Source organism: Gossypium hirsutum, chromosome A06 (genome assembly GCF_007990345.1).
Source record: "Gossypium hirsutum isolate 1008001.06 chromosome A06, Gossypium_hirsutum_v2.1, whole genome shotgun sequence".
NCBI lineage: Eukaryota > Viridiplantae > Streptophyta > Magnoliopsida > Malvales > Malvaceae > Gossypium > Gossypium hirsutum.
The window spans coordinates 17193077-17265165 of NC_053429.1; the positions used below are offsets into that span (position 1 = coordinate 17193077).

General features: G+C 33.1%; 2 protein-coding genes and 1 long non-coding RNA gene across 5 annotated transcripts; 1 reads left to right on the forward strand and 2 right to left on the reverse strand.

The window, feature by feature from the left end:
* Positions 1–16239: 16239 nt before the first annotated feature.
* Positions 16240–20707, reverse strand: LOC107963286 (probable LRR receptor-like serine/threonine-protein kinase At4g29180). Of its 3 annotated transcripts, none has more exons than XM_041115258.1 (12): positions 20577–20707; positions 19341–20372; positions 18995–19133; positions 18834–18905; positions 18658–18729; positions 18491–18571; positions 18200–18345; positions 17839–18032; positions 17562–17688; positions 17248–17310; positions 16978–17170; positions 16240–16868 (listed from the first exon to the last, which is right to left on the reverse strand). In XM_041115258.1, exons 1-12 carry the CDS (start codon positions 20644–20646, stop codon positions 16430–16432), a joined length of 2628 nt encoding a protein of 875 aa, XP_040971192.1. In that variant the 5' UTR covers positions 20647–20707; the 3' UTR covers positions 16240–16429. The 3 variants fall into 3 exon arrangements, with proteins under 3 accessions (XP_040971192.1, XP_016755334.1, XP_040971191.1); XM_016899845.2 differs by having other exon boundaries at positions 17839–18056; XM_041115257.1 differs by having other exon boundaries at positions 18834–18929.
* A 19294-nt stretch (positions 20708–40001) lies between these two features.
* Positions 40002–40860, forward strand: LOC107962692 (uncharacterized). Its single transcript, XR_001701735.2, has 2 exons — positions 40002–40396; positions 40485–40860. It is a non-coding gene; the product is annotated as an uncharacterized lncRNA (long non-coding RNA).
* Positions 40861–41002: 142 nt separating this feature from the next.
* LOC107962691 (vacuolar protein sorting-associated protein 32 homolog 2) lies at positions 41003–44292 on the reverse strand. Its single transcript, XM_016899167.2, has 8 exons — positions 43966–44292; positions 43738–43841; positions 42916–43015; positions 42120–42205; positions 41921–42012; positions 41611–41725; positions 41307–41499; positions 41003–41212 (listed from the first exon to the last, which is right to left on the reverse strand). Exons 2-7 carry the CDS (start codon positions 43807–43809, stop codon positions 41308–41310), a joined length of 657 nt encoding a protein of 218 aa, XP_016754656.1. The 5' UTR covers positions 43810–43841; positions 43966–44292; the 3' UTR covers positions 41003–41212; position 41307.
* Between the last annotated feature and the right edge of the window lie 27797 nt (positions 44293–72089).

Here is a 72089-nt window from a genome sequence, read left to right on the forward strand (position 1 = left end):
GAAATGATGAATACTCATTGAGAAGGCTAAGTGCGGATTCTAAGCCTCATGAAATCTTTTAGAGGAGTCTTGATAACCTTTGGCTAGATGAGTTTAGTGGCTCATGCTTTTCAGGAAAAAAGAAATAAGTTTAATGAAACGGAATTTTATTGAAAAATAAGGAACAAAAAGCTAAGAGCTTTAGGGAGGAGTTTTTTTTACAGAAAATGATGAGTGAATATTCATGTCACTCCATCCCCTATTTATAGTACATAGAAAACATAGTTTGTTCCTATTTAAACTTTAAAATATAAATAAAGATATAATCTAAAATTAAATCTAAAAAATATCATAATAATCCTAACAATAATCCCAAAAATAAAATTTGAATTTAAATAAAGTCTTATGTTCACAAATCTCTTCTTTGAAAATTTTTGCCTAAAGTCTTTTACACTTTGTATTTTCGGCACCACTTCTTCTCTATTTTGTATGCTAACCCGTTTCATCTTTAAATTCATGCTTTTTGCCCTCAAATTTCCATAAAAGCCCAAATTATTAAAATCATACTCAATATATATATGTAATTAACACATAAAAGTATGTCATTTTAAAGTATAATCAGAGTTATACATCAAGTTCATCGATACTGATGGATCTGACCCCATCTTCAACTATCATTGCGACGAATAAATGTACCAAAGCTAAAGCAAAAAGTCCTACGACACGATTGTGTGGTGGGTTTTTTGACCTGCTAGAAAGTAGCAACTACAATATTCCCAAAACATTTATTGGTAGACACTAATCGGTCTCTGACATGGATCTAAACTTTGGAGGTCAGTACCAGTCGGGGTATCAGTATAACCCAAATCTAGACACTCTGGCTCGACATTCAATCAGTGCATTCGATTTCAACTTCAGCACTGGGTCGATGTTATAGGGTGGAAGTAGGTATATCGGGGGATCATTGACGTACCGGACATCAACCTATTGAATATTCTGTCAAGCATATAAGTTATAAGAAAATCGATAACCTACTCTTTTCGACAGGTGCCGGCAAATGTAATCCAAGTTCTAACATCGTCCTTGAAGGTGACAATGAAACGCGTATGAGGAAAGAAATATACTTTAGGAAGAAGGGATTGTAGAAGTAAAAGATGGGGAGGAGTCAGAACCTGAGCCAATTTGGCAGCACGATTTGGATGGTTTAGAAGTGGCATTATTTTTTGAACTGGATTAAGTTATAATAGAGTCAAAACCTTGCAAGTCTAACGATGACGTCTCGAACAATGCTCCGGATCCAAATGTGTGATTCAAGGCGTATGAACCTCTACCCCATATGGCGAACATCGACCAATCAGCCAATGGTGGTTTAAAGTTTTTGTAGCTTCCACACAGAACATCTAGTCATGCAAGCACATATCATGATGTATGAGTACTGGAAGTTGGAATGGAATACCCAAACAAAAATGTTTTCCTTATTGTACTAAAGTATTACTACGTCACAAATTCCCGTTTTGAGAAACTCGAAGGAAACTACGTAATGAAGTACGAGAGGTGCAAGTGAAAAATCATGGCATCTTATCGAAAGAAAATTGGGATATGGATGATAAAGAAGTATTTATGTTCTCATACCTGTGTTGTGATAGGTGCAAGCCAGGGCCATCTGAAGCTAGACTCGGATATGATTGTTGACATTATTCTACCGATGGTGAAGTCCAATCCCCAGAGTCAAATACCGGTGATAATTGCAGACATACGTAACCAATACAAATACACTCCAACATACTACAAAGTGTAGGTTACAAAATAGAAGGCTGTGGAAAAGTAGTATCACGGGTAGGAGGGTTCGTGTAACTATCTATGACAATGGTGTCAGGTATTGGATCGGTACATACCAGGTTCTGTATCCAATCTCAAAATATACCCAGCGTACTATGACGATTAGTTGGTCCTTAGGAAAAGAGTATTTCACCGGTTCTTTTGGATCTTTGAGCAATACAAAGTGGCATTTTAACATTGCAAGCCTATGGTTGAAATTAACGACACCTAGCTGTACGGAAGGTATCAACAGTGTCTATTGCTTGTCGTTTCACAAGATGATAATTAAAATATTTTACCTGCAGCGTTCGCAATAACCCTCGAAGAAACGATAAATGACTAGGATTTCTTCCTGAGTTGATTGTGTCACCACGTTTGCTTGCAGCCCGACATATGTGTCATATCGAATAGAGAACCTGGAACACTCTCAGAAATTGATTGTAATAGAGCTCTTTAGGATCGCAATCATTATTGGTTTTGCAAATGACATGTGGGATCCTACCACCAAAAATATCTTTCGACAATTGAACAAGATCTAGTCATCAACATTGTAACAGCTCGATTTTGGGTCTAGTCGGAACAGTAGTTTCAAAACCACTATTCTGAGGCTAAATAAATTGTTTTAATGATTATTTTATGTGTTATAATATGATTTTATAAGTGCATGTCAATTTTGGTAATTTTATTTTAGCAATTTCTAGCTTAATTTCGATAAAGGACTAAATCGCGTAAAAGGTAAAAGTTGTGTTTTGATGCCTAAATGTGTTAAATAGTTAGATAAATAAAATTAAGGGCTATTAAAGGGCAATTAAACCTTTTAATTTAGGTGGTCGGCCAAGGGAGACAAGATTGGTCAAAGAGCCATATTTTATGGGATTTAAATGACTTTTTGATAATAAAATCAAATAGAGAATAAGTTGTCATTGTCTTTCACTTTTCCTTCTTCTTTTTCACCAAAAATGGCAGAAAAGAAAGGGTTTTGAAGCTGGAAAATTTCAGCAAAGAAACTTCCTTGCTAGTAAGTGATTTTAATGCTTTTTCTTGATGATTTTTGTGTTTTTGGAACCCCTAAAGCATGAGCTTTCAAAAGAGGGGACTATTTTGCAAAATGATTAAGAGTACAGGGATTTTCCATGAAAGCATACGTGTTTTTTTTCTTATTTTTATGGAAGAATATGAGTCTTGGATGTGTTATAAACAACTTTAATGGAAGAAATTTTCATGAAAGCACGTAAATGGATTATCTGGTAAAGTTTGAAAAATAAGTGTAAATGTGTGAAATAATTGAATTTGTGAGTTGCTGTAGTTATGAAAATGGTTTTTCTAGGATTAATGAGTAAGGAAATAAAATAAAAATCATTTTACGAGCCTAGGGGAAATTTGGTAATTATGGCGAAGTATAAGGGTAAAATTGTAAAATTTGCCAATATGTGTCATTAGACTAATTTGATTAGTATATTGTTTTAATAAGTTAAATGTGATGTTATAGATGATGAAAAATGAGATTCGAGCTTAGAACGAGGAAAAACAAGAAATTGATGTTTAGGCCTCTTTTACCAATTTGGTGTCGAGGTAAGTTTGTATGATAATAATAATGCAAAGTTATGTTTGAATTACATTCCTTGTTAATGTTGCATATATTATATGATTTAACATATTGGAAAGGTTGATGGAATGTTGTTTAATGTATGGAATTATGACATGGAGAATATTACATGAAATGTAAGAAAATGACGATACATGACATGTAGTATATGAATTATGTGAAATTAAATGCTTTATTGTTACCATGTGATGTGTTTGATGATACATGCCTTAAATGTCAATTACTGCCATGAAAGTATGAATATGTTATGAACATGGTGAGATGCCATTACGAGCAAGTATGACAAAGATGCAAAGTATGAGAAAGGAAAATCTCGTTTAAACCCTAGGAATAGTCTAGGGTAAAAGTGACATATCACTAGGAAATTATAAATCCGAGCTCATTGAGTGGTCTGAGTTTATTATGGATGTGAGCATCCGAGCTCGTTGAGTGGTCCGTGTTCATGATGGATGCGATGCATGTAACATCCAAGCTCGTTGAGTGGTCCGAGTTCATTATGGATGGGTTATATGTTATGAGGAAGCTTTGGCTACATATATTACGCGCTACTGAGTGGTCTAGCTGCGTGTATAGCACTTATGTGCAATCTTCCATGTATCCATTAGTATTCCAAGTATTCAACGGGAAATCCGAGAAAAGAGTTGATAATGGTTCCAATGAGGTAAGTCATTGGTGAGTATGTACTTGAGTTATGTTACAAGTTGTACAAGTATGTAGACTAAACTTATGAGTAATACCTTGTTATGTGATAATCTATGATGTATATAGTATTTGGTGAATACTATGAAAATGGCATGATTTGGACTAAGTCTTTGATACTTGATGACATTGAGATTATGGGTCCATGCTTATGATGCATAGCTATGTGTTCTTACCATGATGGATGAAATGATGTTGTATTAATTTGGTGAACAATAATTGTGAATGAGTAAATTAGCCTGGGCAGTTTTGGACTACTGTAGTGGTATTACGTTTAGTGGTATTAGAGCTATGGTTTAGTCAGTTCTCGGACTAACATAGCGTAAGTGAGTCTAGCTATACAAGCCATAGTACTACTCGTGATAGTATAATATCTCCCGGCGCTAACGAAACTGTTTGCTAAGACAGGAAAGACTTCTAATCGAGCAAATCTTATTAACGATAGAAGAAATATTGAGATGATTGAAACGTGCTTGTAATATGTTGAAATTTGGAAAGGTATGAAAATAAATTCATGATTTTTACATGAATTAATACTCAATATGTGATAATTATAAGTTAAAGAATGTGGAATGAAATGAAAGTTAAGTTATGATAAGCTCTTTCATGCATGTTAGTATTCATACGATGTTACGTTTCTAACTCATTTGGCTTAGTGATTATGAAAAGAAAACTTTACTCAAAATGACAGAATGTGTGTATAAGTACTTCTATTTAATGATGTGTAATTAGTATGTACATGTGATTGACATTTATGTTTAAATCTCTGAATTAAAGATGCCATAAATGTTATGATAGCATGAAAACTGAAATGAAAGATCAAATTGTGTAGAACACTGGAATTGAGTACGATCATTCGATTATGAATTGACTGATAAGACCATGGTTGAACCATGGCAGTGCAGGTGATATGTGTGTCTATGTAAGACATGTCTGGGACATGCATCGGCTTTGAGACGAGAGCCAGTGTAAGACATGTCTGGGACATGCATCGGCCTCGAGATATGCGTGCTAGTGTAAGACATATCTGGGACATGCATCAACCGCGTTGTGCAAGCTAGTGTAAGACCATTTCTGAGACATTGCATCGGTTTGATATGTGTCAATGTAAGACCTGTCTGGGACACGACATCAACACAGATGGACGAGAGCTAATACATGACCATAGTTGGACTATGGCATCAAGTGAATGATGTACTCAAGACCGTAAGACGTTCTCTAATTTGATAAAGGTTGGTAAGTAAAATAAGGCTAAGTGTTGAAACTTGATTATACATTAATGATGATTCGAGTAAAAGAAATGAAAATTTGTATTGTGATAAGTTTACTGATGTTTGGCTAGTATTCTTATGAAATAAAGTTACATGTGTTACTAAGATGTGTGAATGTGTGTTCATAACAAGTTGGAAATTTGAAATGTTTGAATCGATGTGCATGATACTATGTTGTTGTTAAAGGTGCATATGTGTGAGAGTCGAAAGTTTAGAGGCTTTACAATCTTCACCTCCTTACCAGAATAGAGTTATATGATGAGATTCACGAGTGATTTATAGTATAAGCTTGCAAAAGTGAAACTAAAGAGTGCAATAATGGAATATTATGGGATTAGTGAGGACAGAATTAATCAGCGGAATGATGTCGAGCTTGCAAGGATGTCTGAGTATGACAGATTCAATTAAGTAAAAGTTATGGCTATCTCTCTCTTCTGAATATTCTGTGTTTTCCACTATTCTTGGGAATATGTATGGTTATCCATTCTAGTGGAAATTTTATTGTATGAGGATGTTAGTGACTGTGATATTAGATGAAAAGCTTTGATGATCCGATTAGTGATAATCAACATTTCTTATCTCTTCAGAATTATTTTCTAATATGCCAGAATGAGGTCGATGGTGAAAATTCATGTGGGACCATTCTGATGTTTCTATTGATTATGGTTTTATATATATATTATCTCTGTCATGATGGAATTTTAGAGCGTATAGATGGTAGTTTCTTTTTGGTTTTCTCTGAGGGATTTTCCAGATTTTCCTCATTATTTTCTTCGGGGTTATATTCTCAGATTTCTGGTATGGTATTACATCTGGAATTCTTTATCTTGGTTTTTCCTATCATTCTTATTTTAAGAATTATCAAACCTGGCTTATCCTTAAGTTTATTCTTTGACTTGCGATAATAGTATCTATTATGATTATGCTTGTGGCTCGACTGTGGAAGTGTGGGGATTCTAGTATTTCGATTTCTCTAATCTTCATGTAAAGAATAATTATCAGCAAGGGTAAATTAAGTTATGTGCATTTAAGTTTATTCTCTGGTCCAGGAAAAATGTTGCGCATTTACGGGTAAGTAAACGTGCAGTAGGAAATGGAGAAACTGTATTCTTATAAGTATGATGTGGAAACATATTAGTTGGACTTTTATCATTCGAGAGATGTTGTTATAAGTAAAGTTGTCCTGATTGATAAGGAGATTACATTCATAAAGTTGAAGTTATTTGATTCTTGTTAGTAAGGTTTCTAAATAGTCAGTAGCTTGAGCATAGAGATATGGCTAAATGATAAATTAGGCTAGTACAGCATGATTTCGACTTTTAACTTGGAAATTCAGGGAGGATCTGATTTTTGGTTTCTGTTGTTATTATTTCCGAGTAAGATTTAAGTACCGAGAAACTCTGGGTTATGCAGAAAATTTAGTACAGAATTCACAGCAGTGTCTTGTCTATTCCTCCAAAGGATATTGAATTGTTTACAAGGTAAAGTTGGATATCAAATGTATTCGAGACTATTATTGTAGGTGATGAAATTGAAAAGGAAATGAGAAAGGACTGTTATGAATTTCGTATCGGGATATCTCTCATCTCCGGGAAAAAGGAGAGATGCAAATTGAATTGTGATAGATTGATGATGGAAGTCCGCATGATTATTTTAGTATGTACAGATATATTATTTGACAGATGTGACTGAGTTATATGTTTCTGAGTTTATAGTTCCAAGAATGTCAGCCTCCAGTATTTTGAATTGAGCTCTAAGGTTCATACCACAATTATGGAAAGGCAGAGAATCCTAAGTATGAGACTGAGATGAATTATAAATTATGAGAAAAAGGTGAAAGTGATTCATGAAAGTTGAAAACAACTTTTTTTGGTAAGATTTTCGGGGACGTAAATCCCTAAAGAGGGGATAATTATAACACCCTGATTTTAGGCCTAGTAGGAACAGTGGTTTCAGAACCACTATTCTGAGGCCGAAGAAATTATTTTAATGATTATTTTATGTGTTGTAATATGATTTTATAAGTGCCTGTCAATTTTGGTAATTTTATTTTAGCAATTTCTAGCTTAATTTCGATAAAGGACTAAATCGCGTAAAAGGTAAAAGTTGTGTTTTGATGCCTAAATATGTTAAATAGTTAGATAACTAAAATTAGGGGATTTTAAAAGGAAATTAACCCTTTTAATTTAGGTGGCCGGCCAAGGGAGACAAGATTGGTCAAAAAGCCATATTTTATGGGATTTAAATAACTTTTTGGTAATAAAATCAAATAAAGAAAAAGTTGCCATTGTCTTTCATTTTTTCTTCTCCTTTTTCACCAAAAATGGAAGAAAAGAAAGGGTTTTGAAGCTGGAAAATTTCAGCAAAGAAACTCTCTTGCTAGTAAGTGATTTTAATTCTTTTTCTTGATGATTTCTGTGTTTTTGGAACCCCTAAAGCATGAGCTTTCAAAAGAGGGGACTATTTTGCAAAATGATTAAGAGTATAGGGTTTTGCCATGAACTTATATGTGTTGTTTGCTGAGTTTTTATGGAAGAATATGAGTCTTGGATGTGTTATAAATAACTTTTATGAAAGAAATTTGCATGAAAGCACCTAAATGGATTATTTGGTAAAATTTGAAAAATAAGTGTAAATGTGTGAAATAATTGAATTTGTGAGTTGCTATAGTTATGAAAATGGTTTTTCTAGGCTTAATGAATAAGGAAATTCAATAAAAATCATTTTACGAGCCTAGGGGCAATTTGGTAATTATGGCAAAGTATAGGGGCAAAATTATAAATTTTGCCAAATTGTGTCATTGGACTAATTTGATTAGTATATTGCTTTAATAAGTTAAATATGATGTTATAGATGATGAAAAACGAGATTCGGGCTTAGAACAAGGAAAAACGAGAAATTGATGTTTAGGCCTCTTTTACCAATTTGGTGTCGAGGTAAGTTCGTATGATAATAATAATGAAAAGTTATGTTTGAATTACATTCCTTGTTAATACTGCATATATTATATGATTTAACATATTGGAAAGGTTGATGCAATGTTGTTTAATGTGTGGAATTATGACATGGAGAATATTACATGAAATGTAAGAAAATGACGATACATGACATGTGGTATATGAAATATGTGAAATTAAATGCTTTATTGTTACCATGTGATGTGTTTGATGATACATGCCTTAAATATCAATTATTGCCATGAATGTATGAATATGTTATGAACATGGTGAGATGCTATTACGAGCAAGTATGACAGAGATGCAAAGTATGAGAAAGGAAAATCCCGTTTGAGCCTTAGGAATAGTCTAGGGTACAAGTGACATATCACTAGGAAATTATAAATCCGAGCTCGTTGAGTGGTCTGAGTTCATTATGGATGTGTTATATGTTATGAGGTAGCTTTGGCTACATATATTATGTGCTATTGAGTGGTCTAGCTGCGTATATGGCACTTATATGCAATCTTCCATGTATCCGTTAGTATTCCAAGTGTTCAACGGGAAATCTGAGGAAAAAGTTGATAATGGTTCCAATGAGGTAAGTCATTTGTGAGTATGTACTTGAGTTATGTTACAAGTTGTACAAGTATGTACACTAAACTTATGAGTAATGCCTTGTTATGTGATAATCTATGATGTATATAGTATTTGGTGAATACTATGAAAATGGCATGATTTGGACTAAGTCTTTGATACTTGATGACATTAAGATTATGGGTCCATGCTTATAATGAATAACTATGTGTTCTTACCATGATGGATGAAATGATGTATTAATTTGGTGAATAATAATTGTGAATGAGTAAATTAGCCTAGACAGTTTTGGGCTACTACAGTGGTGTTACAAACATAGTTTTGTAGTTCGAATTATGTATTCACTCCACACCAAATATTCATACTAAGTTATTTCATTACACTGACCGGTAGCTATTTCTCGATAGGTTACATGCTCGTCTGACATTGATTCCATCAAATTTTGAACAACATGAGCGCCATTAACGCCTACGGTGCGACATATGTATCGAATATACCTTTTGAACAATGGATACAGTCTTACGATGGGGGTCTTACGATATGGGCACATGAAATCAAACTTGGCCGAATGCATCAATTCCAAATTAAAAAGGGGCCTATCATTTTTCGGTAACATCGGTTGTCAAAGAGACATACTTTCAACTGGTCGCCTTATTTCCTAAGAGGGTGACGACGTATGTTAGACAGATAGCGAGTGGCGGTACATTCTATGATGACGTGAAGAAAGAGATTCAACGAAGTACAGTGAAAGTGAACACCAAGTATGTAGTGTGCCACTTATGTCAAAATCTCAATTTTTGAGTCATGGAGCACGCTAGGCCCGACTAGGAAATGTCAGGTACATTCTATCGTGTGAACCTAACGGAACATCCTATCGTGTGAACCTAACAGAAGAGACTTGTGATTGTGGGAGATTCCAAGCACTTCGGTTCCCATGACATGCAATTGCCGCATCTGGGAACGTACAGATTGAATACGACATTTACATCAATGATGTTTACAGACTAAAACACATTTACAGTGTGTAGAGTCTTTAATTACTACACGTCCCAGATGAGAGTATGTGGCCACTGGTGTTCAGCACTCCGTTTGAGTTAGTGCCAAACAAGGACCTGCGTCATGTCCCGAAAAGACTCCCGAATTTTACCTAGATAAGGAACAACATGGATATACAGGTGAGAGACGATCAATAGAATTATACGGGTATTATAGAAACCCAGGGCATACGAATACAACATGTTCTCTGTACAGGGATACATTGGGGCCTCAATGTCGATAACATTACTTTGTATCAAATTTCATATTCTTTAGCATGCTTAATGTATTCCATTTGGTTTAATTTGTTAATTATTGTTAAATTACGCATAACTCATTATAGATAGTAATAAAGAAAAAGGTATTGTTTGAATGAATAACCTCAATTTTTATTTATTTATGACATATTTATATTTACATCACAATATTTATAACAAAAAATGTACTCAATCGTGTTGTTGGGGAGAATGTGTATAGCAAGGTTGTAGATGACGATCGCGTGGAGGATTTTTGCGTGGAACCAGGCATACAATCGAAGATACATATTGAGGTATGGGCCTATAGACTTACCCATCATCATCATCATTACCAAAATAGTTACCTAGCACTGCCCCCTAGGCAATCATTTCTTCGGGTTTGGCAACATTATCATCTTTCCCCGTGGTCGATTGCAGTGTTGCCATTACTTGCCATCATGTATCTGTCATTCCCATGTTTGGTGGTTGTGAAGATGAGCCACCCCGGTAAAATAGTTATGTACACGGTGTTTAGGTCAATATAGGCATGTAACCATAAGGTGCCCAAATCTCGAGTATGTCGGCATCAACTCGGGCATAGACATCGACATTGACTATTGTACGGGCTTCTGCATTGGTATCGTCATTGATAGCGGTGCATACATTGACATTTGTCTCGACACGAGGTTTGACATTGAATTTAGCATGGGGGTGGAATATGCGGAGGACGTTAGTGCCCCAAAATATGTACCTATAGGAACAAAAGAACCGACCACGTGTGGTGGTAGTCCGTAGTGCGGTGGTGTTTGTGAAAAAAACATGTAGTTAGTGAATTGGATGGGAATAAGTAGAGTAAACTAACCTGGATATTGTGTAGCCACAAGTGGCGGATCTTTTGTTGGAGCCAATTATGAACCCGTCATACAATTATGTCCCCTTCTACATTGTTGTGGCGGTCAACGTTGCTTCTTCGACCAAATTTTCCTATTCCTCGCTTTCAGTGGTAGTAGATACGATTTACCGATGGCTCTGAACCATGTCAAGTAATCATCAGTTTTCGCTGTGTCTATTAAAAAAAATGGTTCGGGGTGGGTATTGATTCCATCCTACGATCCCAAGCATGGATGTGTTCCTTGTGCTTCTTTGCACAGTCCCCGTCATTTTTCCCCGCATGTCCATATTGTGCAGTTCTTTCATGTCTTATAGTGGAGGTAGAATTCGTTGCCTATACCCGAACCGCCATAGAACCCATCCAATTCGTGTATTTCCACCATCGCGTTCACTATCAATGGCATAATCGCGTTCCACATCTCCCGATTATCTAACACTTCCTACGAGATGCAAGATATGATCTCAGGGTCGACATACGGCGCCCATTCAAACTGAAAAGTAAAATTGTAAATATCGTTACGTACAGATTTTTTAACGAATCATTGTGTAACTAATATAGGTTCAAAAAGGATAGGTAATTAACCTCGATTTTCGAGCGTTGATCTAGCAGCAGCCTAACATCTTCCAACTCATCGGGCAATCTTATGCAACTCAGCTCATGGTTCCACATGTACAAGCGATATATTAGTCGAAACATATAAAAAATAAAAATATTTACTGCACAAACTACGCATTTATTGATAAATGATGTTTACCTCGTCACCTTCGGAAACATGTATTGGTCGGTCACTCTAGGAAGTAGAAACGATGTTTGCCACTAAGCCCACGATAGTAGCAGCAGGTAACTACCGATCGACATCTTATCCGGTTGCGTTGCCCGACAATGCTCCTGGTATAATATGGACAACACGACAGATCCCTAATTTAGTTTTGCGTATTCATTGAAGTCTGATAAACGTAAAAGCCAACTTACATGCACCAAATTTCTAGATTTATCGAGCGTTAAAATGTCCCCTATTAACCTCATGATGAGTACTTAGTCGTATTTTTGTATGGCCCCCTCCGTTGCGTTGTTGGGAATCTTATCAAAATTTGTCTCCAACCAGTTGATCCATATTCGACCACCTTCAAACCTGTTTGAGATCTTCCTCAACATTCCCATACAGAGGTACAGTTTCCCCTAACCCACCGCTAATCCTGTGATGATTGGCCGATACACCGGCAGATCAAACTATAACGTTACGTCCTCAAGTGTAATTGTATACTCACCGCAGAGAAGGTGGAAACTGTGTGTTTCAGGCCTCCATCTTTCCACCAACACGCTGATTAGTGTGAGATCGAGTTTGCAGCCCTTTTGCATGCGTCTGGCATGCAAGAATCCAAAATGGTCTGTTCACATGAAAAAATCGTCTCTTTGACACTTGTACTATATCTAACGTATTCTAGCCTTCGTCGAAAACAAGCCCAAGGAATTATCCTCTCCGTTCTGATAAGCAAGCCTGGGGCAATAAAGGAAATGAATCTAAACGTAATAAGGCCTATCTTTACCCATGAATTTTAGGGATCGGAGGCTCCTCCGTATTATGTATGAACATCTCCAGCACACGATCGTCCGCCTATTTATAACATAAAAAAATATTTAGATTTATAAAAAAATAAAAAAATAATTTTAAATTTTGTCTTACCATTGCTAATTAAGCAGTGAAAAAATGGTTGTCATCAAAGCGGATTAGAGAGGCATCCATTTTTGAGAAATTGATCCTAACGAATAAAATACCATATAATTAAAAATAATAATATTTTTAAATGAAAATATAAATAAATATTGAATAAAAGCCTTGAGAGAGGGATGTGAATAAAAAAATAAAATTTTGGGGGGTATTTATAGGTTAAAAAATTACCATTGGGATTTTAATTTTTTGTTACTATTTAAGGAGGCAACGATTAAAAAGCCATTCTATTTGACTGTTGAGGGAAAGCTTGTCCAGTTGGGTGCACTTTCCCGCCATCTATATAGAAAATGCACCAGCGGGACACACTTTCACTTTCTTTCTCTAAAAACGACCGATTTCCCTAATTTAACCTGAAAATACGTTGATTATTGATTAGTTTTACCATATGTTTGATTTCTAACATTTAAGTTAGACTTTTACTAGAAAAAAGAAAGGGGGGAATTTACCTTAGTCTTGCTCCAACTCTGGTCAAGCCTTGGTTCTCTCACTTGGACTTTGATCCTCAACTTTACTTCACACTTATTCTTTGCTCCTTTTACTATAAACTACACATAGGTTGAACAATGAACAAAATCCAAAAACCAAAAAAAAAAAAAAAGTCTTTCTTTATTTCAATTAAATGATTTGAAATTCAAATTTAAAATACATCTATAATTTTTTTTTTACAATCACATATCATTAATAGTAATAATCACTCTCACATACATAATAATAACTCAAAGTGAAATAAGTAGTCTGTAATCAATAGATTAAATACTAATTACACATTTAGTTTACTAAAATAGAATAGGGATTATAATGAAATTAATAAACACAATAGTATTTTGGTTGGATTGAATGAAATGAATATTATAATAATTTTCATATGTTTAATTGAGAGGAATAGATATATAATAAAAAAAACTCGAATGACAAATACGTCATCTAATAAATTAAATCGTATCTTTATTAAATATTTGTTAAATATTATTACACATTATTTATTAATAATTGCCTTATTTATAAAATATAATAATCCCAATTTCTCTCTCCTCATTATCTTTTATCATATCCCCCCTCTTTTTTTTCCGCCAGCCGTATGTTTCTTTTTTCTTTTTACTTTGTTCTTCTCCCTTTCCACATCTTATTCTTTTCTCTTTTCAGAAATTTTTACAAACCTAGTTTTCCGATCAATTTTCCGACAAGTTTACCATTATTTGTTGTTGCCGACCAACTTCTTTCACTCTCCAAAAACCACTAGAAATAGATCTTCATCTCCTCTCTTTAATACTCTAATTGTTTTCTCCTAAATCAGCCTCTAAAATAGCTAATCTAATTTTAAAGAGAAAAAAACAAATAAAAATCCCAATTTTTCACTTCTATATCTGTACTGGAGATCATCGACCGTTTTTAGATGATTGCATGCTTGTGCTTTGAGGAAGATGCTAATTTTTTGGTCTATTTAAGTTTTTTTTTTTAATTTTTCCGGCGAATTGTACTCTAGCATTACTATTTAGTTAGTTCCTTCTCCCTTGTCCCTTCTTTTATTTCTAGTTCCCTCCATGGTTTTCTGTTGGGTTAGTCCACTGTTTTAAGTGGGGATAAAATTGTACATAACTTTTCTGTGTTATTCGGTGACACCCGTAATAACCATTCTTAAAGGTCCATTAAAGAATAGAACCTTGCATGTAATAAGGGAGGAATGAGATTCATTCCATGGAACGAGATTCATTCCAACCAAACATTTGCTTCACTGCAGAGTATAGAATGAGGACTGAATAAGAATCCTATTCAGGTGAACCAAACACCTTTAAGATTCAAATTAAAATTTAAACATTTATATATACTATTTAAAATTATTTGAAATGAATTTTTTATAAATATTTTTATTTTTACCCAAATATGAAAAAAATTAATTTAAAAAAATGTAATTGTGTATATAATTTTTAAGAGTAAAGACTAAATTGATAAAAAAAATTAAAAATATTGAGGATTAAAAAATTTTAATGAAAAATTAGATGGAGAAGTCTCGAAATTAAAATATAGGGACTAAATATTAAATTTTAGAAGAGTATAGGGACTTTTGACAGAATTAAACTTTTTTATTTATTTATTTCTTCTCTTCCATAACCCAGAATCCTGAAAAAAGAAAAAAAAGTTGAAATCGTCACTTCATGTAGCGATTTGGTGTAGGAATTTAAAAAACTGTTAAAGGTTATATTATTTTGGTAAAAAGAAAGGAATTTTTTTCAGCATTCACTTTGTCATTTTCATGATTAAGAAAATACTCAAAATTATATATAAAAATGAAGTCTGAGTGGTCAGTTCACATAAAAGAATGTCAAAAGGCATTACACTGATTCTCAGCTTATAATTCAAATCCTTTATCACTTCAATTATTTAATTAATAGGTCCAGGGGATTCCCCAAACCCCTTACCTCTCCTTCTATGACTCCAACTCGTCTTAATTTTTTTTCTGCTTCCATGATTTTCTCTTCTCCCTTTAACCCATCAATTATGCCTTCTCCCCCACTTTGAAATTTTCAAAAACTTTCTTCTAAAATCAAAAATTCATCTCATTAAAAATAAACATCCATTCAAAATGGCCCTTAGGCCTGTTGTTGATTGTTACTAAAGAGGAAATGAACAACGCTATCATAAGTTAAAAATTGAGGTGAAAAAGTGTTTTTTCACGTATTTTTTGCTTTCATGTAGGGTTGAGCAAAATTTAATTTGATTTAAAATAAATAAATTTTAAGTTAATTGAATGAAGTTATTCGAATTATTTCAGTTTTTTCGACTCAACTCGAATAAGTAATTCAAGTTTCGAGTTCGAGTAGAGTTGAGTTTTACAATTTGAATAACTCGAATAATTTGAATAACAAATTGGTGTAAATACTCTTTTGGTCCCTTTTAATTTTGAAAATAAACAAATTATCTCTCTATAAAAATTACAAAAAAAATTAAAATAAATTTTAAAATAAGTTAATTAATTATTCAAGTTTATCATATTAAACTATCTATTTTTTTTTTCTTATTTTGCTTTGAAAAAATTTTTAGGGATAAAATAACACTCGTCAACTTGATTAACTCAAAATTTTTCACTCGATTCAACTTGATTCGATTGAACACTCACCCTTACTTTTATGTTTAAAAGTAAAAATTATCAAAATACCCTTTTTTATATTAACTATTTAAAAGGTAGATTAATTTATATTATATGTATCCTTATATTAAATTATTTAAATGTCATTTATTATATTTAAGTTTTTATAATATTTTATGAATCATTAATTTTACAAATAATTACTTAAAACGAATTTAAAATTTATATATATATCATATATCATTATATTAAATTATTTAAATATCATATAATTTAACACTATCAAATCCAAAATATACATTTTTATTTTCAATAACAATTTTTAACCGGAATGGACCATACTTTTTTCTCGGTTTTCAACTGAAAGGAAAAAGTAATGGAAGAATTTGTGGTGTAAATTTAATGCTATTTTCTAAAACATACTTTTTCCATCACGTGGTTATCCAAGTTTGAATCCGAGGTTTGTCACTGTAATGGTGGCTGATTGACTTGCTTGAAACAAGATATTATACTAAAGTTGAATGATTTTTTTTTTCATGAATGCTACCTTGCAAATGGTCTAGTAATGGAGTAAGACGTAGTGCTAGTGGAACAGACTTCAGATGAATTATATGGTCCAATGTAAATCTCTTCACTGAACCTTTCCTTTGTTTCCCTATTGTGAGACAACTCCATGGCCAAGCACTGGTTTAACTCAGTTAACACGGTGCTCATTGTAGCTCTATGCAAGGACTTAGGTCTAGTGCAAGCCATTGCCACTTCTAAAGCTTTCCAGGCAGAGCTCACATCGAATTCCCCATGCAGTCTTTGATCAACAATACTTCCTATATCCTCTCTTTCAATCAGAGGGCTAACCCAATTAACTATGTGGATTGATTCATCCTTCTTTATGACTGCATTTTGTCCCGTGATCAGCTCCAACAACACTATCCCAAAACTAAACACATCACTTTTCTCGTTTAGCTTTCGAGAATTGTAGTACCTGAAGAACAAATGGAAAACATCAAAAAATAAACTTTGATCTAAAAGTTTAACAAATTCTTTGTTTTGCTTTGGAATTAGAAAGTTGGCATTAAACAGGTGAGTCATACTCTGGGTCTAGATAACCTGGGGTGCCCATAACTGTAGTTATTATTACATCACTGTGGTCGTCACTTGGAATGGCTCTTGAGAGACCAAAATCTGCTATCTTTGCATCCATGTTTTCACTTAAGAGGATATTGGCTGTTTTCACATCTCTGTGAATTATAGGTGGTTTGCATCCATGATGTAAGTATTCCAAACCTGCAAATCAAAACAAGGAACTTTGATTGATAAAAATTTATCATGGGGGCAAATACATATTTTGAAACTGTACACACCTTGTGCTGCATGTATTGCTATGCGGAGTCTCATTTCCCAACTCAATGGATTTGAACTTTTGTCTGCAAGCATTAAGTTGTAACATGATGTGAATCATCTTCATGAGGATGCATTTAAATTGTAGGGTGATGAACCTGGAACTTATTTCAGTTGGTTCAAGCAGCAGCCACTAGCAGGTCTGGGGTTTGAATTCGAGCATTTGCAATCCCTTCCATATTCCCAGACTTGAGCCGCTTTGTTAGATTTAAAAAAAGGAACTGCAGGATGATAAATAGCAATTTTACATGCAGATAATGACATGAAATAAGGATACATGAGAGATAATCCTTCAAATTTCCATTAGCCATATACTCGTAGATGAGTGCCATATTGCTGCCCTCATCACAATATCCTATGAAGGAAGCCAGATTCCTATGATGAACTCTCATCAGAAGCTCAGCCTGCAGATTCAGAAGAACACATAGGACTAGTATTCATTAAGGGTAAAGGCATTTTTATCAGATTGGTTTTCTCATTCTAGAAAACAGTTTAATCAGATTCCTTGGCCAACCATTAAAAGAAAACAACCTATGAATTTTTACATTACATACCTCAGCTTGAAACTCTTTTGACCCTTGTTTTGATGAAGTAGAAAGCATCTTTACTGCAACTTGGGTGCCATCTTTCATGTTTCCACGAAACACAGTCCCAAATCCTCCCTTCCCAATAACATCTTGAAAGTTGTTAGTAATGTTTAAAACCTCGGCATAAGTAAACTGCCGATTCTTTGATGGCAGTGGTCTTCCTTCCCCATTGGAGGTATCAGCCTCTGCCAGGAAAGTACAAACACAAACATTGCTTCAAAATGCGCAGTATGGAATTCCCTAGAAATTCTTTAGTAGAAAGATACATCTTAAAGAAATTCATATCTGCGTAACAAACATATTTTTGTGAAAAGAAATCTAAAATTACCCCATTTTTGCTTCCTTCGTAGTCTCCACAAGATAATCAAAGCAATGCACAGAACCAAAGCCGATAACAATGATGCAACAACTGGAACAACAACGTTCTTTTTGTTTTTGCATGAACCCGAGCTACAAAGATTCTGTTCATCCACTCTGGGATCAAGAAAAATCTGGTTAGAGTATGTTCTCTAGGTGTCATATCTTCCTTCACTACATTGCTTTTCCTAAAAGACAAGCACTTATAAATCAAATAAGAACAAAGGCATAAATATTTTTTTGTAAGTATTGAAATGCAGACCTCAGAGTAAGTAGTCCAGCCTTTGATCTATCTACAAGCTCCGTAGGAACAGAACCTGACAGTTGGTTGCCTTCTAGGTTCCTACAAAGGTACAATGTAATTACTGTTACAGCTTTAAAATTGTTCATCATCATTTGGTATCACATTCTTAAAGCTCCTTAACTTACATGAACTTGAGAGACTTAAGTTCTTTCAGAAACTCGGGAACTGGTCCACTTAAGTGATTGTTTGACAAATCCCTGGCAGAAAATGGAGCATTACAAACATTGGGTGTTCTGAGAAAGTCTTGTTTAGGATCAGAAATATGATTCAACAATATGAGTGCTATACTATGTGTACTTACAGGGACTCCATTGATGTGATGTTTGCAAATGAAGCAGATATAATGCCACTTAATCCACTTGAAGTCAAGTTGCTGTCCTCATTGAAAATTAAGGAACTCTTTATGTTCTTAGCAAACAATGTATTTCAACGAAGAGGAGACTCTATTGCAAGATAACTTACAGAGAAATGATCCGAGGGGGCAGTGAAACACTGTAGTTGCATTCCAGACCTTCCCAGGTATAATTCTTTGGTCCACATGGATCCCCCACCCATCCTTTATTTACTTGATATGCTGTTTTGATATTTAGAACAGCAGCAACTGTGGGAATGAAATCACAAGGGTGTGAACCTCAGCTTTTCAATTTGATCAAATGAAAATCAAGAGTAGTTGAACTTTTGAGGAATCCTAACAGACTAGTGAAAGTTTAATCAGTCTATACATCCGAGCTAATCCCTGTTTTGTAACAAAACCTACCCTATGGTAAGCTAGCATTTCATGCAGCTAATGAAATTCAAGAAAGCTTACCATCTTCAGAAAATGTTGGCAATTCATCCAGTTGTTTGGCCATGTAAATCTCAACGGCATTCAGAATAGGTGGAAGGTTTGCATCAACCGTTTTATAAATTGAAATGTGATGTTCTTTCCCCGTAAAGGCTTCTGAGTTCGATATTGTCGCTGCAAACAGGTAGCGAGGAACTAAAGGTCCAAACATTAGGGACCCATTCCAGGAGATATTGAATTTTCTTGTTTGGTTTTTTGCAAGCTGCACTTCAGCAAAGTACATGTAAACATAAAATTTGCTAGCATCATCATCAGCTGTCCACGAAAATTCCAGTCGATCGCTACCGTTACGTGGCACAGCAGCAGTTCTAATGACTTCTAATGGAGCTCTGTATCCATTTTCATTATTGTTAATTTCTGAAGACGTGCTAACTATGTTCCATGAAGGAGAGTTGTAGGGAGACCAAATGCGATCGTAAATATCATCATTGTATCGACCAGTTCCTTTTGTATACCCGATGTCGAATCTTTCAAAGAGTACTAATGACACAGGGCTCCCTAGTTCTGTACCATAAATTGAATTATTTAGTGGCCTCAGCTCTAATGCTGATATAAAAGGAATTCCAAGACCTTTATTTACAAGGCAAACACTTATAGTATCTGAAACTGAAGCACTGATTATCTCCGTCGTTATGACATCAAAGGCATTACCGAATTTGATCGACGACCACAGATTAGCATCGAGATAAAGATCAAATTCTGGGAGCTTATCTTCACCATCATAATTTCCATACAAGAAAGAGGCTCTAAGCAAATATAAGCTGCCCTTTGCTGCTGCAGGTGTTAAGGTGTAACAATTCTTGTTACCATCTGGAAAACTCCTAAGATCTGAAAGTGGATAAGCTAGATTTGGATTGTTTGGGTAAGCATACTCAGAAGAAATATTGTTGTTGATCCCAGTGCTTACGTAAGCTCCGTCTGGTGTATAACTTATACCCGTGTCAACGTCTACGAAGTTGAAATTCACAGGTGACCCACAATCAATGCTTATGAATCCTGGAGAAGAAAAGAATAAAAGAAGCACCATCTAAGATTCTTCAAACTGTGATTTATTACAGTTTTAATTAAATCATTATCACATTATGAATCATATTTAGAGTGTTCAATCTAGTTCTAAACTTGGTGTTTATATATAACCAGATACATATTAAAAACAACCCTATTGCAGAGATAGTCGAACAGGAATAAAGTTTCACTAACCTGTTTGGAGTTGTCCATGAACAAGAACAGCAAGGGAAAGCAACAATGGAGTAAGGTACCCAACAAACATTTTGCTCTGGTTTTTCTTGAGGTCAATAACGCAAAAAAGCTTTAGAGAATAATAGTAGAGAAGCAAGCCGTCCGTAGATATTCATCAAATTGTTAGACTATTGTTAGTAAACTTATAATAGTTTAATAATATAAGTGCAGGGAAGGATTCAGTCATTTCGACTGATACACTTCCCATAGTATTACATTAAAATAACTTATAGAGTTGTTGAATGTTGAACTTTCCACCCTTTTCAATAGGAAAAAGAAAATGAAAAAATGAACTGAATTAGTGTTATAATATCCGCTTTGATCAGATTAATGGAATTAATGAATTTGTCGACAGTATCCACTTTTTCAAGATTAATTAATGGTAATATTTTTATGAGTAAATTACATCAATAGTTATTCACCTTTGATGCAGTTGATAAAACAGTCACTCTGATTTCAATTCAGTCACTCAACTTTTAAAAATGACAAATTAGTCACTAACGTTATCAAAAAGTGACAAATCAGTCACCTATTAACATTTCCCGTTACAAGCCTAATGGAATAGGTGACGTGGACAATTATCTATCTGATGTGGCCAATTAACTTGCCACATTAGACAAGGTAAAGTTTCAATTCAGTTATTTAATTTTCAAAAATAAAAAATCAGTCACTAATATTATCGAAAAGTGACAAATTAATTACCTATTAACATTGTTATCGAAAAGTTACAAATCAATCACTTATTAATATTTTCCGTTACAAGCCTAATAGGACAGGTGATGTGGCCAGTAAACTACCTGATGTGGCCAGTTAACTTGCCACGTTAGACGAAGCAAAGTTGAGTGACTATTTTTTTTGTTCTTCTTTTTCTGTTTTTAATAAATGACCCAATATTTTTACTTTTTAGGTAAATTACCCAATATGTTTATACTTATTCTTCTCCATCCCAACAATCTCTCCGTAATTGCTTTCGCCACAACCATCTTTGGCGTCACCATCGTTGACCTTCAAACCACCACTCTATCCTTTTTTTTTTCTTTTTCAACCCCCCAATAGAGGAGCCACCACGGTTGGGATTTGACTATCTTTTTCTACTGTCCAAAGCCATTAACTCTAAAAAAACCAAATCGAAATGGGATTGGAGATAATTTTGGGTCAAACTATCAGAGAGAAAATCCTTCAAAGCAAAATTCAAGCGATTCAAGAACCAAAATGACTTGGATTTGTCGAGATCTTCATATATATAAAGAAAAGGGTCGTCAATTAAGCTAAACAATACTAACTCCATCGCCAACATTATCAAGTTGCATAAAGTAAATCAGAAGCAAAACAAGGGGAACATTTAGACAAACCAAACAATCGATTGAACCCATGATTTTTAGGAATAAAGGAAACGGTTCTTCCAAAGGGATAGCCAAATGCCGACAAGTGAAATTCTGGGTCGAGTTAGTGATTAGCAAGATCCCAAAGTCAAAATTGAATTGGGTATTTTAGCAAAGGAGGATGAGAGATGGATCAGAAAAAGAGCGACGGAGATGGTCGGTAAGGAAAGTTGGGGTCGGGGTGAGGTAAGCCCAATCCTTGGAAAGAGATTTGAATCGGGGCACGAACTTAAGGGGTAATCTAAAAAGGATATCGAAAATGGTATTTTGGGATATTGACAATGAGGAAGCCATGGTTTTTAGCTTTCTTCCTGAACAAGAAGAATTCATTCAGGAGTTTTATTTGTTCTTCCTTATGGTTGTTTGGTTATTTGAAAGTTAGTAGGACTGATTTGTTACTTTTTAAAAGTTGAGCGACTGAATTGAAAGTTGAGTGGTTGTTTTGTCATTGAGATCAAAGTTGAGTGACTGTTGGTGTAATTTATCTTTATATATATTTTGGGTTGGAAATAACGTGGTGACTTGTTAAATGACAGGTCACTTTGTTTTTACATTTGTAATGGAAAATGGTTAGTAGGATTGATTTGTTATTTCTTAAAATTTGAGTAATTGAAATGAAATCAGAGTGACTGTTTTATCAGCTGCATCACAATTGAGTGATTGTTAGTGTAATTTACTCTATTTTTATTTGAGAAAGAGAGAATTTAATCCAATTCAACCTTTACAATTTTAAATTATAATTTTTAAAAAAAATAAGTTAAAAATCTTCAATAAAAATAAATAAAAAAACAATTGAGTTATTATGAAAAAAGTGCATCTAATTGAGTTCTTAATAACTAAAAAAATCAATTGACCCCTTTCGTTAACGAAAACAGTTAGTTAACTGGTGTGACTGTTAACTACGATGACGTGGCTAACTGAAGCCACCAAAAGTTTCCATGTAGTTGTATGCTAACGTTGACATGCCACACGTGCAAAAATAAAAAAATAAAAAATATCATTTTAAAAAATAATTAAATGTGCATATGAGATTAATATTGACAATCACTTATCCAAATTCATTTTTGTAAAATGAAAAAACTTTAAAAAATATTAAAAAATTTATATATATATAAACAATTTATCAATTTTTTTATCTTTATTTGAGATAAAATGGACCGAGATCTCATTGGAAGAATGGTGGGATAAAAAACAGTTTTGATTGATCCAAAACCAGTTTCCATCTCATTGCATGTATTCAAGATCTTTTGAAAGTGATTGCAAGTATTGAAATCTTATTTACATTAACATCAAAATCAGCAGGTGAAGATGAAGATGATATATATGCAATTTATACATCGTCAACATCATTGATGATCCCACCCATTGTTATCGCCATGATCAACATCATTCCTTTTATTATTGCTTTCGCGAGGACACTTTTCGGTTATTGACAATGGAACATGTTCCCTAGAGGAGGTTGCTTTGAATTTCGGTGTTAGTTTATTTGTATAGGTAACAATGGTGTTGAAAAATATAATTTCGTAATTTTATTGTTGTACATCGGGACTATAAAGGTAAAAAGGAAATATTATAAAGTTATTATAAAACTATATTAAAGATTAATTATAAAGATTAATTAAGTAATTTAACTGAGAAAAAAATTAATTAAAATTCAGGGGCTAAATTCTAAAAGTCTAATCCCTATTTAGTATTAATTTAGAAAATGCTTAAAAACTTAGTTAACAGTTATCCAAAAGACCAAAATAATTATTAAATAATTGTTCTTTATATTGATAGTGAGATTAATGACGAGTCCACTTAGTTTTAAATTATAGTTAATTAAATATTAAATTAGATTAATGATTAATAAGCTAGATTAATTAAGTTTAACTTATACACAAATTATCATATATATGTTAAATTAAGTGAGAAGAAAGATGAAAAACATTTCATCTTCTTCAACCTAGGGACGTATCTAGGGGTTGGAGAATTTTTCATTTAAGTCTTTTAAAGTTTTTAAAATTTCAAATTAGTAAAAGTAAATTGCACTCTAACCCCCTAAAAATGATAAAAATTTGATTTGATCCTTTAAAAATTATAAAAATACAAGCTATTCAGATGGTGAAATTGCATTTTTATTATCGTAAAAATTACAATTTAATTTCGGTCTTATCCCAGCCTGTATCTGTGCCCATGTAACTCTTTAAGAAGGGTACACAGCCTGGCACACGCATGGCCGTATGGGCATTCGCCGTGTGTCCCTACTTCGAATGCCCACATGACCGTGTAAACCCTGCAGTTAAAATTTTTCTAACTTTTTCTTAAAATTTTCAAATGTTCCCAATTTAGTCTCAAATCGTTTCTAAAGTGTTTTCAAACTCTCAAAGGCTTAATAAGAGACTCTATGCATGTTAATGATGAATCATTTTATGATTTTTGAAATGTTTGAAATGAGTGATTAAATTACGATTACTTGGTAATGCTTCGAAACCCTATTCCGGCGACGGATAAGGGTTAAGGGTGTTACAGGTCTCCCTTGAAAAAAATTTCTAGCTTCGCCCCTACTTCCACCATCTACAAAAGAACAAAAGAAATGAAGAAAACTTCATGGTTGAAATAATATTTGACTATCAATTTAAGTAAGTCCTTAAGCTATTTTTTTTTATGGAAATTGCATCATAGGAACTTAGTTTAGCTAGCCTATCAAATTGTTTAAAATTTTTAATAAGTTGTTATTATAGAGAAATTCATAAATTAAACTTGAATTTGATAGCTAATGAGCTTAGATCATGATAAGAACTAAATTAGAAAGTAAATTGAACTTGGAAGATAGCTTTATAACATTAGGGAATAAATTGAATAAATTAAAAAATGTCATGAGATTATACTATGAATAAGAAGTAAAGGGTCCCTAATGAAAGCATGTGAAATCGAATTTTGATCTGATGTTAAATATCGAAAAATATGCATATCCCAAGTATAAAGACTAAATTGAATAAAATGTAAAATATAATGGTTATGTATTTAGATGGGAATTGAATGTAACTTGATATTGTTTTTATTATTGAATTATCAAACGTAGCTAAAGACAATGTCGGACAGTCTCAAGAAAAGGGTAAGATGAGAGACCTACTGACAAGTAGTGAACAATCTCAATTTGTACTTTTATAATTCGAGTTCAATATATTGATGTGTGTGTGCGCGTGCGCGCACGCGTGAATGTTACAAATCTATCTATTGAGGTAAATGTATTACTCTCGTATAATTTGATTAATACTTGATAATATTGAATGTCGAGAAATTGGACTGAAATGAATATAGTAGAAAAGAGTATGATATAAATGATATATGATATGTGATATGATTGTAGTGTGAACCATGCCATGTGATACTGGACATATATGAATTGATGATGAAATGAAATGAGATTATGATATATAAATTGGTATATTTAATGTGATTTGATCATTGGTACCCTATTAATTGTTCGAGTGGAGTCGAACATAGTTGGCATGCCACAGAATAAGATTGAGTACGAGTTTATGCACTTTGTGTGTCAGTATGCACTTTGTGTGCTAGTATATTTGCTTCACTTGTCTGATGATGCACTATGTGTGCTAGTATATTTGTTTTGGTTTATTCGATGATGCATTATGTGTATCAATATGCACTTCGTGTGTTAATAGCACTGTGGTGCTAGACTGGTGTGTTGGTTGGATGATTCGTGTATCCGTCTTGAGCTCGAGCCTGGTTAATAGGGGTTATAAACTATAAAATCGATAAATGATATTGAATTGAAATGATACCATATGTGCATATATATGTGAAATGTGATTAAAGATAATAAGTGAAAGATCATGCAAATCGGTTATTACGAGCCCCAAGGGCCGACGTGGAAATGAACTGAAATGAATCAATTGATTTGATAAAGATTGAATAGAAAGAGATGAATAGATAGTATAAGATGGAATGCAATGAATAAGTTATGTTGTTGTCATATATGACTTAATAAATGTGTATATGCTTGGGTAAATGAATTTGTACAACATCTTGATATTTGGCATGATTAGTACATGAATTGGTTGAACCTAGAATATGTGTTGAATGTGTTCATATTGCTAATGCTATTGAATTATTAATTTGAGTCATGAAAGTACCATTGAGCATTATTACTCGGCGTATGATTTATTTATTCCCCTGTGTAGGTATTTTTAGATCTCGAAGTCTCGATATGTGACTTCAACATCCAATCCACTATATCAACTCAGCAATGCTTGTTAGTCTCCCTACATTTTCGATAAATGGTATGTACCTATGTTTTTAGTCATTTTTGTATAAAAAAAGAGTCAATTAGAAAATTGTATAACTAATGTCCATTTTTAATTATGCATATGGTTGTGAAATATGAATGTAAATGGTATTATATAGCAAGAATGGTAGAAATGTTGCATTTGATAGTTTGATTCAGGTGATGTGAATTGGTGTATATGAACATTATGAAAATAGCCAGTCACGTCGCAACGTCAGCCCATTAACATCATGACAAGGAGTAATCAGTGAGTGGCATTATGACCAGGAGCCCTCAAAGTCGTAAGTCAACCCGATAGTTTGAAAATTTTACAATATGATTATTATTCGACCTCAAGTTATCTAAAGAGATTTCTTAAGCTCGTATATGATTGTAAATCATGTCGTAATGATGTTTTGAACTTAATAATATGTGTTATTTATTCAATTGAATTGTAATTGATCGTAGTTGCTCTAACAATCAAATCAGGTATGGGGTGTTATAGTATCTTTTAATTAAAGGGTTGATAGGTTGACAAAGAAAAACACCCACCATCGTCTTCATTTGGGTCGATCTCATCGCTGTCAACCCAAGAGCCCTCAACGCCCTTCAGTGTCGTTGTTGCTAGTGTTGCTTTTGTATTCCCTTAAATGTAAAATGCTTCACAATTTTCATGTTTTGCAATTTTTTATATATTTTGTATACATTTTTTTTCTAGACAAAAACACATCATCGATGATCTCTGGTGGTATAAATATTACTGGGTTTTTTTATTTGGGACATTGTTATAATAAACGTTAATAATGACAATAGAACAATCACAAAGAAATAAGAAAAGAAAAATAAGAACACACAAATTTTACGTGGAAACCCTTTCGAGAAAAAACCACGGACAAAGAAGAAGAAATTCACTAATGTTGAAAAATGAATGGTACAATAAAATTTTCGACTACATCTATTTAAGGGTTGAAAAACCATGTTCTAATCAAAGTCAAATAATATAAGTATAGTTCTATATGAACTCAACTTGTGCCACAAATCTATTTATTTTGCCACTATATTTATTTCTTCAACAAGTGACAGGATTCAGGTGTCACAAACTTTAATAATCTCCACCTTGACACAAATTCTCAACAAACAAGTTCTCCACATCTTCCATAAAACCTCTAAAGGGGCATTCTTCAACAATGAATACCAATCAAGTCCAAGAAATGCTTAAACTTGGTTATATGAAGTGATTTAGTCATTATATCTATACGATTATAATGAGTACTAACCTTGCTCACCATAATATCACCACGAGCAATAGCATCATGCACAAAATGATACTGAACATCAATGTGCTTTGTTCTTTCATAAAATATTTAATCCTTTATAAGGAAGATGGCACTCTGAATATAAAAAAATCGTTGTACTGATTTGAAGGTCTTTACTAAGTTTACCAAAGAGTCTCTTTAACCAAATAGATTCTTTACAAGCCTTAGTAATTGACACGTACTCAACTTCAGTAGTAGACAAAGTAATTATAGTATGCAAAGTGGCTTTCCGGCTGATAGCGTAACCTCCAATAGTAAAGACATACCCTGTGAGTGACCTTTTTTTTTATCAAGGTCTCCAGCAAAATCAGAATCAATATACCCAATGACTCCATCTATAGTTCTTCCAAACTATAAACAAATATCAGTAGTACCTTGTAAGTATCTAAGAATCCACTTAACTACTTTCTAGTGTTTTTTACCGAGATTCGCCATGTATCTACTAATTACACTAATTGTATATAATAAATCTAGACATCAACAAACCATAACATACATGAGAGATCCCACTGTGCTAGAATATGGAACATGTGACATGTAGTCAATCTCATCATCTAATTGTGGAGGAAAAGCCGATGAAAGTCTGAAATGGACTGCTAATGGAGCACTAATAGGTTTGGCACTCTGCATACTGAACCTGCAAAGAACTTTTTCAATGTACATTTTTCTAACTTAGGTAAAATTAACATGTTTTTCTATCTATGAGAGTCTTTATAACAAGTATCTTCTTTGTTGCTCCCAAATCTTTCATCTCAAATTCTTTATTGAGCTAGACTCTGACCTTTCTTATCTCTCATTTATCTTTGTCTGCTATCAACATGTCATCAACATAAAGGAGTAGATATATAGATGAACCATCATAATTTTTTCTTAAAATAAACACAATTGTCAAAACTGTTTCTTTTGAAATCATGAGTAGTCATAAATGAATCAAACCTCTTGTACCACTGCCTTGGTGATTGTTTTAGGCCATAAAGAGACTTTTTCAGCAAGCAAACATAGTCTTCCTTTTCTGAGACTATAAAGTCCTCTCGTTGTTGTATGTAAATGTCTTCCTTAAGTTCTCTATGCATGAATGTTATTTTCACATCTAACTGCTCAAGCTCCAAATCATACATGGCCACAATACCAAGCAAGGCTTAAATCAAACTATGTTTAACAACTGGAGAAAGCACATCTATGAAGTTTACACTTGAATCCTAACTGTAACCTTTTGCAACTAGCCTTGCTTTATACATGGGTTCTTCAACTCTTAGTGTCCCTTCTTTCTTCTTTAATACCCATTTACAACGAACAACCTTTTTACCCTTAGGAAGCTTTACTAAGTCCCACATTCTATTCTTATGGAGTGATTTTATAACATCTTGAAAATTTCTATAGTAAGATATTATCCTTAATATAGTAAAATAAGGAAATAAAGTGACAAGAAGAGGAAAATTTGAAGAGGAAAATTGAGTTATGTCACTGGGAAGTATATTATGACATATTGAATCAAGAAAGGACTAAATTGTAAAAGTGAGAAAAGTTTTGTGGCCCAAGAGTAAATACTTAAAATTTGAGGGATTAAAGTATAAATATGAAAAAGTTGAAGGACTAATAGTGAAAATATTTTAAGGGTGAAATGATCTAGAAACCAAGAAAAATTGATGAATTAGGACCAAATTGAATAGGTGAAGAATTATAAGGGACTAAATTGTAATTTTACCAAATTAAGTGATGACTCAAGAATGGAATTTTAAAAGATCACAAAGGGCAAAATGGTCAATTGGAAGAGAGAGAATCTAGAAAGTAATGATGATGTTGGTGATATTTTATAATTATTTAATTAGATAATTATTATTTATTTAATATTTTAATAAGATATTTTATTATTTTATTATTTTATTTAGTCTATATATATGTATGTGTGTGTGTGGAAAAAAAAATACACACACACACCATCCATCATCTTTCCCATGCACTAACGTGATAGAAAGAGAGAAAAAAAGAAAGTTTTACTTTCTTTACAATTTGGTCCTTCTATAAAAAATTCACCATTTTCACCCAAAAATTAAAAGAATTTCCATGGCTAACAAGAGAGAAAAATGTTAAGGAGACTATGGTAAGTTAGAATATCAAGTTGGATTCAAGAAAAGAAAGCTGAAGGGGAGAGAAAATTAAGTTAAAGATTGAAATCAATGGAACAAGGTAAGAACATCAAGATTTCAATACATTTTTAAGATTAATATTATTGAAAAAGCATGGAATTGATGTTAATGTAGAGTTTTCTTATATATGGTCTTATGTTCTTGATATGTTAGTGAAGAGAAAATAAGAGAAAGTAATGAAAAATAGTGTAAAGAAAGAAAATAAGGGTGTTATAAACATGGTAAATAAACATCTTGCACTAAAACAGTTTTGGACAGCAGCAGTAAGCTAACTTTGAAAAATCACCATAAATTTTGGAAATCGAATTAGAGGATGAACAAAACATGGAATTAAATATTATTGATTCTAGTTTCTTATAGAAGAAATGGTGTAAGCAATGAAATCGTGAATTGTGAGATATAATAAATTTAGTGAGACAAGGTTAGAATGATTTCGTGTTCCCCTATTCTAAATATGGAAAATCATAAAAAAATTGGAGAAAAATAATTAGGTTCTTAAAGTTATATTTTTTAAATTCTGAATGAGCCTATTTTCAATAGAAACAAACAAGAACATCATCTGAATCCTGTACAATGAGATAATTAATTTTTACTAAAGAAGGGTCAGAACTATCAGACAGCAGAATAAGGGTGACTTTAAAGAATAAACTGTACTTATTGGCTAAACCAAAAAATTCTAAAAATTTTATGGTAATAAGATACATAAGTCTAGTTTCATCTTAATTTCGAGTTCTGCAGCTCAAGATATAAATAATTTAGTGACTATGATGCAAATGGACAGTTTTCAATATGCATATAAGTAAATAGTGAAATTATTGATAATGTTACCTATAGCATGTTATATAAATATAAGATGTGGAATAGAGAGGAGGGGGAGGAAAATATGTATGAATATTCAGCTAGCATGGCTAATTTGCATGTTTTAGGCTCAGGGGCTAAATTGAATAAAAGTAAAACTTTATGGGCAATTTTGTAAAAATGTTAGAAACGACCAATTTGCATGAAATGGATTATTTTATTATTTAAAATTGTAAAATTTAATGAAATTATTAACTTAGTTCAAGATCGGGGAAAAATATGTTTTAAGGATTAAATTGAAAAGTGTTGAAATTATGGAAAATTCTAATATTTGATAGAATTCATGGGTTGTTATCAATTTGTATGAGAATAACGGCTGGAAATAAGGATAAAATTACAAGAATTTTATTTTTTTGAGCCTAAGGATGAAATCGTCATTAATTTAAAAGTTTAGTGGCAAAATGGTAATTTTGTTTAGAGCATTAATTGAATGTATTAGAACATGAAATAAATGAAAACGATGATCAAATTTTTTTATAAAGATCCAGATGACTCGAATACGAGACTTGAACGTAGAAAAAAAAAGATATCGGATTAATGAAATTATAAACATGAACAAGCAACGAGGTAAGTTACTTGAATTGTATTTTTAAATGCATGAAATATCGATATAATGAATTATCTGATTTATGTTTATGAAGAAATGGCAAGAGAATGATATTTGTCATGATATGTAAATATGTGATTATCTTTGATACGTTGATACAAGGAAATTAAGTATATTGGGACAAGTAATAAATTCAAGTAAAACATGTCGAGAAAAATAAGTACGTTTAAGGGAAAATATGGTTTATTTTAATTGGTTCCAAATATGAACGTTAGATGAAATAAAATATCTGATAAATAAATCGATAACTCTGGTAATGCTTCGTAACTATTCCGGTGATGGATTAAGGTTAGGGGCATTACATTTAGTGGTATCAGAGCTACGATTTAGTCGGTTATTGGGCCGAATGTAGCACATGTGAAGTCTAGAAATACATTACATAACCTGTGATAGTGTGATATCTTCTGACTCTGATGAGATTTGTATTACTATAATTCAATTTTATTTATTATTAATTGTTATATTTTAATTAAAATGCATGGTAAGCAAAATTAGGTAAGCAATTGAAATGATGATATTGATTTGAATGAAATTGATTCAAAAATGTTTATGGTTATTGAAATTGGATTGAACAAATTGAAAATTAAAAGTTATTTAAATTATGTAATTGAATTATGAATTATGTGAATATTTTAAAGTATATTTGTTGGAAACTAAAAGTGATTTGAATTGAATCAAATTGAATTAAATAAAGAAAATATGTGAATATTTGAAATGTATATTGATTGAAAAGTAATTAGTTATTTTAAATTTGATTGGACAATAAAATAAAAATATGAATTGAATAAAAATAAAATAAAATTATGAATATGTGTAAATACGTGTAAATATGTGAATTGTGTATTGATTGAAAAGTGGTTGGAATTGAATCGAAGTATGATTATATGTGAATATCTGAAATATGTATTGGTATTGAATTGTATACTGATTTGAAAGATGAAAAGTAAATTTGAATTAAATTGAATTGAATGGAATTATGATTAATTGAAATGTGTATTGGTTGGATATTGAAATATGAGAAATTATGATTAAATTGAAAGTGAATTTGAAATAGAAAAATGATTTGAATACCCTATTAACTAGTCAGACTGAGTCGGATATAGTTGGCATGCCATAGGATTTGGAAGTGTTCAGGCACTGAGTACCATACTGGTGTGTTTGGTTGGAATCCGTATATCCGCTAAAGTCCAAGTCTTGTTAATAGGGGTAAATATGAAAATAAATTGAAATAAGAATTAAATTCCCTATTAACTTGTCGGGATAGTTGGATATAATTGGCATGCCATAGGATTGGAAGAGTACGGGATTTATCGGCTTTACTGATCAGGCACTTTATGTGCCGTATTTTTGGCAGTTATATGTTTGTTACTGTTACCACTACTGCTACCATTACCGATTTAGCACTTTGTATGTCGAATATTGTTACTGTTATCGTTACTGATTCGGCACTTTGTGTGTCGAATATTGTTACTGTTACCATTACCGATTTGGCACTTTGTGTGTCGAATATTGTTACTGTTACCTTTACTGTTACCTATTTGACACTTTGTGTGTTGAATACTATTACCGTTACTGTTACAGATTCAACATTTTGTATGTTGAATACCGTTACTGTTACTGTTACTGTTACTGCTACCATTACTAATTATTGTTTAGGTACTGTGTACCATTAAGGCACAATGTACCATACTGGTGTGTTGGTTGGAATTCGTGTATCCGTCAAAGTTCGGGTTTGTTAATAGGGTGAATAACTAAAACAAGAAAATTAAATAAATTTGATTGATCGTACTGAATATATATATACAAATAAGAAAGAAATTATGAGTTGAATTGTGAATTGAATTGAAATGTGAGATTTGAAGCTTGAACTTAAGGTTCATGAATTTGTTAAAATATCGAATTATTGATATTGAAATCAGTTGAATAAATGAAATGAGAAAATCAAATGAATTTGATCGATTGAACTATTGAAAGTATGAAAAAGTGAAATTATGAATTGAAATGTGAATTGAAATTGATATATTGAAATAAGAAGTGAAAATAGAATGAATTGGAAATAATGAAATAGTGTATGAGTTAATTGAATACAAACTTATGAATTAATTATAAATTATTTAATTTTTTTTCCATTTATGTTCTAGTATATTAGTGATTGGCCAAGAATTACTTTGGCACCAAATATAATATTCCTATATCAATTTCCTTGAGCCGAACATGGTATAGGGGTGTTACATGATATATGAGATTGAAAGCTTGAACCAAAGGTTCATGATTTGATTAAAGATAATATAGATGATATATGATGCCATTTGATGAAAGACTATTGTTGAGATATGAAATTAAAGTATAAATTAACACATATGACTTATATTGTTACATGTTTGATGTCTATTATTTATTATAGTTTTTATAATTTGAATTATGGTAATACCACTGAGTATAGACATACTCAGCGTACGGTTGTATTAATATAATTCAAATTATTTATTATTATTAAATGTTAAATGTTAAATTATGTATATGGTAAGAGAAGTATGAGGTAGTATTATTGTTGAATTGAATGGAAATTAAATTGAGTTATGAATGAATTGAAAGTGAAATTGGAATTAGAAAGTGATATATGAAGTACATGATAAAGATTATTAGTGAATTTTGAAATATATTGCATATATTAAAGAAAGAGAAGATATAAACATACAAGTTATTAGCACAATGATTAAATTGTAAAGTATGTAAAAGCGTTATGCTAAAAGTGTAAAAGTGATATGCGTGCATAATGTAATTTGCTCAAGTAGATGAGATTAGATCTACTAAGATATTAGTGGTACACTATTAAGAGACTCTAGCGCATTATCCGATAATAGCACGTTGGTACTTATCTAGTGCTCTCTGATTAATAGTGCATAATAATACACTTCTATATCTATTCCGTATATCCTAAGTGTTCTGTTTAGTCTAATGGGCCTCTTATAAAAAGGTAAGCAATTTTCGTTATAAGGTATATTCGCAATATTGAATTAAAAATAAATTGTGAAATGAAAGGATAGGGAATGGATATAAATGATAAATTAGATAAATATGTGCACAAAGGAGCTATAGAATTATGGAAATAATGAAGTTCATAATCAAAAGAAAACAAGGAAATTTCGACATAAATTTTGGACTAAAACATCTTACACTAAAACAGTTTTGGACAGCAGCAGTAGGCTAAATTTGAAAAATCACCATAAATTTTGGAAATCGAATTAGAGGATGAAAAAAATATGAAATTAAATCTTATTGAGTCTAGTTTCTTATAGAAGAAACGGTGTAAGCAATGAAAACGTGAATTGTGAGATATAATAAATTTAGTGAGACAAGGTCAGAATGATTTCGGGTTCCCCTGTTCTGACTTTGGAAAATCATAAAAAATTGGAAAAAATAATTATATTCTTAAAGTTATATGTTTTAAATCCTGAATGAGTCTGTTTTCAATAAAAACAAACTAGAACATCATCCAAATCCTGTACAATGAGATAATTAATTTTTAGAAAGAATGGTCAGAACTGTCAGACAGCAGAATAAGGGTGACTTTAAAGAATAAACTGCACTTATTGGCTAAAGCAAAAAATTCTGAAAATTTTATGATAAAAATATACATAAGTCTAGTTTCATATAAAATTAACGGATCTTAATTTCGAGTTCTGCAGCTCAAGATATAAATAATTTAGTGACTATGACGCAAATGGATATATTTAAATATACATATAAGTAAATGGTGAAATTATTGATAATGTTACCTATAGCATGTTATATAAATATAAGATGTGGAATGGAGAGGAGGAGGAGGAGGAAAATATGTATGAATATTCAGTTAGAATGGCTAATTTGCATGTTTTAGGCTCTGGGGCTAAATTGAATAAAAGTAAAACTTTATGGACAATTTTGTAAAAATGTTAGAAATGACCAATTTGCATGAAATAGATTATTTTATTATTTAAAATTGTAAAATTTAATGAAATTATTAACTTAGTTCAAGATCCGGGAAAAACATGTTTTAAGGAATAAATTGAAAAGTGTTGAAATTATGGAAAATTTTAATATTTTATAGAATTCGTGAGTTGTTATCAATTTGTTGAGAATAACGGCTGGAAATAAGGATAAAATTGCAAGAATTTTATTTTTTTGAGCCTAAGGATGAAATCGTCATTAATTTAAAAGTTTAGGGGCAAAATGGTAATTTTTTAGAGCATTAATTGAATGTATTAGAACATGAAATAAATGAAAAAGACGATCAAATTTATTATTTGGACGACTCAAATACGAGACTTGAACGTAGAAAAGAAAATATATCGGATTAATGAAATTATAAACATAAACAAGTAACGAGGTAAGTTAGTGTAACTTGAATTGTATTTTTAAATGCATGAAATATCGATATAATGAATTATCTTATTTATGTTTATGAAGAAATGGCAAGAGAATAATATTTATCATGACATGTAAATATGTGATTATCTTTGATATGTTGATACAAGGAAATTAAGTATATTGAGACGAGTAATAAATTCAAGTAAAACATGTCGAGAAAAATAAGTACATTTAAGGGACAATATGGTTGATTTTAATTGGTTCCAAATATGAACGTTAGATGAAATAAAATATCTGATAAATAAATCGGTAACTCCGGTAATTCTCCGTAACTTTATTCCGGTGATGGATTCGGGTTAAGGGCATTATAGATTTCATCTATTCTTGTATGGTGAAGATGTTCGAGATGTGATGCCTGCAGAGATACACAAGAAGTTGCCACTTAAGGGAAAAGTAAATCATTGAATCGAGTTGATGCCCAATGCTGAGTCGTTGACTAAGGCCTTATATTGACTGTCTCCGCTAAAGTTAAAATAAATGTAAAAATAATTGAATGAGCTTTTAGATGCCAGGTTCATTAGACCATTTAAAGCCTCATTTGACGCGCCAATATTTTTTCAGAAGAAACATGATGGGTTAATAAGATTGTACATTAATTATCGAACATTGAACAAAATCACTGTGAAGAAGAGATACCCGATTCCCCTTATTTCAGATTTTTTTGATTAGTTTGGTAGTGAAAGATGGTTTACCAAGTTGGATTTGCAATAGATGTATCAGCAAGTTAGAATAGCCAAGTACCACGTGTGTTACTCGTCATGGTTTTTATGAGTTCCTTGTGATACCCATCAGGCTGACGAATGCTCGAGCCACATTCTGCACCCTAATGATTAAGGTACTTTAACCATTTCTAGATTATTTTGTGGTTATTTATCTTGAAGATATTTTAGTGTACAGTAAGTTGCTTGGGGAGCATGTGAAACATTTGAGGGGAGTGTTCCAAACCTTGCAAGAAAATGAATGTTATGTCAAAGAATATAAATGCTCATTCGCTCAACGCGAGGTACCATTTCTAGGTGACATTTTGAAAGGTGGAAAAATCTAGATGGATGAAGACAAAATTTGGGCTATTGTTGATTGGAAGCTACCAACCAAAGTAACAGAGTTGTGGTCTTTCTTTGGGTTGACCAACTATTACTGACGCTTCATTAAAAGCTACTCCAAAATCACCGCACCCTTAACAGACTTGTTGAAAAAAGGTAAAGTGTGGGATTGAGATCTTTAGTATGAGAATGCCTTTCATTGAGTGAAACAAGTTATGACAAGGGAGCCCATACTTGTTTTACTGGATTATTCAAAATTGTACGAGGTATGCACAAATGCATCAAACTATGTAATTGAAGGGATGCAATACGGGCATCTGGTTGCTTTCAAGAGTCAAAAGCTTAATGAGACAGAGCAGTGATATACAGTCCAAGAGAAAAAGATGATCGCAGTGGTGTATTGTTTGAGCATATAGAGACACTATTTACTGGGTTCCAAGTTTGTGGTATTTACGACTAACATTGCAAATAGTTATTTTCTAACTCGGAAAAAGTTATCTCCTAAGTAAGCTCGTTGGCAACTTTTCTTAGAAAAATTTGATATCAACATGAAGTATAAACAAGGGAGGGCCAACACAGTGGTTGGTACACTTAGCCAAAAAATAGAGTTAGCAGCAATCAACCAGCCTGATAAGTCTTTATTAGAGTGCATCTGAAAAAGATTGTCCCATGATCCCAAAAACCAAGAATTTGATCGAGCTTTCCAATGAGGGGAAAACAAGGGGATTTTGGCTTGAGTGAGAGTTATTGTACACTCAGGGGCATAGTCTTTATGTGCTTCAATATGAGAAATTGTGCAAAGAAGTCATAAAGGAATGTCATGATTCAAGATGGGCTGGTCATCTAGGCACGCATCACACATTGGCTCTTTTGGAGGGTCGTTATTATTGGCCTCATATGGGTGATGATGTTGAGACCTATGTGAAAACTTGTCTGGTGTGCCAACAAGAGATGGTAGAGTTGAAGACTCCAGTCGGATTATTACAACCTCTGTCTATTCCGTAGCACCCATAGGAGAGCGTATCTATGGATTTTATTGCTATTTTGCCTAAATCTAATGGGTTTGCGAGTATTTTTATTGTAGTGGACAAGTTTTCCAAGTATGGAACCTTTATTCCAGCAACCAAGAAGTGCCTTATGAAGGAGGCAACTCGTTTATTCCTTAGACATGTTGTGAAATATTGGGGAGTGCCACAATCCATTACAAGTGATCGAGACAGATGGTTTATGGGCTGGTTCTAGACAGAGTTGTTCAAGTTGATGAGATCAAACTTGAACTTTTCCACTAGTATTTTTCCGCAAGCTGATGGGTAGACCGAAAGAGTGAATGCTTTGTTGGCATACAGAGGGACTGGCTAAAGCTTTTGGATGTGGCCCAATTTTCTTGCAACTTGCAACGAAGTAGGGCCACGGTTCAAAGTCCGTTCGAGATAGTGACGGATTAACAACCACTCACACCCAAAGTTGTTGTGACTCACTATGCAGGACCAAATCCAATAGTTTATCTATTTTCGAAAGATTGACAAGAGAAAAATGATTTAGCCAGAACTTTCCTACACAAGGCAAGTAAGTGCAATAAGAAGTGGGTTGATCAGAATTGTAAAGATGTACAATTTCAGGTTGGTGATCCAGTCCTTGCGAAATTATGCTTGATTTTGTGCCACAATGGCTTGTACAAGGGGCTTGTACAATGATATGAGAGACCCTTTCGAGTTTTTAAGAGAGTAGGCAATGTGCCCTACAAACTTGAGTTTCTAGCAAAACTCAAGGTTAATCCGGTGTTTCATGTTAGTATGCTTAAGCCATTCCATAAGGATCAGAAAGAACCCAAATCGAGGCAAATCTGAACAAGTGCAAATAGGGGTAAATGTCTCTATGATCTTGAAGTTGAATGCATCATGGCAGATCGGGTGATTTGATGAAAGTAGTATAGGCCATGATGTGAATACTTAGTTCGGTAGAAGTGACTTCCTGATAGTAAAGCTAGTTGGGAGCTTGTTGAGGCCTTGTGACAGTTCCAGGACAATAAAGACAAGTTTCATTCGGAGGATGCGACGAGGGTGTCGCAAGAATATATGGGGGAGAATGTTATGTGCTGCTCAAGAAAGGTGCAACTATGGCACAATTAATGATCCATCTTGTTCGCGGTAGGTCACATGGCTTAATAGGATTGACCTGTTACTTGAAGAGATTTAATACCCATCTACATAGCATGACAAGTATGGGAAGTAATCTTAAAAGATATGCAATCTTGGAAGATTTGTAATTTTAGAAGATCTGATTCTGTAAATCTTAGATATTTGGTTTGTAGATTGTTTTTAACCTTGACCATTGATGTATTTTAATTTGTACCGTTGGATCTGGGGGAGCTCAACTATAAATAAAGGCCTCTCCCCCTTATTTGTAATCACTTCATTCTTGAGTAATTAAATTCTTTGAGAGCATTCACTCAAACTCTTGTGCTTTTGCTTTTTTTGTGGCTTTTCTCTTCTTTCAAGTTCTTTTTCTCTTTCGAGTTGCTTCCCCTTTGCTTCGGTGCCTTAAAGAGTTCCAAAAAGATTCTCAATTTTGAGAGCGAAGATGACTTAGGCGCATTTGAAGTAAAGAAGTCACCTAAGGCCACATAGATTGCAGGATGGAAGATCTAGCCTCGTGACACTAACCAGGGGCGAAGCCAGAAAATTTTTTTAGGACGGGCCGAATGAAATTTTAATTTTTTTATAGTTTATATCTTTATAATTTGTAAAGGATTAAATCGAATTTTTATAATTTTAGGGGGCCAAAGTGAAATTTTACCTTTACTAATTGAAAATTTAAAAAAAAAAACCTAAGGGCCTAAAATGCAATTTTACATTTTAGGGGGGGTCGGGGCCCATGCCAGCCCCCCTGGCTACGCCTCTAACACTAATATAACATCATTTGTCTTATATCTCACATTAACAAATAATTCAAAAATTATAAAAATAAAATAAATCAAAATTAAGATTAAAAAAATAAAAATAAAAATTTAAAAAAATTAGTATAAAGTACACGTGAATTGTCATGTAGGTTGTCGTGTTTAAAAAATTAATATTCTAGTTAGCATTTTTATTTTAAAAAAAACATCATTTAGACTTCTTTTTAAAAGTTTGATGGTCAATTTGACTTTTTTAAAAGATTGAGGGTTAAATTTAATTTGAAAAAAGAATAAAAACTAAATTGACAAAAAGATATAGGATTAAAATTGAGATTATAAGAATCAAAATCCTCTAGACAACTTTGAAAACCACAAGCTGACATACATCCATATGTAACTAAACCAACAAATATTCGGTTAAAACCCAATCATTTCTGCATGTGGCTAGCTAATTGGGAAGTAAAAAAAAAAAAAGGCACTTCATTCATTGGATGATTCCATGGAATACAGCTAAACAACACCAGGACTCTGAACGTGCAGCCGCCATTGGTCCTACACGTGGCACCAATCAACACCGAAAAGTGGGGATTTTCTCAACATTGTTAATTCTGTCACGGCATTGGAAGCCAGAGTGGCGGCTTCCTCCTTAAGATTCTCAGTTTCGGGTCTCTTTTTAAACCCTCCTCAACTCTCCAAGTTGTTAAAACAAAATACAGGAGGAAGTAAGGGTAGAAAGAATGGAGAGGCTAAGAGTTGGGTTCGCAGTAATGCTGATTTTTAGATTTGTATTGAATATGGTACATTCCAGCAATGCTCAAAGCCTTGCTCCTGCATCTCCTCCTATAAGCGATGGTATGCTTTTCCTCTTACTGTGCACTTCGGTTGGGTTTGTTTTCCTTTATGGGGGCAAGCATGAGACAGTTTAGATTTTGATTTGCAGGGGTAACAGTTGATCAGGGAATTGCTTACGTTTTAATGCTGCTTGCTTTTGTGCTCACATATATCATTCACTGACATTATCTGTGACGGAATTAAACAACCAAGTCGTGTTTGTAATTTTTAAAATTCTTTATTTTTTCCTCGATTTAAATTTTTGTTTTCTTCTTCAATCTCAGCTTGTAATTATTTTTATTTCTTCAGTATTTACTTATAAAATGAGAAAAGCGATGACTAGTTTTATTCTTGCCTTAATTATCTCGTTCGGGATGACAACTAGGGTGTGGATTCAAATACTTGAAAATATCTAATTTGTTTGTTTTGAGTTCAACACTGCAATATGATATCTTACTTTTGTGTATCTATTATACCTTTACAGAGATTTGAAAACAATTTTTTTTATAGAAATTGTTCAGTTCCGACTGCCATTCCCGACAAACCCACCTTAGTTAGCACTAACTATTTGGGACTTAAAAACATGGTCTTTTCGACACAATTTTAACTTCCTTCAAAGACATGGACTGCTCGAATAGAATATAAATATTTTATTGAACGAACAAAAGATAAGGGGGAGCTTCATTTAGTTCATGCAAATCTTTATGTACATTGTCAAATCTTAAATCCACACAAATTTTGAAGTAGAAGATTCAATAATACAACACGGCCTCTCTTCATGTTTTGCAACATGACCTGCGGTACTCCCATCAACAAAATCACTTCTCTGCTATATGCCTGCATAGCAAATATTAAATCAAATCAAATCAAATCAATTACCCATGTATTAAGCTTCCCACGTAATTCTCGGAACTGAAATAAAATGAATTACCTTAAAGTGCCATCTCAGCCTGCAATGCAGCAAGTTCATCTTCCTCAGCAGTACGCTTTTGAGGAATAGGACGAGCTGGTTGCCTACCAGCAGGCACCTGCACTGGAGCTGCAGGAGCAGTTGTTGCAGGCTGGAGAAGTTGTTCTTCCAACTCAGCACCTTCAAGTTCTTCAAGTTCTGCCTCGAATTCATCCTACAGCATCAAAAGTTTTCATGAGCATAAATGCTAGACATAATATTTGTAAATATAGAAAAATAACAGGAAAAAACAGAACACAAACAAGCGCATCAGAAAGTTACTAACCTCGTCAAAATCAGCTGCAGCTCCAAGAGGAGTTGACAGTGCTTCCTGAATCTGTTTCATGTTTTCAGTTTGTTCATTGATCTCGTCCATTGTTTTGTCAACATCATCCATATTCCTGCACATTTTCAGTATAACATTGAGAATTAACCAGTGCCTGTTCTTCATCAAGATAAGTGCTAATGTAGATTAGCATAAATTGCAAGCCAGCAAACTTCAATGATATGGTAATCATTCTGCAAAGGGATAAATACAACGAAGAAAAACCTAAAGGAAATTCTTGTCTAACAATAAAAATATATAGAATACATACGTTGCTTTCTGCATTGCCTTCATTGCAGCTGCTCCAGTTCTCAATGCATCTACAGTTTCAGTTGTGGCTTTAGCACCTTCTAACATTATCATCTGTGGAAGAGATACATACAAACTAGTATCATCAGAAACAGCAAAAAAAAAAAAAAAGGCTCCAAGGCATTGTTAAAGCACTAAAAATAACAAAATTCCAAGCTCACTTGATCATGAATACGAAGCTGGAAGTTTCCAAGCTGCTCTATTTGCTGTTCATATAGTCTCTTCCTCTTCAAGGACTGTATAGCCGCTGCATAAGATAGCATCAATGAAGACATATTTCACTATAAATGTAACCAGCATGGTTCTAAACAGTCATAAATCAGATGATAAATGATACGTAACTAAACTACTTCATCCTTTTTTTTTTTCTACACAAGGTTGAGATCTTTGAATGTCGAAGTTCACACAAGGAGCACATTACACACCAGAAATTCAGAATTATATAATAGCATGTTAATGTTAATCTGGCATTAGATCATCACTCAATGTCCAAAGAACACTAATCACTCACAGTTAAAGGGAAAAATACCCCCAAAGATGAAACTTGCAATGCTTTGAGTTTGAGAGAATCATTTTTTTCTCTTTTTAGGGCATCTTTGCTCTAATATGTTCTATCTTGGAATAAGCAAAAATTGCATCGGGATTATAATGAAAAAGAACCATATAAATACTAAAGAAATAAGAATAATTATCGTCTGATTACCAAATGTACCAAAAAATAAAAGAATAATTATCATGAGATCTCGTGTCAGTAAGTTAGCAGTCATCACATGGTACTGCTGCAAACGAGTTTAATACACTACTTAACTTATTTATGCACAACCAAGCAAAAAGGAGAACCACTATAGCTTATAAATTGAAAGTCCAACAGTCCCACCAAAAATTGATTTGTATTTTTCAGCATAGAAAATCATGGAAAACTATGAAAAATATTGAGCAGAAGAATTGCATCCATACCTCTCTTGTTTCTCCCTTTGGCAAATTCCTTGGCCTTTTCAACCTCAGCAGCAGCCTTTTTCACAAGTACTTTCTCCTTCTTCTCGAGCATTTCAAGGGTCTGTATGATGGAAATAAATATAGGGTACAAATTAAACAAAATCTAAAATAGAAACAATGTAATTAGGGCTCCATTATTTTTTGGATAAGTAAAAGATTTTATTTATCCAAAAAGAAAGAAAAATTTGCTGCAAATCAAAACTGAAGGCAGTAACAATGCCTATATTCATTTAACCAATTATGTCCAATCCCCACATTCTACTTTCATCAAGATTATGACAAAATTTGCTGATATTTCACAATCTATATCGAACAGAACTAGTAATCTGTTGCAGAAGTGCCTCCATTGTCTAAATGCACACAATAATCTAGGAGCCACTGATCAAGGGATTTCCCCCTAAGATGATCGACAGCCCATGTCAACAAGGGTTCCATTACTACTTTTGTATGTAAGTGTATTACCATTTTTTTCCACTTTAGCTATTATTATTTTTCGTCGATCGAAAACAAACCATCCAAAAATGTAATCAAACAATTTAATGATTCACCAAAAGCTATCACATAATATTGTTCCATTAATCCGTTAGCCAGTAAGTTATTTCATGCAAATCCCAAAGTCCCGACCACTTATTGTCGCTAAATTCAACACACCCCAAATTCACCAAACGCAAATTTCGAATTCAGAGCAAAAAACCGATCCGCACAACGCAAAAGAAATCCAAAGCAAATAAGCGATTTCTTAATTAGAGAAGAAAAAAAGAGGATAAAATTCTGAGAATATACCTCATTTAATTTGTCTAACGTGGTTAGAGCATTTGCTTCCTGCTTGGGTTTCCCGAAAAGCCTGTTAAACATGGTTGATTCTCTGCGATTAAACCCCCGATCTTCTGTTTAACGATAATAACCAATAAGATCCGATCAAAAGAAACAATAATCAATCACTCGGAAACACGAAAAAAAAACAGAATTCCATCAAATAAAAAAAGCGTTGTAAAGAAAATGATTTGTAACCTGTAAAAACTAAGGAATTAGGGTTTGAGACGTAGAGAAAGAGGGACAGAGATCTGTAGATTCCTTAAGGGTAGTGGTATTTTATTTGGCGATTTTTCCTTAAGCGTGTTGTATTAGAATAAGAGCTGCCTTTGCTTCGTTCCTTCTTCTGTTCTTCACGACGTTGACGTTATCGGCTTTCCACGTGGCCTCATTGATCGGCTTTTAAGGACCTCGGCTCCATCCATACCATATTTATTAGCATTTAACTGGCAACTAGGTGGCTCATACGATGTCGTCTTAAGTGAATATATATACGTCTAATTGGAATTTCATACTTCTATTTTATGAAAACCGAAAAGTTAGTCCGTCCTCTTTAATTTATCATAATTTGATCTTTATACTTTATAAACATTAAGAAGTTAGCACAATTGTTGTTAAAACATGATGTAAACAACTTACATTTTACTTGTTTTGGTGGTTGTGCAAATGTGCATCGACTCAAGAAGAAACAAACATTGTAAACCGATATACAGAAGGTAGATTCACCAAAAGATAGTGCATTGATGATAAGAAGAATTTTATTTATGCTGGACTTGGTGACTTTGCTAGAATTGGCAACTACGCTGGTATGTTTAGGGGAATCCTTTTACTTGGTGGCTTTAGTGGGTTGGGAAATATGGTGGAATTGATGGTGTCACTGGAATAGATGCTTATATGGGTATTGGCGGCCTAGAAGGCTTACATGGTGTTATAGGTTTTGGCCGTGGCGTCGGCCTTTGAAATGGAAGTGATCTTGGTGGTGCAAGTAACAATGGCTTTTATGTTTTAGTGATTTGGGTTCTGTTTTTGTTTTTGGGGAAAAAAGTGCTTTTGTAAAGATTTTTTTTTTAAATACTTTTGAAAAGCTCAAAAGCATTGCATCTTATTTAACAGTATTTTTATCTTAGAAGTATTTTTTTTTTTGTCTCAAAAGTGTATTTGAGAAGCAATGATTTTTGGGGTTGTGATGTTGGATGTTTTCCTTAAATTGTTTATATTTTCTTTAGTGGTCTCTTCAAAGACAACATCATATATTGGCGATTATTCTTCTTTTTCTGCAGTTTTTTTTTAAATTGTTAAATTTCCATATAACAATTTAACGAAAAGGTTTAATAATATTCTAAATTAAAGATATATATATATATATAGATATATAGATATATATAAACAACTCAAAGAATTTTGCAAATTATTTTTGTTGATCACAAATTTTTGTATAGATTTTTATTATAGAATGATAATATGTAAATTATTTTTTTTAGTTTTTTTTTTTTGGATAAAGTCGATAAGGGTGGCTAAACCCAATACCTTTTAGTAACCGATACTTTATTTCAAGAAAAATCTTTTTATTATTGTGATGTGGCTCAGTTGATTTTGTTTTTTTTTTTTGAAAAAGATTTGACTGGAATTAATAGAATAAACTAATTACATATAAACATAATTGGACTAAAATCCATTAGCCCGAATCTAAAAGAAGAATAGAAACACCTAAAAGCCTACTTAAAAAAGGAGCCGCTTTACAACATTTAAAACTAACCCAAGTCGTCCGAATGTAACTACAACTAAACAGTAAAATAAAACAAATCCAAAAACAGTCAAATCAACAGCTAGATGCCAATAGTCTCTGTCTTTACACATCACTCACCCAGCCTTAATGATAGCAATTTAAAAAAATATATATCTTTAATTTACTTGCTATCCTTTCCAGAGATTTCCATCTTTATTTCCTCTCAATCCGAATGTCGTGGTCTATACTTCTCCATAGCTTGGCTAACGTGTTCTAGAATCCCTCCCACCAGGTAACAGCTTTCTCTCCTCTTTAGAGCCTCCTTCACAATAACATGAGCATAAATATTCATTGTTTTAGGGATAAAATGAAACCCCATCTCTTGAAATCTGTCTTTTGTGCTTTGAATGTCTTTAATAATTGCCCCAGTGGTCGATTTGTCAATCTTGGAACTTTGGCATTTCTTTATAAAAGTTTTTGAGTCACCCTTTACATCCATTTTATTTAATCCCATGAAGATTCCTAATTTCACTGTTTGTAACTCTGCTTGAGCCTCTGCCATGAACGGAGTAACTATTTCAGAATGAGTGACCATTTTCGATGCTAAGATATCCCCCTTTTCGTTTCGTGCAAGCAAGCCCGAAACCGATCTGGAATGTTGTTGGTCATAAGCTGCATCAAAATAAACTATAAACCTTGCTCTGCAAACATTCTGTTGAAAATTTTCATTGGACTGGTATGTGAGTTTTTCTCTTTTATCCCGTCGAGCTTTGAGATATAACTTTGAATCTGTTTTGCTATGTCTCTTCATGTCGCAGTTCTCCTTTCATATACTAACCTATTCCTGTTGAACCAAATCAACCAGAGTCCACAACAGAAAAATCGAATCTGTTCACTAGTCCCCTGTTCGAAAACCTAGGTAAGCCACTCCCACGTATTCTGAGTATTGTTATTCAGTACCCAAGACAGATTTAAGTGATTCCAAGTCTCGACTGTTGTAAGACACTATCAAAAAATGTGGTTACTGTTCTCCTCATCTTGACGACATCGAGGGCATTGTGCGTCCACCACCACTTTCCTTTGCTTGAGGTTAACAAGGGAATGAATAAAATTCCAAGAGATTCTACAAACTGTCAATGTAACTATTGAGGGGATGTGTAATTTCCATAGTTTCTTATAGAAATTTTTTATTTCGGTTTGTATAAAGTAATTATTAGGATCCACGCTAAACTCCTGTAATAGTTTATAGGCGCTTCTGATTGAGAACTCACCGGACAGTTCACCTCTTCATATTTGTAAATCTTCGTATGCTGTCTCTACCAGTGGAATCTGCATGATTTTCCTTGCAAAATCCATACTAAAGGTATTAATAATAACATCTGTTTTCCAAGTTCTAGTAGTGGCCTCTATTAGATCCGAAACTAACCTGATATTTTCATTATTTTCATGGTTTTGTAATCTGTCTGCTTCATCCCCTGATGTCCACAAATCATCCCAGAAGAAAATATAGTTCCCTTTTTCAACTCTCTAGCATATTGCATATTCCTTTCTCTAGAATCCCTCTTACTGCCCAGACACCCTTCCAGGTAAACGAAGGTAACGTTCCTAACCGAGCATTATAAAAATCTGAGTTAGGATAATATATTGCATTCAAAACACGAGCTAATAACGAATTTGGAAAATTAATAAGGAGCTAACCCTGCTTTACTAACAACGCCACATTAAAATTTTCAAGATTCCAAAAACCAAGTCCCCCATCTTCCTTCAATGAGCATAGTTCTTTCCAAGCACACCAATGAATGCCTTTTTTTGTCTTGACCTTTCTGCCACCAAAATTTGGCTATAATGCCCTCCAATTCAACACATAGAGGCTTAGGAAGAAGAAAGCAAGCCATAGTATAAGTAGGGATGGATTGAAGAACTGCTTTTATGAAAACTTCTTTCCCCCCTTGAGAGAGGTGCTTTATGCTCTAATTGTCGATTCATTTTTTAAAACTGTCCTTCAAAACTTGAAATGACGATCTCTTTTTTCTTCCCACCATATTAGAAGCCTTAAGTATCGTTCTGGATCTGTTGACCTTTTTACTCCAAGTACATTAGAGATTGCTATCATTTCCCTATCTTGTGTATTTGTGCTAAAAAACACTGTTGACTTGTCATAATTAATACACTGGCCAGAACACTTTTCATATTCATTCAAAATTTGTTTTAAAGAATGCCCTCCTTCTTTAGTAGCTTCTATGAATAAAATGCAATCATCTGCAAAGAGTAAATGTGAGACAGATGGCCCACTTCGGCTAGCTTTTACTATTTTGATTATTCTTCCTCCAATTGCAATCCTCATAAGACTTGAGAGGCCTTCCCCGCAGAATAAAAATAAAAATGGACTTAGAGGATCTCCTTGTCTTAAACCTCTACTGGGATGAAACACTTCCCCTAGCTTTCCATTGAACACCACTGAGTACGATACTGTAGACACACATTTCATAATCGAATCAACCCCTTTTGGATCAAAACCTATTTTCTTCATTGTCATCTCCACAAACTTTTATTCAACTCTATCGTATGCCTTACTCATGTCTAATTTCACTGCCATAAACCCTTTTTTCCCAGTCTTCTTGTGTTTCAGAGTATGTAAAATTTCATAAGCTAGTAACACATTATCAGAAATTAACCTCCCTGGTACGAAAGCACTCTGTGCTAAATCTATACATTTATTAATTACTACCCGAAGTCGACTTGCTATGACCTTAGCTATCAATTTATATAAATCACATTACATAAGCTAATTGGTCTAAATTAAGTAATGTTGGAAGGATTTAAAATCTTGGGTATTAGCACAATATTTTTTTTGTTGATCGAACTCATTTCCATACCTTCATTCAGTCTTTGAAGACAAAAATCTGAAACCTCATCTCCCTGATGATCAACCAATATTTTTGGTAGAAAAATGTCGGAAAGCCATTGTCTCCTAGTGCTTTAGTGGGACCCAACTCCATTAAATCTTCTCGTATCTCCTCGTTAGTGTATCTTTTTTTAGCCGATAATTGTCATCTTTAGTAATACAACATTTCATTCCTGATAAAATTCGATCATATAATTTAAGTGGTCTTTCTATTCCATCCACTGTTTGCAACAATGTGAAGATATTTCAAATCCATATTCCATTATTAGATGCCTCATAATAGGCTGTAAATGTAACACTCCAAAGCCGGCCTAGAAGTTTAAGCAGAATTTAGAAAAGTTGCATCAACGTATTGAAAACTAATTTCAGTAAGTATTCATAAAACATTCAAATCCTTACTTGATTTGTAGCTGAAATCTTTTTAGAGTTTTAACTTTGAAAACCAAAAATCCATTTTAGTCGACTTAAGTGATTTTTTAGTTTCATGTTAGAAATTGTCAATTATTGACGTGGTTAGCAAAAAGCAAGGCGAGTTCAGATACAGATTTCAAACCTAAAAGATCAAATCATAGTTACATCAGTGCAAAAACAATCCGAGCTCCCATATGCTGTCCGATCCTAAGTCAGATGTTTACCTAAATAGATAAGGATAAGACAAAGAGGTGAGCTACAAAGCACAATATATAACCAAACGCAAATACAAATAAATAGATCACAACATATAAATCATAGTAATGCAAAGAACTCAATAGCGACCATATAACTAGCATAGAACAAATCCAGAGTATCACAGAGATTACAACAATGGTAGTACAACATAACAGAACAGAGCAGAACAAAGCAGAGCAGAATAGAACAAAGTAGAACAAAACAACAAATATATGTCTATGTCGTTACAGTATTTTTTTCAAAACCAATCAGAGTGTAGATTTATCAGAAAACATCCTACCCAACTCCGCTACACACCAAAATAGAGTTCCCTAGAACTCGTACAACCAAATCACACCAATAGATAACTATGGACAGTGCTACCTAAATTTGCAATTAAAAATGCTAGATCAGATACATGTGGTCAAGCCACAATATTGCAGTCAAGTTGCCAAAACTGGATTGTGGATAAACCACCAGATAATACAAATCATTAAACTGCCAGAAACTTCCTCCTTTCATGTCATCCCAAATCCCCTGCAATATGTCATAGCAAGCATATAAAGAGTCATATTAATAAGCATGTAGGTCATGCTATCGTACAATAACAAAATCAGTAGGCATGGGAGTCCATGTTTTGTAAAACAGATTTATCAAACCTCTATAGATCACATCAGATTGCCATAAAGACACATGCATTGTTATAAATCAGAATCAATACCAATCAATTCAACATATTTGGATATCACATATTCTTAATCAACAGAGTAACACATGAGCATACCATCAGACTTAATAGAATACAGATCGTACCTGGATAATTCACATACCTCAACGCATCCAAACAGGGGTACATTATACATTAGCAATCATCTTTACTTATCTTAAATCAAAATAGATATACGTACAAATAGCAGATTATTCACTAACAAATCAACAATTCTTGAGTTTTGTAACTTAATACAAATCATACAGACCCTACGGAAGGCCTACCTTCGATCCAGACGACGTTCACGACCCTAGGGAATATTTCAGAATTTTGACCCATACGCTCGTATAGATCCACACAACTTGGGTGTCTGGCCCGTGTGGCTCACACAGCCTAACACACACCTGAGTGAACCTTTCAGAGACTCACACGGCCAGTCACAAAGCCTCACACACGGCCATCTGGTCCTAAACAATGAGTTACAGGCTTGGACACACGTCCGTGTCCCTAGTCCGTGTAACCTTAAATAATGCCTCACACGGTCTACCATACTACCTGACACATGGCTGTGTTACGCACACGGCCTGACACTCGACCGTGTGGCGTCAAAAGCCATGTTTTCTGGCATTCATAAATTGTAGAAATTTGGATTTTTGTTACCTACATGTTATGGATTTGATGCAGAAGCAACAAGGATGAATTCTCGTCCCCTAAAATGACATTATAACGAAAAATCGGATGACTTATTCATAAACAAAACGATAAGATTAGCATCCAAAACTGAAGTTATGTCGAAGAACTATCGACACATAACCTTAAATCGAAACTTACCAGCAACTGAATTGAACCAGGTAAGAGAAGTCAAACCTTGTCCAGAATCAATTTGATGTAAGTTAGCAAAAATAAAGGTAATTCGAAAAGAAGAAATCAAAATGAAGAAAAAGAAAGAACAAATGAGGAATGGCAGAAAAGATATGGAAGAAGAAAAAAAGAAAAGAAAAATAAGGTGAAACCACACAGGAGGTTTCTGGGAAGTTTAATTAACTAACAAAAATAACTACCACACGGAACAATTCAAAATGAAGCATTTCCCTATTGCTTTCACAATAATTCAAACACAAGACCAAAGGGTACACAAAAGCTTAACCATTGAACCACTAGGGTCATTGTTGTCAACAATTGATCGAAATTAACTTATAACTCACATGTCCAAAGATAGGGTTTTAATTAAAAATAGAAAAATTTCAAGAGACAGGAATCGAACCCCGAACCTCACATTCATAACTGGAACACTTAACCACTAAACCAAATCAATTTACTTATAAAAAAATTTCCAAAATCTAGACTCAAAATCGAGAGACAACCACTCTTGATTTCAAAACTCAATTTCTTTTAACCCGGTTTTTGGGATGTCACAGTAAATTTAGTTGCCATAGTGGAATGAGCTATGAGTGTATGTGTAACACTCTACTAAAAGATACTCATCCAGTAAACAAATAAACATAACTTGATGTAGATTTCAAATAATCTTAATATCCAAAAAAAATGAATTTTGTATACTAAAAACTTTCTAACTTATTAGAACTCATTTATGTGAGAATTGACCAAAATCCTTTCTGGGTAAAAATTACGATTTTACATTTTTTATGCTACTTAGCACAATTTCTTCCCAAAATTAAAAACTTGGTTCAATCTATGTCATAACTTATAATAAAACTTTATTAAAAATATTTTGGTGGTAAAATTTGGACTTTTACCCATTTTCAGGTAAAAATGAGAAATTTTTAATTTAGTCCCTATATTTTTTAATCTTTTTCAGTTTGGTCCCAAATGTAATTTTCATTATACCAATACATATTTTAACTTATACTCACGCCTATTAATCAATATTAACTTAATTTTCACATTTTGGGCAAATTACACTTCAATCCTCAAACTTTTTAAAATTTGTGATTTGGTCTTTTCATCACATTCTCACTTGTAAAATTCTTTTCATTAATTTTCATATCCAAAATCACTTTATTATCATAATATTTCTTTTTATCTGATGAATTTTTTAATTTTCTTGAAAATTCACTATATATATTATTGAAATAGTGTCACATGTCTAGTCGAAAATTTTGGGATGTTATAATCTAATTTACTAATGTTAAGTATAAAATTCTTTAGTTTTACCAATATTTTAAGTTTGTGTCTTTTAAAATTGCATCTGATTTCCTTATTTACACATTTTACTTAGTTTTTAACTAATTCATTTTACTTGTTTTTTGCCTAAGAAAGATTGAGAAAATACTCGAAACGAAAGGAGATCCAAATTAATGCATGATATTATTGGTTTAGATACTTTGTGAGATCAAGAAGCTTCGAACTAATGTTGGATAGGATTTTAGTTCGTTTAGTTCTTATCCTCGCAGTTTTGGTATCAAACACAGAGTTGCATACCCTCACTCTTTGAAATAGAAATGGGTTATTGGATCGTAAACACAAAAAAATTGTTGCATGTGGTTTAACTTTCTTAGCATAGGCCTCCCTACCATTACCTCATTGGTATGATGCATTTTCCACTAAAACATTAAGTAGGATGTCTCCTTTTGAATGTTTACACAAGAGGAAACTAGATTTCAAGTTTCTGAATTTATTTAGCTACATATGTTCTACTTCTCTCACTCCCTATAACAAGAATAAGTTGGCTTATATGTCTACCCATATACGTTCTTTGGTTATAGTGAGCATCATTATAGTTAGAAGTTTATGGATTCCTCTAGTTGAATATACATCTCTCAACACATTTGATTTCAAAAGCGTATGTTTCCATTTTATGCCACTAAAGATGTTACCAGACTGTTCTTTAATTCTTGTCCTATGGTCACTACATAGCTTCCACTTGTTTCATCATCCACTATTTCTACATTTGAGACTTTTTTTACCAAAAAAGTTTATCGTTCTCCTGATAGTACACTCAAACTCTAGTCTTTCAATTTCTTCTATGGTTGGTGACTTCTCTTATCTTTCTAGTGGCTCAATTTCTCCCTTGGTTTATAATATCCCTAATGCTTTGTCTGTGGCTAGTAATCATCATCATATGATTAACTATACCAAGTCTTGTATATTTAAGCCAAAAGATTTCTTAGCAACTAAAAATTTTGACGAACCACCTAATGGGCACATCACTATGCAACATCAACAATGGCACTCTATGGCTTGTACCAAGCCCCACAAGCTTAGTTTCAAAACTTCACACTTTTTTTCTTACTAATCTTGGATTTAAAGCTTCAATTGTTAACCTTTCTTCCTTTTTTTTTTCTTCTAAAAACAACAACTTATTATGTGTTATTGTTTGCTTATGTCAATGCCATAATTGTTACTGGTGATAGTTTTAAAGATGTTGAATTGGCTATTCAACATCTTAATCATAAGTTTTGTCTTAAGGATCTTGGATAACTTAATTACTTTTTGGGCATTGATGTAACACCCCAAAATATATAGGGTTAGATGAATTAATTAACTAAGAAATGAGCCTTAATTTTGATGGTTAAGAGCTTAGTATATTACCTAGAAAACCAAGGTTTAAGCCACACTCTTCCCATTTTTTTTCTTTTTTTAGCAACCAAGGTACAAAATCATACTAGGATATATATTAGTTTTGGTAAAAATATATCAAGTGTGGGTAAGAGCCCAAATGGTAAGGCCTTTGCATAGTTCTCTTTGCTTTTAGGGTTCAAATCACTCTACTTACCCTTTATTTCCCTTTTATTTACAGAAAAAAGGGGAAATTTGTCAACCAACCCCTCCAAATTTGAAACCCTAGATATTGAACTTCTTTTCTAATTACAATAGAACTATAACTTTTTTCTCCAAATAAGATTGAATTTTTACTCTTCTTTTTCTTATTTATTTTCCTTATTTTTCTTCATCTTTTTCTTTGTAATTATTTCCTTTACATTTTTGAAATTATTTTTGCAATCCTGAATCTAAAATTGGTCATAATTCAACCGTTTTCCTTATTAATTTAATGAAAAATTGATAATCTCATCTTTAATCCTAGTGAAGAATTGGTAAGTACGTTTTAATTCTGATACTTGATCTCAAAATTCTACAAAATACCCGCCTATTGATAATCTTGCAATCGTTAAAACAATCTTTCCCAATTTTTATCAAATTTTTCATTAACCTTAGAAAATGTTGAAAATCGTTATTAATTCTCGTGTATTTTCCTGTTGAAAGACTCATTGTAGGTATCCCGAATTAGATTTGGACGTGAGGATCATCGTTCAAGACCCAAGTGACATGTGTGTATTCTTTTATGAGAAAATCGAGGTAAAATAGAGCCTAGAATAAACCACACGGCCAGCCACATGGGCATATGGGCCACCTATATGGACCACACGGCCCCTGCACATGGCTATGTCCTCCCTGAAACACTAGGGAATTCACTTCTCACACGGTCTAGGACCCTCCACACAGCCTGTCACACGGTTGTGTCTCCCATGTAAATTGAATTTTCAAATACCACACGACCTCAGTCTATTACAGGCCTAGCCACACAGTTGTATACCCTTTCCACACGACCGTGTGTCCCCTGCTTCTAAGAAATTACAGTTTTGCCAAGAATTTTTATGATTTATGCAGATTAGTCCCTAAATGTTTCCTAATCTATTTTTAGTAATTTAGTTTATTCAATTGAGTCCTCGATTTTAGGATTAATACTAGAATCCATGTTTGATTGATTAGATTACTACTATATAAGTATGCTATGTGATTTATATTTGCCTTCTATGACTTAATTACTGATAAATTACTATTGTTAATAGTTGAACCAAATTACTAATTGCATGAATCAAATGCTCACTATATTGATAACCAAATACATGTAAACCATGTATACTGCTACTAATAACATAAACGCATGTTAAGCATGTTTACTATTTCAGTACTATATTGATGCTCATATGACATACTGCATTCCATACGGTGGGACACATTAAAAGGAGGAAGCACTAGCAATTTTAACTGCAAAAATTGGTTGTTTATCCACAAATTACTGACAACTTTTATCTGCAAAATCATTGTGTTTTCACAACTACTGGCAGCATATTAACCTACAAGCACTCATGGTTTATCCACAACTTATATTGACAACTATTATCTGCAAACCCGTTGTGTATTCACAGCTACCGGTAATGTATTAACCATCAACACTGGTGGATTATCCACAAACTGGAGTCTTTGGGATATAAGAATTCTGGGGAATTCTTACTGTGGAGTGTAGTAGTGGGGTAGGACCTATTTATACTTTTAAACTAAAATTGCTAATTATATTGCATCATCACAACTAAAATTTCTAATTATATTGCATCATCACGCATAAATATGCTTAAATGAACTGTCATCTTTTACGAGACTATACGATTACTAATGTATTGAGAACTGTTATTATTTATGCTTAGATTACTGTTTGACACTAATTTACTTGTGATAGAACTCACACTAAGCGTCATAGCTCACTCCCCCTTTAATTTTCATCCTTATAGATAACCCGTTAGGTTAGAACTTGAACACGACATCCGAAGGGTCTCGACTCGATTTTTAATTACAAAATTATTTTGGGTTTATAATATTATTCAGAGATTGTATTATTATATTATATGAATTATGTTATAGGACTTAGGATTATGAATTTTATTATGCATGACACTTAATTTTATTTTATTTAAAAATAACCACATATCACTTTTTTGCTGCTATACCTTGATGAAGGTTTTGAATATTTATAAATTGGTATTGAACTAAGTTTTATACTAAATTAAACAAGGGTTTTAAAATGATTGTTTTCAAAATCACAATAACTCACTTGGTCACTTTGGTGGCTAATGTAATCTTCTAAATTCGGGTCTAATATTTAAGTCGGGTTGGGTAGGTTATAATTGAAGTGACAATAGGCCATGACAGTTTGCACTTGAATCGATGGAAATATATATCGAAACACTTTTAAATGACATGTATGATGAGTGCTACTCTTATTCCAACTCCTATGGTTACTTTTCCACCATTATCATCTTTTAATGGGAATGTTCTTGATGATCCTAAGACTTATAATAGTGTAGTAGGTGCATTGCAGTACATTTGTATTACATGACTTGATCTTAGTTTTAGTTTTAATAAGGTCAATTAGTATATGCAATTTCCTATTAACAAACATCGGCAAGCTCTTCGATACTTGAGAGGCAGTCTTTATCATGGCTTGATTTTTTGAGTTCTTGATTTTTTTTTCACATTAATAGGCTATTCAAACTCTAACTAGGGTAGTTCATTAAAAGGTATGATATCCACATCTAGATTCATTTTTACTTAGGCGATAACCTAGTTGGATAGTCTTCTAAAAAGAAGCTTGTTGTAACTAGGTCTACTTCTAATGCAAAATATAGAAGTCTTGCAGAAATAGTTGTTGAGTTGGTATGGTTTCAAAATTCATTGAATGAAATTAGTGTTGAACTTTCTTGGCCTCCAAATTTATAGTGTGATACTCTTAATGTAGTTAACATTGCTTCTAATCTAGTTCTTCGTGTTTGCATGAAACATGTAAAGTTGGATATCCACTTTGTTCAAGAGAAAATTGTAGCTAGTCATCTCCAAGTCAATCACATTCTTGCCATTGAATAGTTTGCATACTTGCTTACTAAGCCCTTATCAGTAGCTTGTTTTGTCAAATTATGCTTTTAACTTCATGTTTGTCCCATTGATGATGTTGTGTCAAAAGAAGTCTAGAGTGAAAAAGGAATGTTAAAGTATTTAATATATTCCCGTCCTAGTTAAATATAGTTGGTTGTAGTTAGTTAGTGGTATTGTTAATATTTTTACAAGTTGTTAGTATTGTTGTAATTAGTTGTACCTGTTGTAACCATCTAGTAAATCAGTTATAACCATAACCATTTAGCACATACATCATGAGTAGTTGTTAACTAAGTTAGCATAAATAAGGGTGAAAGAGTTAACTAAAAGTAGATTGATTTTAATGAATAGAAGAAACCAAGTTTTCAACATTCTTTCTTTATTGTTTTTTGTTATCTTCATTTCTTTTCAAACATGAACTTAGGTTCTCTTAGGATTCTTGTTTTAAAATAAAGAATCTCAATACCCATGGAGTCAAAATACTTCTCTAAAAATGTATATTCTTTTAAAAAAAATCCCAAACCTTCCTTATTTAGAAAATTAATTTTATTTCTTACAATATTTGAATAAAAAACCCCTCTATTTAACATGTGAATTATTTTCGGATAAACTACCAAAATAGCCATTCAAGTTTAAGGGCACTCCTATATTGGTCACCAATATTTTTTTGTTAATTTCATCACCCATTTTAGATTAATTTCAAATTCTAGCCATACCACCATTAAAATATATTTGGCCACCAATTGGAAGGTTGACGTGACCTTCTTTTGATTAGTATAATAACAAATTTAGCCCTTAATATTTTACATATTTTGCTAATTTATTCTCAATTTTTTTTAAAAAATTCAACAAGTTTTATCTTCCACATTTACATATTATATTAATTTGGTCTTGATTTTAAATTTTTCAAAAAAAATAAAAAATGGTCACACGTAAATGTTGATGGCTAAATTTGCTATTATACCAATAAAAAAGTCATATTAGCATTTCATTTGTTGACCAATTACTTTTTAAAAATGGAATGATTAGAACTTAAAATTGATTTAAAGAGAGTGACCATTTTTTTTTAAATTGTGATCAGAATAACAATGTAACGACCTAATTTTAGCCAATGTTGAAAAATGCGGCTTCGAAATCTAATTCCTTAAATTGAGTTATTGAATTTATGAATAGCAGGATTTACATATTTAGTATGACAATATATTATTGGACAATTAAGTAATTAAATCGAGAAAGTTGTTAATTATAGTACAAAGACTAAATTGTAAAAGTGCAATCACTATTGAGTTTTAATTTAAAAATGTAAACAGACCTATATAACAATTCAACTAAGGACTTGATGGTTATTTAACCATCATTAACTCACAGTTAGTAGGATAAGAAAATCTCATCCATCCATTCCCACTCTAGTTTTAATTCCATGACATTCATTAGGTTTAATTAAGCTTGATTAATTTGTTAATATTGTGTATATATATATAAGTGACTGGGAGATAGAAAAAATTCATCATCATCCCATGCAAATGTTGGCCATAACATAGGAAAGAAAAAAAATGAAAGTTTTCCAAGCTTTTGTAGATCCAAAATTTACAAGGTAAGAGTGATCTTTTGTTGAATTTTTTATGGATTTTAGATCATGTGAGCTTGGCTTAGTTGACCCAACTTTTAGATTTTTCAATTAGAAAGATTTGTTCAAGTTGCCATTAATGAGTTTTTGTGAATTGAAGCTTGGATGTGATAGATTAATGAGTGTTGGATTTGGACTATGTTAATAAGATGTTGGAAATTGGTAAGAAGTAATGAATTTACCTTAAAATTAAGCTAAGACATTTAGTTGATTTATAACATTAGGGACTAAATTGAATAAATTAAAAGATGTTAGAAAATTTTATCATGGATTAAAAGCTAGAGGTCTTTAGTAAATAAATATGAAATTGTATTTTGATTCAATATTGAATAACAAAAGATACAAGCATTCCATATATTAAGGCCTATAGGGACTAAATTGAATAAAATTTAAATCATATTTAATTTATGTGTTTGTGTGAAACTAATATAGTTTCTACAATGAATTTACAGTACGTAGCTAAAGATGACAATGAGACGTCGCAGGATAAGGGAAAGGCAAAGGTCGTAAACGAATAACTCTATCCCGATTTGTGCTTTCATGAATTTGAATTCAATATATAACTTGTTAAGTAATAACTTCATTAAGGTAACACAAAATCTTGTCTTGTGTATTATGGTGAATGGTTATAATGTGATGAAAGTTGGTGTATTTGAATGTATATGGTATTTTGAAGTGAAAATATGTGTAACACCCCGGTTTGGCGGGTCTTAAGTTTTGGCACATAGACTGAGAATAATCTATGAGACATCGTTCTACCCACCTACTTGTTGCTTTAGCGTATAAATCAAGTGCATAGTAGACGTTAGAATATTACGTAAAGATCTAACTTGAAACATGTAGAGTTGTAAAGAATAAGAGTTTGGCAAGGGTAATGAGGATTTTTGGGTAAACTGGGTTATCGCCGAATGTAGTATACGCCAAGTTCATTGGGTTACTGTGTTAGTTACGTTGTAAATGATTTGGTTAGGAACTAATGGAACAGCCAGAGGTATATAAAAATATTAGATTTTCTTTTATGTTTTCTCTATAGTTGTAAACCACTATTGGGGTAATTTTGAAAGAAGGCAACATGTGTCAAGTTCCAATAAGGACTTAGGTTGTACAAATAGATACTTAAGTAAGAGAAAGGGGAGTTTTTCTTGTTCCTTCTTCAAGAAGTACTACTATTTGAACCTTAAGAAACCTAAAATATTCTTTTCTCCTTTAAGCTAGAATTGTAGATCTGGATCTTTATCAGTGATTACTCCACGTCAAATTTATGACTCTATATGTTATGTTATGAAATATTAAGTCAATAAGAGAGCATAAATAGTAAAACGAAGAAATAAGGCTTTGTTTGAGAGCAATTTGAGTTTGAAATGATGGTAAAAGTCATACAAATGAGTTTAATGGTGTTCTTATGTTTTATAAGTAGTGGTTGTTGCAATTTCTCGTTGGATGTTGAATCTGGAATTAAAGTTGCTATATGTGGTTGTTAAGTGAGTCTCTATACTAACTATTGCATGTGTATTGTTCATACCTTATTAAAAAATGTATAGTATGTGACTCTATGGGTGATTATTAAAGGATATCTATGATAGTATAAACATGTGTTGAGGATAGTATATAAATCTGGTATGGAATCTAATAAGCTAAAGTATGTGATGAAATATTGATATGAATCTATGTCTAGACAGTACATTATGTGATGTGAGTACTTTTGTTATGTAGTGGTGTTTAGAATGATTATGCTTAGTTTGTGTCAGTGCATGAAAGGTCTGTAAAGGAAGTCTAGTTGAGACCGAGCTCCAACATTTTTTGCGGACTTGAAGGTTCATGTGACACAGATTTAGCCTGGACTAGTAATCTATTGTTATTTTAAAAGTTTAGCTTAGACTGGTAACTTTACATGTATGGAACCTTTTGAAAAGGAATTATGAATGATGATTACCCAATGGGGTTCTCTGCATGTCCCAAGACGATGATGGGAAAATCTCACGTAATGTGAGTTTAGACAAATTCATATCATAAACATGTTAAAAAAGAATAGCCTTTGTGGCTTATTACGAAAGAATAGCATTTTTAGAAAATTATGAAAGAATAGTCTTTGTGGCGAATCCTGCAAGAATCACCTTTGTTGTGAATTATGAAAGAATCACCTTTGTGGCGAATCCTACAATAGAAGCCTTTTATGGCGCACTCCGATTGGACTCTTATGGTAAGTCCTAATAAGGCTCTTAGTGAAGAACTTTGAAGGACGTTCTTTATGGCAAGCTCTACACTAAGTAATTAGCGTATTTTGCATAAATCTTAGATGTAATATGTAAAACTAGTAAGGATAATGTACCTATGGATTATATGGTAAAGTATCACACAATTCTAAAATTCGTTTGGAAATAAAGAATTAAGAACACATGGAGAAGTAATGAGTTAGTATCGAAAATTTATTCTGATTAAGGACATGAATTTATATGTTCAAATGAAGCATCTGTGATCAACGTATGTGTTTCTTCTTGAATTGGAATGAGGTGATGGCTCAAAGATTAATGATGTAAGTGATGTAATGAAAACATTTTGTTGACAAAAAGAAATAGTTTCTGAGTAAGGTACAGTAATAGGTGAGTGTAAAGGAATAGAACTTGAGGAATCATTCACCACAGACAAGGTTGAAGGTTAAGAAAGATGAAACCATCTATATATATTAATTATTGGTTGCAACATGCAAATGTGACTAATGTAAATGATGTTTTCCTCACTAAGTTCTTATGAACTTATCTGGGTGTGTTATGTTACAAATGAGTTGATGTCGGACTGCACTAGGAGGGACGATGTTAGGACTATGCCAAGAAATGGCGTATCAAGTTATTATGCATATAGAACGGATTTGGTAGCGAGTTTGAATTCTGAATTGTTAAATAGAAATCCATATTTTGGGATATCTACAATAGATTAGGATTTCAATTTTGATATCGTTGTAATTTAATTACCATGTGTGGTAATTTTATTTTCTTATTGTATATACTTTGGTAATTTAGTTTGAAATATATAACAAAGAAGGTTCAATTTGATTGCAACTTATTTAAGTAGATTAAGTTTTTGTATGTATTCGTTTGGTACTACCCAAGATCAAGATCAGTCATAACAGATCGGGTTGAGGGCGTTACAATATGGCTATGAGATAAATGTGATAATGGTAAGTGAAAGTATGAATACATATGTAAAAGATATGCAAAAGCATGGAATTGAGATGTAAATGATATGTGAATGATGTAAATTGTCATATTGATTGTATATGAAATGTGGAAACATAATAATGACATGTAATGGTATACAAATGATTTGAGAATGATATGAATTTGCTATGTAATAGTTTATAACATGTGAGACATATATATTTTGAAACATTGAATACCGTATTAACAATTTCGAATAAAGTCAAGTATAATTGACATGCTATAGAATTAGTGTATGGGATTTACTTCGATTTATACTAATGAAGCACGGAGCGCACATTACTTCAAATGTATTGATGAGGTGCAAGGCACATTTATATATATTACTTCTGTTTATACTGATGAGGTACGAAGCGCACATTACTTCAGACATACTGATGATGAAGTAGGCGCAAATTATATTGGTATAATGGTTGGTTGAGCTGTGTATCCGTCTTGAGTCTGTGTCCAATTAATAGAGATTATAAATCAAGTGATATGCTAAATGACATTGGATATTGAATGTTAAATGTTGATTGAGAAATTGCATATGAATATTAATGCATTGAAAGGTAGCATGTGAAAGATCAAGCGATTCTAGAATTACGAGCCCTAAGGGTCGATAAAGTTATCAAAATGAATCAATGGATTCGATTGTGAAATGAGAAATGAATATGTATATATTCATGTAATTGAAATGGTATTAAAATAGTATGATGGTTGAGTTCAAAATGTAAATATGTGATATATTATAACAAGCATGAAAGCATGAAAATAAAGGTATGAGACAAGAAATGTTGACATGGTTTAATTATATTTGAATTACATAATTAATGTATGTATTTGATTAGATGATACTTGTTTATATTGTTTTCAATATGCTCTATTACTCAATGTATGTTTTCTTTTTTGTGCATAAGTATTGATTAGATCACAAGGGTTTGTGCAGTCGACAACATCCAAGACTCAATTCTCTGTTGGACAAAGTTTGTATAGCTTTTGGTACATTTTGTAACAAGTTGGCATGTACATAGTGTCATAACTTGAATTTGGAGACCTTTTTATCATTTTGGTATTTACTATGCTAGGAATTTGTATATGTTATATGATTATATATATAAATGGTGTGTAAATAAGTTATTCATGGTTATGTTGGTATATTAGTCTTAAATGCAATAGATATGTCATAACTTAGGTGTTATTTATATGCTAAGTAAGAGAATTTGATGCTTCAAGTCGGTAATGTTGTGTTTATGGTTGAAAGCATGTGTGCAAACATGTTTAAGTATGCTTAAATGGTGTTTAAATATGATTTTGATGTCCCATAATGTTTGGAAATGATTTGTTTTTATTTTGGATCAAACTAGATGTGTTTTGAGGTTATTTTTGGGTCTTAGTAAACTTCTACTGGTACAAATGGTCAGATGTATCAGAACAAGTCATTAGCCAAAAATGAACAGTAGCATGGACTTCTACTGATAGAAGTCCAAACTTATACCAATACAAGTGTGGCAAAACAATCCCCCTTAAAAACCTGAACTTGATCTCGATCATCCCTGAACACCTATAACTCTATTAAAAATGTTTTTAAAGTGTTTAAAATGACTTGAATTTGTTTTTAATTAAAAATGTGATAAATGCTTGATGTTTATACAGGGGCAAAGCCAGAACAATCTTTTAGGGGGGCCGAATGAAATTTTAATTTTTTATAGTCTATATCTTTATAATTTTTAAAGGATTAAATCAAATTTTCATAATTTTAGGGGGCCAAAGTACAATTTTACCTTTACTAATTTAAATTTTTTTAAAAAAAATTTAAGGGCTTAAATAATAATTTTACATTTTAGGGGGGTCGGGGCCCATGCCGGCCCCCCTTTAGATTCGCCATTGTGCTTATGTTGTTGTTTTTGAAAGAGAAGTTAATCTAAGTTGCTGCAACAATGAATATGGTGTCACACATCTGGACTCGACAATCGGGTTGGGTATGAAGTGTTACAAACAACGCCTTAAAACTTGAGTAACTATTGACAATTTACCCATTATTTTTCTAGATACATAGTGATAGTACTCTAGAATGACATATTTTTATGTATTAATTACATATTTATTTTGAGTATGATCCTACTAATTTGATCTATTTATGGTTTTTATCTTGTAAGGACTAAATTGAAGGCAAAAAGGAAATTTGGGGGCAAAAAGCGTGAATTTGAAGATAAAATGGGTCATCATGCAAAATAAGAAAGAAGTGATGTCGAAAATGTAAAGTGTGGAAGACTTGGGGGCAAAAGTGAAAAGAAGAGATTTTATAAACACAAGACTCTATTTAAATTTTAATTATATTAGGATAATTGTTAAAGATTATTATTTAGATTTAATTTTAGCTTTTATCTTTATTTATTTTTATTTATCTTTTAGAATTTAACTAGGAATAGACTAGGTTTCCTAGTACTATAAATAAGGGATGGAGTGACACAAATCTCACTCATCTTTTCTGTAAATACTTTATCTCCCAGAAAGCTTAGCCTTTGTTACCCTTCATATTATTTAATAAAAATTCCATTTTCATTACGTTTATTTCTTTTTCCCCAAAAAGCATGAGTCACTAAATTTATCTAGCTAAAGGTTGTCAAAATTCCCCACAAAGGGTTCATGAGGCTTAGAATCCGCGCTTAGCCTTCTCAACGAGTATTCATTGTTTCTCCGCATTATGGGGCTGACGCTTTAGTCCATGTCCCTTCAAAGGTGATTTTTTCAACTTGTGCAAAGAATGGTTGATTTGTATGTTTTGGGAAGGTTGCACAGTCGGTTTGTTAGCTTACTGCGTCAGTAGTTGTCAAGCTTAAGAGATAAAAGGTGTGGCATTCTCCATTGAGAAGTGATGATCTAGTGTAAGACGGTCCCACAAAAGTGACGATTGGCTAGAGTCAGGTTCCTCTAAATTGTAAGTCTAAAATCTAAGTAGAGCTAGTGGTCGTAGGCATCCTCTTCCACTATAACTGGCTTATTCTATTCGAAAGGGATCACCTAAAAGACTAGGATTGAACCCAAGGCAGATCGAGACAACTAGAGGTTGGAATCTCTCCATAAAACCTCTTTTTCCTCAACTCTGTTTATCTATACAATTTTAATTTTAATTTTCACAATTTCAATTCAATCAAACTTTTAATTCTATTTTTTATTTTTTCCCAGGTACGCAGGTTTTCTTGGGCACGACTCTGTCCAGGATCTCGAGGAACAGGAACTTGTACAAATCCAGTCCCTAAGGATTTGACCCTACTTCCCTTATACTATTCTTTTCATTATTTTATAGGGATAGTATATTTTTTGTGCTCTCAAGGACACATCAAATTTTGGCACTGTTGCCGGCAACTGGTAACGTACTAATTTTGTTTCTTTGTTCCTCATGACCAGATCTGCTCTAGGTGTTTTGCATTTGATTCATGATAAACCATAAATGTAACATATTTTAATCACATTCTTAATGTGTTTATGGATGATTAATGATGTAAATTAGTGAATTTGATGCTCCTAATCTCTTAAATTCATGTTTCTATACTTAGGTGAGCATTTGAGAGCAAAAGGAGTGAAAAATGGGCCAAAATCGGAGTTTTCAGGATCCACACGGGCAGGCCACACGCCCATGTGATCTATACGGGTAGGCCAGATGCCCATGTGCTAGCCCATGTCGATATCGCTCCCTGTTTCCCAAACACGCGAAAAAAGCCAATTTTTAAGGTTTCTGAGCATTCAAAAGTCTATAAATACATACTAGAAGAAGACCTAAGGGGGAACACGCATATCAGAAAGCAGAAATTACTCGAAGAAAGCCGTTGAAATCGTCTCAGAAGCAGATCCACATCAAGATTGAAGATCTCCATTCAAATTTCTCTCGAAGTTTATTTGCGTTTTTCATGTCTTGTTGTTTTTCTAAATTTGAGATGTCTTCATTTTATATTATGAACTAAATTCCCTATATACCTAGGGAAGATGAAACCAAAGATGGATGTTATTATTTAATATTCTGAATTTAATGATAAATATTTGTTCTTGTTCTTAATTAAGTGTTATTAATTCTTTCTTTAATATTTTTAGGATATTATTCCAAGCTTGATGTGCTTATTCAGTGGAGCAAAAGTCCCTGTTTAAGAGTAGATCTGACATAATTAAGCGGAGTTGCATGCAACCCTCTGCCGGATTAGAGTCAAATCTAATAAGGGAATCCATAGATCAAGTTAATACAACAATAGGGGTTTTAATTAGAAAGAGATTTTGATTAATCAACCTAGAGCCAATTGTTCTTAGTCTCGAAAAAGTTACTAACAAAAATTAGGGATTTCTACGGATCAAGACCAGTGAATAAATCGTTTGATTTAGAGTCAGAATAATAAGTGAAGTCTAGGTGGATTCTTCCTTGGGTATTGTCTTTATTATTGGTTTATTCGATTATTTTCTTGACTCTCTGTTGCGTGCAATAGTTAATTAGTTAGTTAATTTTAAATTAGAACAAACCCCTTATATTTTAGGCTAAATAATAGAAAGAAAGTTAATACTAGTACTTTTAGTCCTTGTGGATATGATATTCTGGACTCACCATAACTATATTACCATTCGATAGGTGCGCTTGCCTTAATTGTGATCGTAGTTTAGTTTAGTGGTTCATAAAACGATCATCAATTCAAAAATAGAGAAGACTAAGAGATCCAGTCGTAAGGAAACAAAGTTACAGAAAAAGTAGTCAGGGGTGGTTGGGACTCGGAGTAACCCACCTTCAGAAATTGAAGTAGACAATGAAATTGAGTCAAGGGTTAACGAAAACCCTACTCAAACACTTGAAAGTGAAAAATTAGAAGCTGATTCACCAGAAGAAGTGCTTAACACTAGGGTTAACAAAAACCCGAATCTAGCACATCAACCTATGGCTCAAACGATTCGACAATTAGCCGAAGCTCCGGTAGGACACCTACCATTATGCATTGCGTATCCTACCATGATACTTATTTTGAACTAAAGTTAGGATTAATCCAGTTACTACCAACTTTTTTTGGGTTGTAAAATGAAAATCCACACAAACATCTAAAAGAGTTTCATATGGTTTGTCTTAGTATGAAACTTCAGGGCATAACTGAGGATCAAATCAAATTGCGTGCTTTCCCTTTTTCCCTAGTAGATCCAGCTAAGGAATGATTATTTTATCTACCCATTGGGTCTATTACAACTTGGGCTGATCTTTTTCATTTGTTTCTCAACAGGTTTTTTTCAGCATCGCGTGTAGCTGAGTTAAGAAGGGAGATAGTTGGGATAAGGCAAAAAGAAATAAAGTCTCTTTACAACTATTAGGAGCAATTTAAGAAGTTGTATGCCAGCTGCCCACAACATGGTATAACAGAACAGTCTCTACTCCAATACTTTTATAAAGGCTTGAAACCCATAGAGATGAATATGGTAAACGTAGCCAATGGAAAAGCGTTGGTCAACATGACTCCCTAACAAGTAAGGGACTTGATATCCATGATGGCTACAAATACTGAACAATTTTTAGCTAATCTTGAGCCCCCTAAAAGGGTTCACCAGCTAAGTAATTCAACTTTAGAAGATAAAATTGATAGACTTACTAATATTGTGAATTCTCTTGTTGTAGAAAAAGCAAAACCAGCCCAACTATGTGGAATATGTGCTACACCTGAACATACAACCGATGCATGTCCTAGTTTGTATGATGATATTATGGCTCATTTGGATGCTGTGGGAAATTTCCCTAGGCCACCACAAAAACGATATGACTCCTACACAAATACCTACAACCCAAGATGGAAAGACCATCCTAACTTGAGTTATGGGGCCAACCCACAATATAATCAGCCATACCAAAATCGATTTCCACAACAGCCATGAGATTTAGGTATTTCTCTAGAAACCATGGTCAATAAATTAGCAGGTAATATGCTTGATTTTCAATAGAAAACCGAGGCGTCTATAAGAGAATTGACCACATCAATTGAGAAAATAAATTCTCAAGGGAAGCTGCTATCAAAAACGGAATTGAACCCAAGACAAAACACGAATGTAGTGATGTTGTGAAGTGAAAGAGAATTGGAACCAATTCCTGGTAGGAATCTTGGCCAATGTTTTGCCTAAGAAAAGCCTGAAAACAATGAACAGGTCCCAACGAAACCTCCGTTGCCTAAAATTCAACCTCCATTTTCAAGACGATTGAACCAATGTCAGAAAGGTAAAGAGGACAAGAAGATCCTCGAAACATTCAGAAATGTCGATATCAACATACCACTGTTGGATACTATCAAACAAATTCTGCGTTATGTCAAATTCCTCAAAAAAAAAACTCTACACCAACAAGCAAAAATTAACTGGTAATGAAAGGGTAAGCATTAGTGAGAATGTATCCATAGTGTTACAGTGGAAGATGCCAGCGAAATGCAAAGATAGGGGCATGTTCGCAATACCATGCAAAATAGGTCACTTAGGAATTAAAAAAACTATGTGTGATTTAGGGGCCTATATAAATATAATGTTTTTTTTTCTATTTATGAGTCACTTAACGCGAGTTTTTTGACGAAAATAGGTGTTATCATTCAGTTAGCAGACAGGTCTATTGTGCATCCTGAAGGAGTCCTCGAGGACTTATTAGTGAAAGTTAACGGGTTTATTTTCCCTGCAGATTTTTATGTGATAAAGATGGAGGAGAATAGCACTCTGGATCTTCGGACATCTTACTAGGCCGACATTTCCTTAGTATCGCTAGCACAAAGATTGATGTACGAAGCGAAACTCTCACAATGGAATTTGACGGGGAGATCGTAAAGTTTAATGTTTATGATGCTATTAGTTATCGAAGTGAAATTTTGAACGTAAACCGTGTCGACATAATTGACTTATTAGTAGAAAAAACTTTTAAGTCGATTTATGAAGATAAATCTGAATTTATATTTAATGATTATGAATCTGTTAATGAATTATTGTCTCCATCGAACACTAAATTTTTACCTTTTGTTGTGCAGGCTCTAGATTTAGAATTGAAATCGCTTCCCAAGCATCTTAAGTATGCGTTTTTGGGGAAAAATAATACCTTACCGATCATAGTCTCAAATAGACTTTCCAAGCTTGAAGAAGAAAGTTTGACCAGGTACTAAAAAATCATAAGGAGGCGATTGGCTGGACCATTGCTAACTTAAAAGGGATAAGCCCTTTGACATGCACACACAAGATTTACTTGGAGGAAAACATGAAACCAAAGTGAGAGGTGCAAAGACGGTTGAACCCGAATATGATGGAGGTGGTAAAAAGGGAAATAATCAAGCTGCTGGATGCTGACGTAATCTATCCCATTTCTGATAGCAAATGGGTAAGTTCGGTACAAGTTGTGCCCAAAAAAAGGGCGTGACAGTAAAGAAAAATGTTGTGGGTGACTTGGTACCAACCTGAGTGCAAAATGGGTAGCATGTCTACATTGATTACAGGAAGTTGAATTATTATACTAGAAAAGATCATTTCCCTCTTCCTTTAATAGATCAAATGCTTGAGCGTTTAGTTGGTAAAACTCACTTTTATTGTCTTGATGGATACTCATATTTCTTCCAAATCCCAATTGCACCAGAGGACCAAGAAAAGACCACTTTTACATACCAATTCGGCACATTTGCGTACAAAAAGGATGCCATTCAGACTTTGCAATGCACCAACCACCTTCCAGATATGCATGATGAGTATATTTCCTGAATATATGAAAAATATTATCAAAGTTTTTATGGATGATTTTACTGTGTATGGGAATTATTTTAATGAATGCCTTAAAAACCTCACAATAATTTTAAATAGGTGCATAGAATTTAATCTTGTATTGAATTAAAGTGTCATTTTATGGTAGACAAAGGTTTGATTCTAGGTCATATAGTTTCAGCAAAGGGAATAGAGGTCGATAAAGCTAAAACTGACATTATAAATTCTTTGCCATATCCCTCTACTGTAAGGGAAATACGTTCTTTCCTTGGCCATACAAGGTTTTACAGGCGCTTTATAAAAAACTTCTTAAAAGTAGCTGAACCACTGTGTGAATTATTACAGAAAGATAAGAAATTTGAGTTCGGCCTAAAATGTAAAGAGACTTTTGACACACTCAAACAAAAGTTGGTTTTCGTTCCTATAGTACAAGCACTAGATTAGAACTACCCTTTGAAATTATGTGCGGTACAAGCGAGCACAGTGTGGAGGTTATGCTGGGGCAAAAGATAGACAAAAAGCCCCATGTCATTTGTTATGCCTTAAAAACCCTAAATAATGCACAAAGCAACTACACCACCACGGAAAAAGAACTTTTAGCTATTGTATTTGCTTTGGATAAATTTCAATATTATTTGTTGGGATCTAAAGTAATTATTTTTCTGATCACGCAACTCTTAAGTACTTGATCGCAAAAAAGGAAGCAGAGCCAGGGTTCATTAGATGGATTTTTCTACTCCAAGAATTTGACATCGAGATTCGAGATAAAAAGAGATGTGAAAACTTGGCGACAAACGACTTGAGTAGGTTAAAAACACATTATGATAACATTCCTATAAAGGATGAGTTCCCTGATGAAAGCCTGTTTTCGAACAAGGCGCATTTCCCATGGTATGCGGATATGGTAAATCTCCTAGCCACAGGTTCATTGCCCACTAGGTTAGCACGTTCGTGAAGGACAAGCTTAGACGGGAAGCTCGATATTACATTTGGGATGACCCATACTTGTGGAAACACTGTTCAGACCAAATAATAAGACGATATATTCTAGAAACTGAGGTAACTTCTATCCTTACTTTTTGTCATACAGAAGCTTGTGGAGGTTACTTTGGCCCTAAATGTACTGCCTATAAGGTATTAGAGCGTGGGCTATATTGGCTCACAATTTTTTGAGACGCATATAATTTCTGTAAGTCTTGTGATAAATGTCAACATATAGGTAACATCACTAAACAAAATCAAATGCCCCTATCCCTGATTCATGTCTATGAGATTTTTGATGTATGGGGCATTGACTTTATGGGTCCATTTATTTCCTTATTTAGAAATAGATATAATTCTTGTAGTAGACTATGTTTCTAAGTGAATAGAAGCAAAGTTTACTTGCAATGATAATGTTAAAATTGTTGTGGAGTTTCTAAAACGAACTATTTTTTCTAGGTTTGGCACACATCGAGCTTTGATTAGCGACCGTGAAACCCACTTTCGCAATAGAGTCACGGAGACACTTATGAAAAAATACGGAATTCACCACCGTATAGCTACAGCCTACCATCCCTAAACGAACGGCCAAGTAGAAATCTCGAATAGGGAAATCAATACTATTTTGGAAAAAACAGTTTAGCCTAATCAAAAGGATTGGAGTCTTCGGCTAAATAACGCACTTTGGGCTTATTGGATAGCGTATAAGGGACCAAATGGCATGATAAAATTTCGGTTGCTTGGTACCACACATAGTTTATCCCTCATTGATTTTAATATTGCATTGGCTTTTGTGACAGAGGAGTATACTATGTCCACTGATTATGAGAACAGTTTGTGTACTTTTCCAGCAGACTTCAAGGCTGTCGAGGCCCTTGCCTTATTAACAGATAATGTCAAAACCGTGTATAGCCCTAAAACATCAAAATATTTATGGTTTCATAACCCTGGCTTATGTTACATACATCGTTATTTGGCTTATAATTTCTCAAGCCGGCGAGATGCTTTGGCTATTGTCTCGAAGACGAAATTATTCTTATAATGGTGTATGTACATCGGTTGTCCAGTAAATTTGGGCTATTGGTATGCGCTTCAATTTGAACATGTTATAAATGGAAAGCGTCCTCTCATTTTAGGCTCTTTTATTACACAACTGTTATTTTTTTTGCATGGCTCTAATGCTCCTATTTCAGACTTACATGTTGCTTACTAGGCCGATCCATTAGACGTTCGCTGCCTCGACTCGATGGGATTGCTTCTTGGCACTCCTTCTTCCTTTCGTTTTGTCCCCCTAGGTGTCTGATCTTCACCAGCTGAACGAATCTTTCGGCAACAAAATCAGCACGACGTACCCAATCAAGAACGACCTTAAATTTTTTTGATATAATATTAAAATTTAGTATTTAAATAAAATTCTAATATCTTAAATATTTGACTCTAAAATTCTAAATCTTAAACTTAAAGATCTTATATTTTTAAACCTTAAATTTTAACCACTAATATTCAATATTAAACTCTAAACCTTAAATATTAAATACTAAATACAATTACTAAATCTTAAATGTACCTAACCTTACATTTTTAAAAAGTATAAACTACATAAAAAATAATAATCCAGACTTCAAAAAATTACAAGAGGATGATTTTTATTTTTCTAAGTACTGTGGTATGACTTATTTTTATTCAATATCATTTCCATGTAATATTATAATTAAAAAAAATTAACCCAAAACTACAATATGGGTAAATAAAAGAGGTTTGAATAGGTTAAAAAAATTGTGATAAGTTCAAAACCGTGGTAACCCTTCTGCTCACTCTGTTGTGTCAATTCAAAGGGAAGGGATGATAGTGGGTTTCGGGAAATTTTGTGTTTTTTTAAAACAGAAATATTGGAATTTCTTTTATTTGTTGGAATCAGGACAAATTTGGGAATTTTTTAGTTTCCTTTCAAGATTTAGGAAGGAATTTTTTTGAGTTTTCCCCAAATTTGAACTTGATCGGTGATTGAAAACACTCTTGGAAGCTCCATTCTCCGTTCATTGTTGTGGCTTCCCTTCTATACTTCAGCTTTGCCCTTTCTTTATGATGGAAGAACATTGAAATGAACAAGATGAATTGTATCAGTTTTT

Bases quoted from the DNA above. Each gene is read 5' to 3' on its own strand.
- LOC107963286 (XM_016899845.2), bottom strand. From the start codon at position 20,646: ATGTTTGTTGGGTACCTTACTCCATTGTTGCTTTCCCTTGCTGTTCTT. The intron at 20,373-20,576 runs GTTAGTGAAACT...TTTCTTCTCCAG, and splicing joins TCATGGACAACTCCAAACAG to GATTCATAAGCATTGATTGT. The intron at 17,311-17,561 runs GTATCCTTATTT...TAATGCTTGCAG, and splicing joins TTTGAAGGATTATCTCTCAT to ACAAAAGTTCAAATCCATTG.
- LOC107962691 (XM_016899167.2), bottom strand. From the start codon at position 43,809: ATGTTTAACAGGCTTTTCGGGAAACCCAAGCAGGAAGCAAATGCTCTA. The intron at 43,016-43,737 runs GTATATTCTCAG...TCCATCATACAG, and splicing joins CGTTAGACAAATTAAATGAG to ACCCTTGAAATGCTCGAGAA. The intron at 42,013-42,119 runs GTGAGCTTGGAA...TCTCTTCCACAG, and splicing joins AGCTTCGTATTCATGATCAA to ATGATAATGTTAGAAGGTGC.